General features: G+C 49.0%; 2 protein-coding genes across 2 annotated transcripts; both read left to right on the plus strand.

Moving 5' to 3' along the window:
• Positions 1–19,799: 19,799 nt before the first annotated feature.
• Csrp1 (cysteine and glycine rich protein 1) lies at positions 19,800–39,294 on the plus strand. The gene is made up of 6 exons (XM_055598183.1): positions 19,800–19,960; positions 29,477–29,589; positions 34,397–34,565; positions 35,742–35,871; positions 37,512–37,605; positions 38,079–39,294. Exons 2-6 carry the CDS (start codon positions 29,478–29,480, stop codon positions 38,153–38,155), a joined length of 582 nt encoding a protein of 193 aa, XP_055454158.1. The 5' UTR covers positions 19,800–19,960; position 29,477; the 3' UTR covers positions 38,156–39,294.
• A 12,864-nt stretch (positions 39,295–52,158) lies between these two features.
• Phlda3 (pleckstrin homology like domain family A member 3) lies at positions 52,159–55,175 on the plus strand. The gene is made up of 2 exons (XM_055598239.1): positions 52,159–52,951; positions 54,504–55,175. Exon 1 carries the CDS (start codon positions 52,513–52,515, stop codon positions 52,888–52,890), a length of 378 nt encoding a protein of 125 aa, XP_055454214.1. The 5' UTR covers positions 52,159–52,512; the 3' UTR covers positions 52,891–52,951; positions 54,504–55,175.
• The last annotated feature ends 15,221 nt before the right edge of the window (positions 55,176–70,396 follow it).

Here is a 70,396-nt window from a genome sequence, read left to right on the forward strand (position 1 = left end):
AAACAAAACATTACACACAGAAGGCCAAATGGAAAATAAATATGAAACCTTTCTTGCTTGCTTTCTTCCTTTGAATCAGGGTCTCACTAATAGAGAATACATCTCTATTCCCAGCCTTGCCGCCGTGACTTTCTTTTAATTAGCATGAGCATAATCTATCCTTTCCCATATGTTTTATGTTTTTAGATATAAAGTTCATTTATTACAGCTAGTAGTAATTATTGAAAATTACTTAAAGCAAAACTCCAAGCACACACCTGTAATCCTAGTACTCATGGATAAAGCCGAGAAGTCCAAGCCAGGCTTCAAAAAAAAAAAAAAAACCAAAACCAAAACCAAAAAAAAACCAGTCTGCATTAAACAATGTCTTTAAAATGAATGTTTGGGGGCTGGAGAGATAGCTCAGTGGTTAACAGTACTCGCTGCTCTCACAAAGGACCTGGTTCAGTTCCCAGCACCCAATGGCAGCTCAAAACTGCTTGTAACTCTAGTTCCAGAGGATCTGACGCCCTCTTCTGGCCACCATGAGCACTGCGTGCATGTGGTGCACACACACATTTAACTATAAACCTTAACAAAAAAATTAAACCCTTCATGTTTACACTTAATATTATTAATACGGTTTAATTTGAGTCAAGGTCCTTGCTATTTGTTTCGTTTGTCCCTAATTGCTCCATTTACCCTCTTTTTTTTGTCTGCTTTCATGCTGAGTACTTTGAACAGGACTTTGAACAGTTATGAACAGATCCTTCACTAATATGTTAGTTGAGATTTCTTGGGATTTTTGTTCATTTTTGTTTTTTAATCTTGGTGATTGCTTTTAAATGTACATGTCTCTGGCTTGCCCACATCATCTTTCAAGCGGTGTTGTGTCATTTCCTGCAGAGTGTTGGTGCCTGCCCACTCCCTCTGCTTGGCCACCGTGCTGCTCTACACACGCGTTTGCTTTTACAAAAGTCCCACAGTGAGATACATGGTTATCATTTTCATCTAAGTAACAGACATTTTGAAGGTTTTAAATAGCTTAAAGAAATTATATCTTCACCTATGTATTAACATTTCTGATGTTTTTACTTTCCTTTTAAATTCATTTTTATTTCTGTGTGTGTGTGTGTGTGTGGTGTAGGACAGCTTTCAGGAATCTCCTTCCATGGTGGGTTCTGACTTGAATTCAGGCTGTCGGGTCTGTGCTCTGAGCTGGGTGTGATAGTCCAAACCTAAACCTCAGCACACAGTAGGTAGAGGAGGGGGATCAGAAGTTCAAGGCTGGCCTCTCTTAGATAGGGAGTTTGAGGCCAACATGGGCTACGTAGGACCCCGTCTCTAAAATAAAAGTATGGGGGCAGTTCCCACACTTATAATGTAGTTATTTTGTGGGCCAGTGGGTGGGTCTGTGTGCAGTGGGTCCTCTCTTGCCATGAGGTCCCCAGTGATTGGCAGCGCCTTTAACCTCTGACTCACCTTATGGGATCCACACCAGATCTCTGCTTGATAGTTTAGAGCCTGTAAAGCCTTGCTCCCCTCTCTTCTGCTCATGTTGTTGCCACTGAGAAGTAGAACTTCACCCTTTTCTCCGTTCCTTCTCTTTTGTTTGGGGACTTTCCTGTAACAGCTGCTAATTACAGATTATTTTACTCTCCGTGACTGGAATTGTCTTTATTTCACTTTAAAAATCTAATCAACTTTATCGAGATGTAATTTACACACCACAGAACTTACTCACAAAAGGTACCACTCAATTTTATTTTATTTTTAAAATTTAAAAACTCTGTGTGTGCAAGTCCACGCACAAATGTGAGCATATACGGCAGGGCATGGAAGGGGTCAGAAGACAACAGATGGAGTTTGCTCTCTCCTTCCACTACCTGGATCCCGCGGATCAAATTCTGGATATCAGCCTTGTGAGGAAGCGCTGTTACCCACAGAGCCATCCTGCTGACCCAATTTTATTTAACATTTTTATTGATACGCATTACAGGTCACTTTTCATTCCCCCACGCTAAGCCTGGCCATATACAACTGTTACTTTTCTCCTTACCTGTGTAGAGTTGCCTGTTTGAGAGGGTGATTTATGGGAGTGGCATTGCACAGCACATGGGGTCTCGTGCCTGGCTTCTTTGCCATGCATATCTTCAAGGCTCATCCTTTTTCTGCTTTATAAATGGTAGCTACTGCTAAATCACATCCTCTTACTGTTCTTGTGATACTGTGGCTTGAACCCAGGGCTGATCACAGATGTTGGACAAGCGCTCTACAAACAAGCTGTATTTTCAGCCTTTTTAAATTAAAATTTCTTTTTGAATTTATTTATTCTCTTTCTGTGTGAGTGTGTGTGTGTGTGTGAGAGAGAGAGAGTGTGTGTGTTTGTGCCCGTGTATCACAGCATGTCTTTGGAGGTCAGAGGACAACCTGTGGGAGTCAGTTCTCTCTTCCATCATGTGGGTCCTGGAGGTTGAACTTGGGTCATCTGACTCAGTGATGCCTGTGCCATCTTGCTTGTACTACTTCTTATTTTTGAGAAAGTCTCTCTCTCTCTCTCTCTCTCTCTAAGTTATTCAAGCTGGTCTTGAACTAACTAAGACAGGCCTTGAACTCGGGATACTCAGCCTCCTGAGTATCTGGGATTACTGGCCAGAGCTACCAGCTTTAGTAATCGCCTAGTCCACTCTTATGACTATCTACATGTTTGTCTATATGTGTGTGCCTGCACAGGTTTATGTGCGTCACGTATGTACAGGTGCCAGGGGGCCAGAGGATGTCAGGTCCCCTGGAGCTGGACTTAGAGGTGGTCGTGAGCTTCCGGCCGGCCGCCGGCCGTTCTAGGAACTAAACCCAGGTCCTCCGCAAAAGCAATAAGTGCTCTTAACCACCAAACCCTATCTCCACCCCTATTTTTAAATTTTGAGACAGTGTCTCACTGTGTAGCCAAGCTGGCCTCCAAAACTTGCTGTGGAGCCCAGGCTAGCCTCCAACTTGTGATCCTCCTGCCTCAGACTCCAGGGCGGTGGAATTTGCAGGTTTGTGCCACCATACTCGGCTTTGCCTTGATTTTCAAAATACGGTTGTGGTTGGTGTAGAATTCCATGTGGACAGTTCGGGCCTGTGTACTTTGAAGACACGGCTGCATTGTCCCCTTGCCTGTGTTGTTTTCAGGCAGAAGTCTTCTGTTCTTGTCTTGGTTCTCCTGCATTTCTTCTCATAGCTTTGAAGAGTCGTCTTGTGATGTGTTTGGAGCCCTTTCTTCATGTTCCTCACACTGGGCTTTATTGAGCTTCTTGAATGTGTGTGTTTATAGTTTTTTAAAATTAAATATGGGCATTTAAGGTATCATTTCTTCAAATACTGTGATGTTTTTCCTTCCTTCCTTCTCAAAGAATTAGATGTGTATTAGCTTGAAGTCATCACTGATTTCTAGGCTCCCTTGTTATGAGCCATGTCTGCCCATTTCTTCCAGTGTGTGGTGATAAGGGTGTGTGTGTGTATGCATGCGGGCTATGAGTATGATGTGTCTGTGTGGGTGTATATGCCCATGTGTGCGTGTAGAGAGGCCAGACATTGTTGTCAACTGTCTCCCTTCATTGTTGTAGGAAGCACTTTGCTCGCTGAGCCATCTCCTCAGCCCCCCTTTGTTGCTTTTTTTAAATAGAAAAAACAACCTGGGTCAGAAGCATAAGCATGTTTAATGAAAGCACATGATTAAACAAGCCACATAAGGAATAGTCTTTGTTGGGTGTCGGTGGCACACACCTTTAACCCTAGCATTCAGGAGGATAGACAGGTGAATCCCTGAGTTCAAAGCCAGTTTAGTCTACAGAGTGAGTTACAGGACAGCCAGGGCAACACAGAGAAACCCTGTCTCAAACAAAACAAAACAAAACAAAACAAAACAGGAAGGAAGGAAGAAAGGAAGGAGAAAGGGAAGGAGGGAGAGAGGGAGGAATGATAGAAGGAAGCAAGGAAAGAAAGGAAGAAAGGAAGGAAGGAAGGAAGGAAGGAAGAAAGAAAGAAGGAAATAAAGAAAGAAAGGGAAAGGAAAGGAAAGAAAAGAAAAGGCAAGAAAAGAAAAGAAAAGAAGAGAAAAGAAAAGAAAAGAAAAGAAAAGAAAAGAAAAGAAAAGAAAAGAAAAGAAAAGAAAAGAAAAGAGAAGAGAAGGAATATATCCTTTGGGCTGGAGAGAGGGCCGAGTGGTCGGGTGCCCTTACTGTAGACAACTGGGTTTGGTTGCCAGCACCCACATCAGGCAGTACACAGCCACCTATAACTCTAGCTCTAGGGAATTTGATGCTCTCTGCCTTTTTTTGGGGGGAGGGGGGCACCTGCCCTCATGTGGTGCTCCTAAACTCAAAAATATAAACATTTAAAATTTTTCTTCAGGACAGGTGGTTTGGCATATGTGTAATTGGGAGGATGTACTTGGGAGGATGAAGCAGTAGGATCACAAGTTCAAGGCCAGCCTGAGTTACAGCTGTTATTCAATAAGAAAAAGGCAAATAATTTAATTTAAAAATAGAAAAATGATCTCACTAACTGTGATGGTGTACTCCTTTAGTTCCAGTACTCAGGAGACAGGTGAATCTCTGCGAGTTCAAATCCATCCGGTCTATATAGTGACTTTTAGACCAACCAGGGCTACAGTGTGAGATGTTATCTCGATAAGTAAATAAGTGAACAAACAATGTAAAGAGCTTCTTCGAAGAAACTCTGTGAAGAAGACATAGATGGTAAAAAGCACTTGGAAGGATGTACTTATTAGCCGCCAGAAAAATACAAATGAAAACCTAGTGAGATACTGCTTCATGTCCATTAGGATGGCTTTAAGGAAGACTGATAATGACAGGTGTTGACAAGGATGTGGGAAAACGAAAACCTTCATACCTTGCCAATGAGGATGCAAAATGTTGCTGTTTCTTTGAAACACAGTTTGCCAGGTTTAAGGCCTAAACCTTTGGAGTTACCACATGACCTAGCTAGTCCACCCCTTACTATATATGAGTACATACACAGGCACACAGCCCTCAAAACAAAAACAAACAAGCAAAAGCAACAATAACAAAAGAAAACCTTGAACATGAATATCCATGTTCAAAATAGCTGAAGCCCAAAGCCGAAGTGAAGGTTTAGAGCTGATAAACGGATAAAATGTTACCTACCATGCAAAGACATGTTATTCGACAATAAAGAAGGACAAAGTGAGGCTGGAGAGATGGCTCAGCAGGTAAGAGCATGGCCGCTCTTCCAGAGGACCTGTGATCACCGCCCAGCACCTGCACGTCAGCTTACAAACATGGTGACTCCTGTCCTAGGGAACCGGATGTCCTCTCTGGTCTCCGTGGCACTGCACGCATGTGGTGCACAGACATATATGTAGACTAGACACCTATACACATTTAAAAAGTGGGGGAGGGCCTGGAGAGCCACTTCAGTGGTTAAGAGCAGTTGATGCTCTTGCAGAGGACCCTGGTTCGATTCCCAGTACTCACATGGTGATTCACAACCATCTGTAACTCCAGTTCCAGGAAACCCATCACTCTCTTCTGCCTTTCATGGGCACCAGGCACGCACATGCTTTATATACAAACATACAGGCGAAATACTCAGATACATTAAATAAATAAAAACAAAAACCCTTAAAAGAACAAAGAACAAAGTACTGATGCATTCTACAACATGAAAGAGCCTTGAAGCATGCTGAACAAAAGTTACCAAGGCTACACTATACAGTGTAACAGTATAGGTCATCTTCAAAACACCCAAATGAAGAGAAACACAGTAGATTAGCAGTTACCAGGGCTTGGGGGCTGGGAGTGAGAGCTAGAGGGCACAGGCTCTGATCAGCTTGATGAAATTTCTAAAACAGATTATGACCATAAAACTATAAATACACAAATGCCCACTGAGAGCTGTTAGATTGTGTACTTTAAATGGGAAAAGCATGTGGCTTGTGAATTACACGTCTGTAAAGTCGTGGGGTTTTGTTGGCTTGTTTGTTTGTTTTTTGTTTCTGCAGCTTTCATACACCATGTGGCTGTATGGCTAACTTGAGGCGGCATCTCAGTTCTCCTGAGGTGAGCTGACCGGGTCTAGTGAGACACTTGGCACAGAGTTTATGCCATCTCATGCTCTTCTCTTCTGTCCTCCATGTCTGCTCCTCTTTCCTTCTCAGACACTACCTATGGGTCACACACAGGTCTAGACACTGAGCGTCCAAAAGCTGACAAAGACAGTCCTGTCCTGAAAGCAGCCAACCTCATGGTTCTCCTTGGCATTTTATAGCAAATGGGGCTTTGCTGGAACCAACAAATGGCACAGATACAATGGGTTTGTATCTGTCCCAACCCATGAAGAAGAACTAATCTAAAGGCACAATAGTCTTTAACTTAAATGAAGGTGCCCCCATGCTCAGGAGCTACCAGAGAACACCCAGACTAAGACCCCTTAGTTCCTGTGTTGATCCATTTTCTGTCCCCAGTAACTCAACGGCACAGGTGGGCAAGCCAAAAAGAAAGGCATTTTGCAGTGTAGTTCTAGAGGTCTGTGTCAAGGGCCCATCTGGCAGTGGCTTCCTGCTGGGACCTGAGGCAGTGCAGGGCATCAGGTAGCAGGAGGCAGGGAACGGTTGGGCAAATCTGTTTCTTTGATGCTGTTTTTACAAAGGCACCAGGATTTAATCATGGCTATGCCATCCTAATGACCTTATCTGATCCATACGCAATCCCAAAGGCCCCAACTTCAAGTACCAAAGTTGGGCTAAATTTCTACTCTTTTCTCTCCACAATGAGGACCAAATTTCAACTCTTGGAGCCTGAGAGGTGGGCACACCTAACCCACATGGAAACCATAGCAAGCCCCACCCCTGTCCAGGCTGTGTCTCGGAGTCCTCACAGAGAAGGAAGGTGTTACCTAGTTCCTCTTGTGTCTGGGGACCCAGACATTAAACAGCTGAGGCTCACAGCTATCACACTGAGCCGGCAAACACCTCCCTTCACAGACAGCTAAGCACTATCTCCCAGGATTCCTCACGGCCGGTGTGGTGCTTTCTTTACTCAGACTCCTGAGTCCTTCCCTATAAGGCTGGGGACTGACATGCAGGATCTACTGCCTGAGCATTTCAGCGCCATTACACGGGGTCTTACCTTTAAGCCAGCTCTTGCTTTTGCTTAATGACAGCTCCCTGTTTCTGTTTTACCACAAACTGACAGCTACTATGTAGGTGGTTATTTGTGGGCACGTCTTATCTCTCTTGAGGGAATGTAGCTGCTAATTAATGGTGGCTTCCCACTTTAGCCCTCTTCATGCTCCACTGCTGTGCTTCAAGATATAGCTCCAGTAGCCAGCCTTGGCGGAACTCACAAGATGGCCTCCGCAGCGGCCATTACTGCACTGTCTCAGCCTCCTGGTATAGGCCATTCACCTCAGCCCCTGGCCTCCCCTCTTCATGTTTTTCACGAGTCTCAGTGAAGATGGTTGAGCAATTTCTTCTAAAATCTCACAGTCTTCTCTTGGCAACAGCCAGTCTGTGAAAACTACTTTCTGTCTTAGAACAGGGCTTCTTAAATTTTTCCACCCATGACTCTTCCTTCCCTGAGAAAACTTTTTAAACATTTGTGTCTGGTGTGTGTGTGTGTGTGTGCGTGTGTATTTGTATTTGTGTGTGCCATAGCACTCATATGGAGCTCAGGGGACAAGATTTTGGAGTCAGTTCTCTCCATATATCATGTGTGTTCTGGAGATCAAACTATCTGCCAGCCCATTGTTTAAAAATGTCTAATAGACCTTAGACATAGAGGTGTGTAAATTAGGTACACAAATCAAACATTTATTAATAATAAATCACAAGTAATTTAAAACAATTCTTTGGTATGCCATCATGTTGCCTTTTTAAAAGATGAAAGCAAGTGTGCCTACGGATGAGATAGGCGTATTTGTCTGTCTTTATATAAGCAAGTGAGTCTTGGCTGACTACTTGGAGTAGAGCACTGTGAATGCTTTTCAGAGCTGGTCAGTGTTTTGGCTTTCCAGCCATCAGTGCTGAGAACTCCTCTTTTCATTAACACACAGTACAAGACAGCAGAAGAATGTATTTCAAAAATGGTTAGAAGTTTTGTCCTAACCCCCAGTCAGCATTCATTGAACACCTCTTAACAAACTCAGGCCAACAGTTCAACCAGCTAGTTTACAAGCATTCTGAGACGGTACAATGTAAAAAAGCACACTAACTGAAACATAAACACCGAGTCTATTTCTTTTTTGTTTTGGTGTTTTGAGACAGGGTTTCTTTGTGTAGCCTTGGTTGTGCTAGACTCACTTTGTAGGACAAGGCTAGCCTCAAACCCACAGAGATCCACCAGCCTCTGCCTCCCCCAGCACTGGGGTTACAGGCGTAGGCCACTGTGTCCAGCCATACCGAGTCTTGATGGTAGGAAAATGTTCAATCCTTGTTTTCCCTGATTAAAGCATTGTATTCTGTCGCGACCGGCCTTTGCCGATAAGGACGACGCAACAACCGAGGATTTCTTCAGCGGCAAGTTTATTGTACAGCTCTTTCTTGCAGATGGTGAAGGACCCAGACCCCAGGTTGTGCTCTGCTTAAATAGCCAGCAGAGAGGCGTGTTCATCTGTAATTGGTGCTCCACACAATACCCAATTAACATGTGATCTCCCATTGGAGGATCACACAATCCTACATTAGCATAAGGCGGCGCATGCGCAAATCGCGAAGCAATGCTGACAAGAAGCGCGAAAATGCTGGCAAGAAGAACCAGGAAGCAGGAAGCCGGCGCCATCTTGTAATGGCGGGAGCGGCTCCTGACAGTATTCCAGTAACGTGTACTGTAAACACATCAAGATTCATAACGTGTTGTGGAATCTGAGCCAACCTGTTGCAGGCAGGGTTTCCTGGTGTGAGAGATCCATATGTTCAGGACCTATGCCGTGGTAAAGTCACAGTGTGATTGTGGTTGTGCGGTCAGAATTCTTTTATTGTCAGTTCTTTTCACCACTTGTATGGGGTCATGAACCCAGTTAAGAAGAATGACTTTCCAGGGGCAATAGCCACAAAATAACACCTGAAATGACCTTCCCACCTGTGGCAAATTGTGTTTTACAAAATGGTTGACAGTCTTGCCCTCCACAAGCTCCTCCTAGAAGTCAACTCTTTGTATTCTTTCTTTGAAATACCAAAAGGTTTGTAAAGGTGGTTCAGCAGTTAACAGCACCTGCTGCTCTTCCAGAGGACCCACGTTGTGTCCCAGCACCCACATCAGGTGACTCACAACTGCTTATGTCTCCAGTTTCAGGGAATCTGACAACTTCGCCTGCACAGGCTTCTACATGCACGCCGTGCACATGAACTCAAGCAGGCAGGCAGACAAGCAGACAGACAGACACACTAAATAAATTAAATCTTCTTTAAAAATGCAAAGATAAATAAGTGCGTGCGTGTTCATTTGCTTGCTTGCTCAGACTGATTTCTACGTTTTCACACAGGGTCTCACTGTGTAGCTGGGAACTCGCTCTGAGGACCAGGCTGGCTTCAGACTCATGGAGATCTGCCTGCCTCTGCCTCTGCCTCCCAAGTGCTGGGATCAAGGACAAATACCAGTATGCCCAGCTTTTCTGCTCTCACATAGTTTTTATTCTAGCCATGTCTAGGGACTAGGGCCTCCTTCAGACAATCCCTCACAAGCCAATGTAGAAAATCCCTCTCTGAGATTCTCCCAGATGAGTCTCGGCTGTGTCAACACTGGGGTCCTGCCCAATAGCCCCAGCTGAGGTCCCAGCTGAGTGCCAGCCTTGGTCACCAGCCAGGGGAGCAAGAAATTCCATGATAGTTCCAGCCAGCCATCATCTGATTACAAACACAAGAGACGTTCTGACAAGAGGTATGGAGCTGGGCTCAAGAAAGCCACAGAAACACGAGCAACAGCGAGCAAAAGCTGTCATTTTAAATACACATATATGTTATTTTATGTTTAGATTAGCTGTGTGTATATCTGGGCACCACATACGTATCTAGAAGAAGGCTAGAAGAAGGTGTCATTGCATCTCCTTGACCTGGAGTTACATATGGTTGTGAGCTGCCACATGGGTGCTGGGAATTGAATTGGATGCTCTGGAAGAGCAGCCAGTGCCCTTAACCACTGGGCCATCTCTCCAGACCCACTTATTTTTAAAAACTGTTAGGCTTTGAATGGCTTGTTACCTAGCATCGATAACCAAAACATGCCATCTCTCTATGCCACAGTCCTAACCATATGTCGTTTTTCTTCCTCCATCTTTGGAGATGAAGCACAGCTGTTCTGTAGAGCTGAGTGTTCTGTAGGGCCTCTAGCAAACACTATGAAACTTTAGCTCATTCTTTTAAAATGAGACAAATTATTGATATTTTAAAAGGCACACTAGAATGATCATTTACAAAAAGAAAATAATCTTGCATAAAATCTATCACTCTAAAGATAAAGAGATGCCTGAATGAAAGACAGGCATGATGGCCTTTGATCCCAGCACTCCAGGACATCCAGGGCCATGTAGAGAGACCTTGTCTCAAAAAAGCGAAATAAAAAGAGTGGAATATAAGAAGAAGGAAGATGGATATTAAATAACAGAATTATAAAGAGATTGGGGTGTCTTTTCTTTAGATGGGGGTCTCTTTGCATAGTTCTGTCCTTGAACTTACTGTGTAGACAAGATAGGCCTCAAATTCACCGAAATACATGCCTGGAAAAGAGGGGGTTCAATAAAGATGTATAAAGATATAAATTTGGGGCTTCTTAAAATGTGTGTGTCCAGTTGGGCAGGGAAGGCTGCCCGCCCCTAAGTGTCCTTCTTGAACTAACCAGCAGGTGGCGATCTTACTCCAGGTCTCTGCAAATGGCTTCCCTGATGTGCATACGTTAATAAAATCCCAAGGAAGCGCCTGTTATCAAGTGAGGGCTTTGGAAGAGAGTAAGCTAAACTCCTGCCTCCAGAAGCTTCCAGGCTAGCAAACGCCATGCTTCTTGAACTTGCCTTTCCAGTGAGCTGGTAATCCGGGAGTCACCTGGCTCTTTTTACTCCAGAGCTCAAGGAGTACCACTCAGTCAACTCCGATGGAGCAGCAACCTGGATCATTTTCAGTCCATTTCACCACGTAAAGTACATGAGCCCGATGACCACGAAGCAGGGTGGGGAGGGGTACCTGAGACCAAAGGAAGGGAGAGTCAAGATTACAAAGCCAGAAGGGAACAAAGGAGAGGGCAGGTGATTAGGGACACAGTGGAGGAGAGGACAGTGGCCAAGGCAGCAAGGAGAGGAGCTGTCCTGCTGAGCTCAGCCTGCAGCCACAGGTCTCCCTGGACTGAGTGAGTCACCCAACACTAAACTCACAGACTCCCTGTCCCTGCCTTAGCCTGGCCGTGGAGGAAGTGCCTTTTCCTTCCATCCCAGGCCCCGTCTCCTCTCCCACACCTACTTTGAGAGCCAAGCCTCAGGCTTGCCTGTTTTGGACAGAGGCTGTAGAGAGAGTGGGAGGAACTTGCTCTGTGTGGCTGTCAGATCGTTGGGCCAGGAAAGTGGGGGAGAGAGAGGAGCGGAAGTGGACATTTAAAAAGCTATCTAGACTGTTTCACAATGTCCTTGAGGACCCAACTCTGAGCCGTTTCTGTGGGTTTCTGTATCACCTTTCTCCTGGAACATTCTTTGATCTTTATTGTGAGAACTTCGGTTTCACCATCAGACCTGGTTCCTTGGTCAGGTTCCCCTGGACCAGCCATTTTGTTTTGGTTTGGTTTGGTTTTCACCTGGATTTCCCCTTTTCGTGCCTCTAACCATCAAGGGTAGCTTTCCTCGGCAGCATGCAGCCTTTTCTGGCCTTTCTGCTGTTGTGGTCTTGGTACAGCTGGAAAATCTGTGTGCTGGAAGTTTGATTCACAATGAAAGGGACTGGGACTGTTAAGAAGTAAAGCTGATGGGAGTTGTACTGTAATTACCCTGATGAAGGAACTCATGCAGGCCATGGGGTGGGGGTTAGGTGGCTTAGGTTGTTTTAAAAGAGCTTTGAGTTTGAGACCAGTCTAGTCTACATAGCAAGTTCCAAGACAGCTGGAGCTACATAGCCTAAAACAAAACAAAACAAAACAAAACAAAGCAGAACAACAGCAACAACAAAAAAAACCAACCAAACAACAACAGCAAAAAACAAGCCTAGACTCTGCCCCCTCTTGCTGCGTGACCTCTCTCTCATGTGCTGACACAGCATAGGAAGGCTGATACTTTCAGAGACTTGGAGTAGGAAGAAGCCTCTCCCCTTGAAGCCCAGCTAAGAACCTGCTCAGTGAACATTTGCTGTGACAGTGTCTGACATAGAGACATGATCATCTCATACAGAGAAACTATGTTAAGATAACAACAAATTGCACTTGGAGAGACAGAGGCAGGCAGATCTCTCTGAGTTTGAGGCCCGGCTGGTCTACAAAGTGAGTCCAGGACAATCAAGGCTACACAGAGAAACCCTGTCTCAAAAAACCAAAAACCAACCAACCAAACAAAAAACAAAGACAGCATCCTTAAGGCCAGAGACCATGTGTCCTTTGGGTGTCTGTAGCCTTACCCTTTCCCCAGATATTTGCAGGGAGTCACAAGACTAAATCCTACAGTCAAAGCACATCGACCTGCCCAGTGACCCTGTAACCCTGTGACCCTGTGACCTGCTGCATAGGAGCAACCCTGTGATCTCATCCTAGTTCCTTAGCAACCTCAGAAGCCACCAGAAACAGACGGCCACTGTAAGGACAGCTCAGTAAGGTTCCCTATGAGAGAGTGCACGTTCCTGGGTGTGCTTACTGTCTTCTCTGGCACCTTTTCTTCTATTAACCTGTTTTTAAATCTGTTAAAAACACTTGTTGATAGACTTTTATTCTGCTTTGTACTGGCTCCTCCTGGAATTCTTTTCTGTGGCAAAACCAAGGACCCAGATTTACACTATCATTACAAGTCCCTAAAAGAGGAAAGACTGCCTCATTTGTCACTGGCATTTCTGGGCTTTATCTCCTGTATTGCCACTGGACAGTTCCATGTTATTGGATATCCAAAGCTATGAGGTAGATAAACCTCTTTTCCTCATAAAGCATTCAGATCCAGGTATTTTGTTATAGCAACATGGATTAAGATAGCTAACAAGCTCAGTGAAGCTAGTAAACCTTGTGCGGTTCCAGGAACCTCCCTTGGGAAACAAAAATGCAGAGACTGATAAATATGGGTCAGAAATGTTGGGCCTATCCCACATCTCCCACACGCCTTGATTGGTCCTGTCAGACTATCACAGTAGAATAGTGCCAGAGTCAAGAAGAAGCATGTGTGTGTGTGTGTGTGTGAATATTTATGTGTGTGCACTGTTCATGCAGGTACATGTTTGTGGCATTCGCGTGGCGGCCAGAGGTCAGTGTCAGGTGTTTTCCTCTATCGGTTTCCATCTTACTTTTTGGGAAGTGGCCTATGGCTGAACCTGGAGCTCATCCATCCAGCTAGACTGACTGCAGTGAGCTCTGAGGAACCATTGTCTCTAACTTCCCCTCCCTGGGACTGGGGTTACAGATTCACACCACCATGCTCAACTTTCACACGGTTTTAGAGCTTCAAACTCAGATGCTCATGCTTGTACGACAAGCATGTTATCCCCTGAGTCACATCCCCAGCCACACACATCACCTACATGTGTCACCTCGTCATATTCTCAGGGTCCATAGTGGTTTACCAGGGATGCTACACAATAAACATTCCACATTCCCAAGAATGGCCTCTTCTTTTAATGAGTAATCCCAGCACTTTGGAGGTGGAGGCAGGAGAGTCAGGAGTTCAGGACCAACCTTAGTTGTGTGTGTCATACCTCATGTGTCATACCTCATGTGTCGCAGCGTGTGTGTGTGTGTGTGTGTGTGTGTGTGTGTGTGTATAAGCGAGCAAGAGAGAAAAAAGATAGATAGATAGATAGATAGATAGATAGATAGATAGATAGATAGATAGATGGATGGGACACATTGCAGAAATGGGTCCTCTGTTTCTACCTTTTGGATCCCATGATTCAAACTCAGGCCCACAAGGGGGCAAGCTCCTCTGTTTTTTGAGCCATCTTGCTGGCTCAAAAACATAATTTATAAAAGTATCTTTTAAGCCAGGTGTGGTGGTGCATGCCTCTAATCCCAGCACTTGGAAAGCAGAGGCAGGTGGATCTCTGTGAGTTTCCGGCCAGCCTGGTCTACAAAGCATGTCCAGGACAGCCAAGGCTACACAGAGAAACCCTGTCTCAAAAAAAAAAAAAAGTTTTTATTCAAACAAACATAGTTGTGTATAAAGGAGGATAGAGGATTCAAACAAACTTCTTATGATAAAACATAAAGTGCTAAGGCCATGGGCACGCGTTGAGTTGCGCTGGGGAGCAGTGATCTCTCTTTACTGTCAGGCCTGTCTTGGTGGCAGCTCTGAGGATGGAGGGCTGACGGCTAGAACGTGATCACACAGCCCCTGGCACCATTGCACCCCACACCCGTTTCCTCACAGTCGAGAGTGATCCTGCCATCCGTCGCTCACTGCCTGTCAGAATCAATGAGACGGTGTATAGAGGCCTGTCGCACAGCAGGTGCGCACACAGCAGCTAGCGCTGTCCTCAATGGTGCTTTTAATGACTGACGACAGAGCTGGGTTGGAAACCGCCAGCTTGAAGGAGGGCTTGGAGGTTTGAAGTTGGAGGGGTGTTTTTGTTCCTTTTGGTTGTTTATTTGTTTTTTCTTTTCTCTCCTCTTTGGTTTGTTTGTTTGTTTGTTGTTGTTGTTGAGAGAGGCTCTCAACAGGTGACCTTGTCCTCGATATATAGCCAAGGACAGCCTTGTCAGAGTACACTTTGAACAAACTCTGCCAGACCCTGACCAAGACCCTGTGTTGAAACTCCAGCCTTTCTCCCTCACTGCCATTGCCTAACTCAGTCACTCACTATCACCCACACCCTGGTAGCCAGAGCAAGGCACTTTGTAGAGATAAAATGACCTTGTCTGGACAAACAGCCCCATGAGGGAGAGCCTAGGGGCTGGCACATAGCTCTCTGAAGCTGCACTAACTTCCCATTCTCCAAACACCCTATATGAACCCCAGGCGACCCCTCCCTTTTTGGCAGACAGACCTTTCCCACTGTGTCTGCCCCTCGCTGTTTGAAATAAACAGTCCCATTTGCCAAGGCCAAACTGGTCTCTTTTCCACCTCCTGTCTCTTTAAGCTGCCTCAGAGATATAACAAACACTCCTGCTTCTACCGCCCGAATGCTTGGATTTTAGGCATGTGCCAGCATGCCTGGTTTTATGCAATGCTTGGGATTGAACTCAGGGCTTCCTGTGTTTAAGCAGGAAGGCTCCCAGCTGAGCTACAGCTTCAACCCTAAAGTTGGATGTTTGAAAGCACAGTTGGTCTGAGTGTTCTCAGGGGCTTCAGCTGTTCCCCGAGAAGCATGAAAAGTGCTGCATGTCCAGCAGGATACAAACCCAGCAGCAGGGTTTTGCCCCCAGAAGCATTGTGCCCCACCCCCAGATTTATGTAGTCAGCGCTACAGAATCAAACTAGGTGAGTCACATGTTTGGGAGTCTCTGGGAATGGTGAAGAAATCTTAAATGGCTTAGTAGTGAGGGATGAATACCCTTGTTTAAGCGACGTTATGTCCTGGTGATCTTACCTTTTCTGGCTGAAACAGGCTGTGTAGACCAGGTTAGCTTTGAGCTCACAGAGATCTGCCTGTCTGCCTCCTGACTGCTGGAATAAGAACATGTGCAACCATGCCAGGCCAGACCTTACCTTTCCTGGTCTTTCCATGCATTTTCTTCTCCTGATATCTTCATGCTTCCTGGGTCTCTTCTAATACATCATGAAGATGAGGACCTAATACATGTCCCCCCCATCCTTCCCTTGACCTCCACGTCATGAGTGCTATCCTTACGTCTTTGATTATTCCATCGCAGTTTCCTTTGTGGTCTCTCAGCCACTCTCAAATGGCAGTGTCCTTTGGGGTTCTGGGCCTGATCGCAAACTTTCTCTAGGCCAACAACCCCAAATCTCTACCTTCACCCCAAGATCTCCTTCGGTTCTGTGTACAACTGTCCAGTAGACATCCCCAGACACTTCAGATCCAGCGAAACTGAGTTCATCCTCCTTTCCTGTCCTCACTGTGTTGCACACCTCTTCTGCAGTGCCCAGCAGAGACCGTCCTGGCTATGATCTCTGAGCACATCATCGGTAGGTGTAGGGACTGCTGCCTGCATGGAGCCAGTCTGGGCACAGTTATATAGGGCCAGTATCTCCAAGGACCAGTACCTCTGCCCTAAGGAAGTTTAGGCATAGGTGCCACTTCAAGTATTAACGATGTTTTCTGGACTGTCTGATTTCAACAGGAAGCTCACGCTTGTTTGCAGGGCTTGGAAACCAACAGGATCTTTGACTCAACTCATTCTCAAGGTGTTTCTTGTCTGCTAATGATCTCTCTAAGATCAAGCCCACATCATTGGCAGTATGCAAGGAAGTCAATATAACCAAATATGTGAGGTTCTAAAAAAACAAAAACAAACAGGAGAAGAGGAAGAGCCTGTTTGACTTCCCTTACCTCCATCCAACTCTGCCTACATAGTTCCTAGGCCATGTATGCTGACACAGCCTTCTCATGGATAAGCATGGTGACCATACCTGTGAGCCTGTGAGTCTGGATGACTCACTGAACATCAGTCTATCAACATGGTGCTTGAAGACCACCTGAGAGCCGGGCGTGATTGAGTGCCTTCAATCCCAGCATTTGGGAGGCAGATCTCTATGAGTCTGAGGCCAGCCTAGTCTACAGAGTTCATTCCAAGACAGCCAGGGCTGTCACACAGAGAAACCCTATCTAAGAAAACAAAACAAAAACAAACAAAAAAGACTCACTGAGAGAAATACAAGTACGGTGGCGGTTTCTGCTTTCTTTCCCCTGGCTCATTCTAAGAACATTTCACAGAGCAGATTGGTATGTCCCCACAGGGAGATCTATCAGCAGAGCCACAGAGGACAAACCCAGACCAAAGAAGGAAATGCAGGCATCTGTTCTTCTGTAGTCTTGGGCAAAAGTCCAAGGCTCGTCTCTCCCGGATATTGAGTACTGATGCTTCAGGGGAACCCCAGCCATAGGAGTGACATTTCTGGGCAGTGAGCCCATCGTCTCTAACACTCACGATAGTTCTTTAATTTAACACACCTGTTCAGTCTAAGCAAGACTAAGGACTCTCCCGGTCTTTCCTCTTAGTCTCAAGTATGTCAGATAGGGATGGCAAAATCTTCTGCAAGAAATGCTGGTTGACATCCCAGCTTTGGAGAGTGTCCTAGTTTGGGTTTTTATTGTTATTGTTGTTATGATAAACATCATGATCAAAAGCAGCCTGAGGAGGAAAAGGTTTATTCAGCTTACATTTCCAGGACACATTCTATCACAGAGGGAAGTCAGGGCAGGAACTTGAGCAAAAAAACATGGAAAAATGCTACTTGATATTGGCTTGTACTCAGCTAGTTTTGTTGTGATTATTAATTTATTTATTTAGTTTTTTTGAGAAAGGATTTCTCTGTGTAGCCTTGGCTGTCCTGGAACTCACTCTGTAGACCAGGCTGGCTTCAAACTCAGAGAGCTGCCTGCCTCTGCTTCCTGAGTGCTGGGCCTAAAAGGCGTGCACCACCATGCCTGGTTTAGCTACTGTCTTTAATACAGCCCGACTGTTCTTAGTGGACTAGACCTTCCTAATAAACCAATAAAATTAGCAATGAAGAAATCTCTCCACTGACATGCTCACAGGCCAGTCTGATTGAGGGGATTCTTCAGTCAGGGTGCCCTCACCCCAAGTGACTCTGGGTTGTGTTATGTTGACAACAAACACTAAGCAGCACAATAGGTCTCTTGTATATGATGGCTCTGGCAAAGTGGGTAGTTGTTTCTCATGGGAGAAAGCAAGAAAAGCCCAGATATATGTCTCATTTTCTGAATAATGAGATGCTTAACTTTGTTCCTGGAAAAGAGTAATTCAGCTTCCCGGCTCCTGACCTGTCTCTATTTCTTTCTAACACTGGGGAATGAACCCAGAGCCTAGCAGGCATGCATCCTACCACTGAGTTACACCCACATCTCTTCTTTTTACTCTTTATTTTGAATTTTAATTTTATTTATTCCGGTGTGTGTATGTGTGTTTATGTGTAGTGTTTGGGGTTGGGAGTAGGTAGGTATCTGTGAGCCATGATGTGTGAGTAGAGGTCAGAGGACAGCTTTTGGGAGTTGGTTTGCTTCTTCTACTGTGGGTTTTGGGCAGCCAGCTCCTTTCCTTGTTGAGCCATCTCTCTGGCCTGCTTTTACTTTGAGTCAAGGCCTTACTAAGTTACCCAGGCCTTTCATTAACTCTGTAGCTGGGGCCTGTCTTAAGCTTATGTAGCCCACGAGGCTCTGAGCCCTAGCACAGTCAAAGACATGACAAGCAGTAACTATGGATACTCTTGGGATGGCAGGAGGCAACTACCTAACGAATGTGACTACCCGCAGCTACCACAACAGGCAGTCCCTCTCTGCGAATACTGTAGAGGGCAGGAGGCGGCAGAAAGGCCCACACCTGCATACCCACACAGCATGTGGAGTCATACTGAAATCTGAGTGTGGCTTATTTCCCAACACAGTCTGCACTTGGTGGGAATAATGTAATTCAACCTGCAATGACAACAGCAGCCCTCAAGTCCCTTCAGTCTTAGAAATAAAGTGAATAATACGATAATGATGACGATAACTGAGCCTTTAATCCTAGCACTTGGGAACAGAGTCAGAGGAATCTCTAATGAGTTCAAGGCCATCTTGGCCTACACAGTGAGTTTCAAGCTAGCCAGTGCTACACAGTGAGACTCTATGCCAAACAAAACAAACAAATATTAATAATAATTATCCTACAGAATAGAAGAGGGTCTCCCTTGAGGCTCTAATTCCCTCTTTCGCACCCCACCCCTATTATTGGGAACATAGTTTTTCTTGTAGATTCTTCATTTAGTTAGGTCCCAAGCTTCTTGCTCGGAGCTATCTGTACCCTAGTGAAAATAGACTTTCCTTCTAAGTCTTGCTCTGCTTCCGGCCCACACACTGGGCCCAGGAGCAGCAGTTCACCTCCCGGGCTGGTTTTCTGGGCAGGCAGCTCAGCGGAGTGGGCAGTTGGGCCTGGGTAACACCTATTGGTCACCACCAAAGAGGCAGCTTTCCGTGGCCTGAGCCTGTGTCTGTCATACTGTAGGTTAGGAGCCCAGAGAAAGGTCCTCTTAAAAGCTGGTAGGATAACCTCGTGTAGGTAGCAGGGAGATGGGGAAGGCTGAGGGGACAAGAGTCGCTGGAGGAGAGCAGCAGGGCTAAAGGCTCCCGGGTCTTATAGGATCACATCAGTCCCCTTTTACAGATGAGCCTCAAGCCAGCTGTCTGGCAAAAGTCAGTCACCAGAAGGAGTAAAACCACCCTTGCTTCTCTTACTCTGGCATGCAAGACAGTCCCTTTAACATCTGCCATCAGGACAGATGTTTAAGGACCCTCGCTCTCTTCCCTAGGGGGCTCAAGTTTTTCTCTAGTCTGATCTCACTGTCTCGGCTTTCCCACGTGGCAGACCAGGAACCCCTTAACCCCGCCCTCCACCCCCATGTAAAGCCTTGAGTCTACCGCAGGGTGCACGGAGAAACCAAAGTTAGGTCTCCGGCCACGCCCGGGCTTCGGGCCCTGGGGGAGGGGACAGCTTTCGGGGCTTTGGGCTGTGACATCAGCCTGTTGTGGTGCAGTGTGCAAAGCCTACTGGTTGGCGTGCCGAGGGAAACGCCTTCCGGACGGGGAACACAAAACGGGGGGCGCGCAGTCGGGCGTACCCAGCCGCCGCTTCCCGCTTCCCGGAGTGCTGTCTCCCGAGCGCCTACCAGCAGCTGCCAGGTGAGTGAGCCTCTGCGTGGCCTCGGGGCCTCGGGTCCCCGCAGCTGCCCGAGCGCCCGGGACGCACCCTGCGTCTATTGGTTCCCCCCCCCCCCCCCCCCCCCCCCCCCCCCCGGCCCCCCCCCGGCTCCTATGGGCCCCCCCCCCCCCCCCCCCCCCCGTCCTGTCGCTTGCAAAAAAAGTTTGTAGGAAAGGTGATCCCAGGAGGGAGGTGGTGAGAAGTGGCCAGAGTTTAACTGGGCAGTGCTTCCCTTTCCTGAAAACGTTGGGTCCCTCCCTATCCTGGGGCTTACAGGGCAGCTGCTTCGCAGGCCCTAGACCCAGGCTGACCCGGCTACCCCACGCTGCCTGCAGGTCCTGCAGAACAATTGGCGATTCTGTGGGCTACTGACACTCATTGTAAGGCTGAGGGACGAGGACATCCGTGCCACCTCTTCCCTCACTCTCTTTTCTTGGGAAAAAGTGCCCGAGTGGGAGGGGCGAGCATCTGGCTTGGTGGCCACATAAAACGCGGGTCTGGGTCTTCTTTTTCCTGAAAGAACCAGATGGAAGCGGATTCATTGCACCTCCCCACCAAAGTCGTGGTGCTAGGTGAGGACTGGGTACTGAGATCTCAAAGAGCCAACAGGGAATGTTTCTTGAAAGCCAGGGAGCCGAAAGGGCCTGAGAGCAGGCAGGTTGCAGTGTCACCCAGCGAACTGTTATCAGGCAGGTGTTTTCACGGAAGTGGCACAGGTCTGGGTATATTCTGCATGTTTCTGGTCCTGTACTGTTGTGGTCCATCAGGGCAGAGGTCTAGACTGTGAGCAGTTACTTGAAGTCAGGACCACCCCACTCACTTCGTGCTTCCTGGGGTGAATGAATGGACAGGCCCTCCCCACGCTGAGAGGGCACTGCACTGCGATTCCATCACCCTGCATGCTCCAGGTCCACTTCGGTGGAAACATTTGTCTTGAGAAGTGCTCTGGGGTCTTGGTGGCAAGGTGACTGAAAGGCAATACTGTGTTTCGACTTGGATTTGACAATACACAGATGACACTGCACAAGTGACAGCTCAGTTTCCTTCTGGGTCAGTACTCAGAGCACACACCCCCCCCGCCCCCCACACCAGTCCTGACATCCTGCTTTCCTCCTGCAGAAGCTCAGTTGACTGGAGCTGATAGCAGCCTCAGAGCTAGGCTGGGGATTTCCTTCAGGACTTGATGATAAAGCTTCCTCTAAGCCTTCTGCTCCTCTCCCAAGCAAGGCCTCTGCTTAGGAGGCCCAGCCACTGTTGGGCTCTTAGAGGCACTTAGAGGCCTGCCTGAGCCCTGCCTAGGCAGCAACAGCGTTTATCACTCCCTGGGAGAAGCCAGCTTGGGACTGCATGGAGACCCTTTGCTATGGTGAGGATATCCGGGGCGGGACAGTCAGACAGGGAAGTTTATCCTGCAGAGGGTGTGGTGTTGGCCTGAGGAGGTGGGGGAGAGAGCTGTCTCCAAGGCTTAGGTAGGATGGGGAGAGACTCTGAAGGGCAGGGTCTCCAGCTCTGTGACCACTTGCTAAGAAAGTGTGGAAAATTTGCCTCTGGCCTGCCCTAGCACCAGTCTTCTTGTCCAGGTGTTCTATTTTGTAATTCACAGTTAGACTCTAGAACCAGTCTGTCTTTACTGGGTCAGAGTTACAGGCTAAGAGGGTAATGTTTGCGCTTGATTGATGGTAAGTCAACATTGGGTGATTGGAGCTGGCTGTGGTGACGTGTGTCTGTAACCCTAGCACTTGGGAGATAATGGTAGGAGGATCACAAGTTGAAGGCTAACCTGGGCTACATATTGGGGCTCTATTTCCACAAAAGAACAGTCAACAATAAAAAACACTGAGTGAATGGAGTATGTGTAGTCATAAATAATTACCAACTAGTTTTTCCATGACAGTACTGTTCACTAGTAGTACTTATCTACTGTGGGTGGAGTTCTGTTCACACCTGGTAGAGAAAGCAAATTGGGAAAACTTTCTAGCGGGCTCCTAAGGTTAATTTATGCAAGAAGAGCTCACTGGGCAAAGCCTGGCTTGTTAGAAGCCTGAAGGGGGCATGCATTAAGTCCAAAGAGATGCTAGTGACAAAAAGCCCCCACTCCAACCCACCCGGCTGTTTGGCATTACGAAGGCACATTGGCAGTTCTTAGAGGCACCGAACTGATGGCTTGTGTTGGTCCTTTAAGGCTATATAGTGCACAAGTGTCTGTGCTTGCCACAGACCGGCAGGAGCTAAATCCTTCACCTGTGTTGTCTTGGATTCTGTCATGAGGAAGGGGCTGGTGCTGGCTATTTCCACAGATGAAGAGGCCCAGCAGTATAGGGGGTATCTACACTGGAGGAGATGCTGCTGAAACACAGGCTGACTGCTCCTCCAACCCGCTGTTTTCCTTTCCTCCTTCACATTCCCTCATTCCAGGCTACCCGAGGAAATGGAGTCATTCCTGAAGACATTAGTTTTACAAGACACTCTGTGGTGACTGATATTTAAAAGCAGATAGGCTTCAATGGCTTTAGCATTGATCACAGAATGCCTGACCTCTAGGTTTTCAGCCTGCTGGGTGGCTGAAGGTACAGGGAGTCAGTCCCCAAAGTCACTTCCCAGAGGCACTTTCATCTCACCTGATATGTGTCTCTGTTTTGGAGTCATGTTTTCAAGAAAGAAAGAAAAAAGAAAAATCCTGGAAAAGAAGCCAGAGTGCGGACACCCCAGTAAGAGCTGATAGACGAGAGGTAGCAGCCCGGCAGGAACCTCGACTACTGTTTCCAGTTGTCAGGAGTTTATATGGTAATGACGTGTCTGGGACTACGCAGCTCCCTAGGAATTTGTCTGACGTCAGTGTAGAGTAATTCCCTTGTATGGTAAAGTGTGTAAATATGAGGCAGCTAGTATTTCCAGACTCTGGCATTTCCAGGGCTACCCAAAGTTGTGCTGAGTCTGAGGAAGACACAGAAGGCTCACAGCTGGAATGCAGCCGCCCCCATCCCTGTCCCAAGCCAGAGGTCCTCCCCCCCCAGGGGGTCTGTGTATTCTTCAGACAGGGGCGGCTGTCATGGGCTGGGTCTTCCTGAGATGTCAGCTGTGAGCAATGTGTTTATAAGGCTTACGTGATCCATTGCTTTTCCCTTTTAAAAATTAATTAAAACAATTCAGACCTTTCTGTTCAGTACAGGGCACAACCAACTGGTTCCACTCTCAACGTCATTCCAGACAAAAGCAAATTTGATTTAATCATAACATAATCATAAGGTTTCCTGCACCTCATTTAGAACCACGTAAAGGAAGTCTTGGGCTGGAATGTGCCCAAGCAGTGGAACATGCACCTGGTCCTGGGTCCCCATTTCCAACTGCACACATGGCAATCAGATTTCTGAACTCCAAGGGCAGAGAGCTCGGGGCAGGGGTTGGGGAACGTGAGCACTCAGTTACAGTCAAGTCCTGGGGCACACAGGACCTGAAGGAATGACAGCTCAGTGCAGGCTGACTGGCTTCTCCGAGAAGAGGCCCATGCAATGGTATAATGAATTCATTTTGGGGGGACCTGTAAAGCTGAGACTGAGCTTATTTTGGGGGTGCCCCTGTTCTACCAGGGACCTTTATCAGGGTAGGTCTGCTCCATGGGCACTCAGGTGTCACGTCCAAGTTGCAGGCTCCTTGGGCTTTGAGCTTGCACCACCTATTCTCTGGTTCTGTTCCTGGCTGTTCTCTGGGCTTGGGGGTGTGGTGGGGACAGCTGCAGGGCTGGAAAGGATGACAGCACTCTTGTCTACCTGGCACGTTCTAGAGAGCTCAGATAACTTCCAGCCGCTCGTTTGCACCCAGATAAACACCTAACAAGTCTCTGCCAGACCGAGAAGGTGGGTCCCGAGACCGAGACCGTCAAGCCACTCTCACCTGAGGGAAGAAGGTATTATGGAGGGGGAGAGATAGGGTTTTTCCACTGGAGAGAGATGTGAGGTGGCTTGTCAGGTGTTTGAGGGAGGCCCTCCTTTAGGCATAGGTGGCTGGCAGGCTTAAAACCCAGATGATTCTTTGACTTGAACATGACCAGCTGAATCCATCATCTCTGTTGAGGTTTGGGATGAGTGTGAAAGTCTGTGCCTCATGCCCACCCCTTCCTCCAGTGCTATAAGGGTCACCATCTTGAATCCTTTTAAGACTTAGCCTCTGTATAGCTGGGAATGAGACAACTAGGCTGAGCTGCAGATTTGAGTTAGTTTGTCTAAAGAGGGCCAGCCATTGCCTTCCAGCTTCTAGCCGGTCCCGAGGATCTTGACATTTCAAGGAAACAGCTGGGTTGTGCCCAGCCATGTGACAGGAAATTCAGATGGTGATCTCCCCTGAGATCACCAAGACAGTTAAGTAGGACAAACAAAGCAGAGACAGTAAGTCCCAAAGGAACAGGACTGACTGTCTGAATGAACCCACTGTGGATACGATCCACAGTAGTGAGACAGTAGTGAGTCCTTGTTGTTCCCTAAGAGCCCCTAGGACTTGGTAGCTAGGCCAGGTTGGCCTTGATCTCAACGGCAAGCCTCCTGCCTCTACTTCCCAATGACTGAGGTTATACCCATGTGCTCCTTTGCTCAACAGCAATGATTTGTTCACCTAGGACCACATACCAGAAAGTCTCACACAAGATACAGGTCCCTGCTGGAAGTCGCAGGTGGCCTGGGGAAACTGGGAACTAAACCTGGAGCAATTACCTTTTCACAGACTAATTAGCTGGCCTGGCAGATAGGTCAGGAGTCCCTGGGCCCTACCTGGCATGTTGCTTCTAAAGTCTTGTTTTCTTCCGGATTTGGCTCAGTCTGGAAGGAAGGTGGTCAGCTGTCTGGCCCCACTTCTGACTGGGCTAGGCTCTGGGTGGCAACCAGAGGCACGCCTTCTATAGTACCATTCCATTTCACATTCTCATTTAATCATCAGAATATAGGGATTGTTCCATTGTAGGGATAAACAAATGGAGCTGAGACGTGGCTAGAAAGAGGTACGTTGTGCTATTTAAACCCAGCACCAGTTTCCTAAGCACTGGGCACACAGCCTTCTGCGGGTCTTCTGTCCCTCAGAACTAGGAAGGCAATTGAGAATGAACCACCATCCCTATAAGCCCTCAAAGGAAGGCAGACTAAGAACAGCCTTCCTTTTAAGGCAATCCAGCTTCCTCGCAGGCGGAATTTGGCTGTTGGCAAAAAACCCCTTCCCCACCCCCCACAGGGCAGAAAGAAGGAGGTGGAGTGAGGAGCCAGCATCACCTCACACTGGAAGGAGGTGGTCACAGATCTCTCTGCCTAGGACTCTTCTCCATACTCAGGGTCCCCTGAGGGGCCATCATTTGGGCAGAGAGGGCAGAGCATGTTTCCTGACTGTGCCATTGTTTCTGCTTTCCCTCTTGGAACCTCTGGGGTTCCAACCAGACTCCCAGCTCATGGAATGGTCCAGCCAAGGGACATCCTGAGCAGGCTTCCTGCACTGACAGGTCCTTGGGTTTCACCCATCTCCCCGCCCATGTTCCTGATTCCCTGGAGCCCTGCTGGATATGGGCCCCTGACACAGGGCCAGGGAGAACAAGGGGAGGCCTGTACAGAGCTGTGGGTCTTCCCCACTGGGAGAAGGGCTTTGTGTCCGAACAAAACACTGCTTGGAACGGCTTCCCACCACGTGGCTAAGGGACTGTCTCTCCCTTAGGGGTGTCCCTAGGGACATGAGCATGCCCCCTATTGCTTTAGAGGTTTGCACAGGAAGGGGAAAGTCAAAGAGGGGAACCTATCTTGATGAACTGCCTGCCCACCCCGTGCAGCAACCCTTAAACATGCTCTGTTCATAGCCTGATGACTGGGGTCACAGAGGACAGAAATGTGTGGACCGTTGTTAGACTCAGTTCTGCCTCCTACAGCTGTGGAGCCATGAGCAGGTTTGCCCAACCTCTCTGGACCTGGTTTTCCTTATCTGCAAACTGGGCATTTGCTCCCCATCCTCAGAGGATAGCTGCCTGAACTATCCTCTGATACAGAACCTGGGTTCCCAGAGCAAAGAAGGACGAGGGTGGCTGACAGCTAGACAGTGACGTGTGCTTTTCTTGCTGACTTTTCCCTCTCCCTACATGGGTTTGCAGCCCTGAGTCTTTGTTCAGTAAGTACAGCTGAGCCCTGGAGTCCTCAGGACGGAAAGGGGTTGAAGGGGTCGAGAGAGGCTGGCGTAGGAACTGGCCTTAAGTTACCCAAGGAGGCAGAGAGGTCATGGGCAGGTAGAGAAGGCTGACTACAGGACGTACAAGCCCATGGAGGAAAGCGGGTGTGTGAGCAGCAGGTGACAGTCTCTCCAGTTCTTCTGTGGGAGGATAGCCTCACACCTCAGCCTCAACCCTGCCTTCCCAGCTCTTCACAAGGCACGGTCTGAGGCTTCCTCCAAGTTAGGCTTGAGCAAGAGCTAAACTGACAGCTTCCAGTCTGTGGGGTGAGATGAACTGGCTGGGGTCAAGCAAGCTGAGATCTGCAGGGCCAAGCGCAGAGTTCTGATATGTGGAAACAGGGCATCGTTGGTGTCTGAGGGTGGGGGGGGGGCTCCGTGGGGGAGCGGTGGTGTCTGAGGGTGGGGGGGGGCTCCGTGTGGAAGCGTTGGTGTCTGAGGGTAGGGGGCTCTGTGTGGAAGCGTTGGTGTCTGAGGGTCGGGGGGGACTCTGTGTGGAAGCTGGGAGCTGCTGTATGGGGTTGGACTAGGACGTGCCACAGCTGTCACTCTACGCTGTCAAGTAAGCGGCTCAAACAATCAAAAGGTTGCTGTTTGTGTAAGTGGCATTCAGAAGCACAGTGAGCTATAGATTTGGCTCAAGCTGGTTTTTTAATGACATCAACCAAGACTCAGTTTACTTACCAGAACTCTTTCAGGTCTATTTTGGGCTGACTGCCCCTTGCTCCTGTCTCTTTGCTTAAGGTGGGGGTGGCACTCTCTCAGAAGACAGGATACTATTTTTTTTCTTCTGGAACCCTCAGGAATTCCTTTCCTGCTGGTGTCACTCATAACCAAACAATAACTTTGGCTGACTAGGTTAGGCCCAGGTCACATGTCATAGCTGAAAATGGGACTAATGTATAAAGCAGAAGTATTCTTCCAGGAGTAGCCATGACTACAAGGCAACCAGGCAAGTAGGGGTGGGGGAGGAGCAGGGGGAGGCGCCGTAGGGCCAGTAGACCTAAAGGACATGGTGTACAGCATTGGGGTGAGTGACCAAGCAGAGGGGAGCACAGTGAGACACAGCCAGGGAAGAGCGAAGAGCCCCCATCTTTGTTCTTTTACATAGACGGTGGTGACATCACCACAAGCAACATGGAGAAATCTGGAAAAACAGTGCTCACAGAAGCGTGTGGGATCAGATGGGTCTTCTGCAAATGGAGGCACTGTGGGTGGTCCTAGAGATGCTCACCTGAAATTAGCTGGGGCTAGACTAAGAGGAAAAGTGGGGCTGCAAACATATGGGAGTCTCTGCAAGGAGGTGACAATAGATAGTAAGAATGCAGGAGACTGGGACTAGATGGAACCCTAACTTTCAGGATGAGGGGGTGAGCATGAATCTCATCTTCCAACAAAATTTTGCTCCTTTCAACATGGTGGCATTTGGTCTCAGTAGCCAAGGAGCTGGCGTCACCAACAGCAGCTTGCTTAGGTTGGCTTCTCAGCCTGCACACATTTACTTCGAGGTCCCGGGAGCTGCAGAGACACGTGTGAGTACAGTAAAGTCACCCACTCCTCAACTGCACCTTGGACACCCATGCACATACCTGCGTGTTAGTGCTATGCATGGCATGGGGACCCCATGATACAGATCTGGGGACACTTCCTCCTTAGGCTCCTTTAGCTCTTGAACAACACACTCTTGCGGCTCCCATGCATTTCCTTCCCTGGCATCCTGTGTCTACTCACTAAGTCCTCGGCCTCCTTCATACCATCTTATGTCCTCCATCCGTCGTGCCTTGAAGAACACATCTTCCTTCAAAAGGCTTCTGTTGAAGGCCCTAGAAGGGTCATCTGCTCCTTCAGTGGTTTGTTTGTTGAGGGGACAGGAAAGAAGCAGGTCATCCATTTAAGGACATCTGATGTCGCCCAACCTCCTGTGCCACTGGCACGTGGCTGTCTGTCCGTCCTACAGTCTCTGGCTTGTGTTGTACTAATTATTGAGCACTTACTGTGTACCAGACCCTTCACATGCTGTACTTCTTCTAGTCCCCAGAAATAATCTCTGAAGAACTCTTGTTTTCAGCCCCATTTTCAAGATGCAGAAGTCAAGGTGTGGAAAGTCCAACTTCCTGGTCCAGTGTCACACAGCAAATGAGTGGCAGGATCAAAACTGGACTGAACAGTCTGGCATCAGGACCACAGCCCTGAGCCAACACATAAAATATCTCCAAGTTGGCCTGGCCTACCTGCTTGAAATCACCCTGTGGGTTCTTGTTAAAGTTCAAGTCCTAGGCTGGGCCAATACCTTTCTTTAATTTCAGCACTTGCAGGCAGAAAGAGGCAGGTGGTGCCGCCAGATCTGGCTAGATCTGGTGCTTGAGAACAATGTCCTGGGTGCCCAGCTCTTGTGTTGTTTTAAATCTTTTTGTTTTTGTCTTTTCTTGAGACACGGTCTCATATAGCCCAGACTAGCTTCAAACCCACCCTGTATGTGAAGATGACCTTGCATTTATAAGCTCCCTGCCTCCATCTTCAGAGTGCTGAGGTATAGGCTCTTCTCTCTGTATGTGGCTTGGTTTTGTTTTTGAGACAGGTTCGTTCATTATGAAGCTCAGGCTGGCCTCAGTTTGTCTCAGCCCTTTAAGTGTTGGTATCACAGGCATGTATGCCACACCTGACTTAACCCTTTTCCTATCACCTGTCTTATAGACCAGGCAATATATAGTGCCCACGTGTATGACTCAAAGAATAACTATAATAAGGAGGCTCTCGTGGGTCAAGCTCTGCCAAGCGCTGTAGCATTCTCCCAGGCAATCCTACCTTACCGCCGTTCCTTCCACTGTTAGAACTGATGACTCTGAGACAATGGATTGTGATGTTCCTTCCCTCAGTTTTCTGAGACACTTTTCTTCCACCCATATGCTCATCCCTTGGCAATATGAGTTTTGCCTACTAGTGAACTTCGCACTGCTTTAAAATTTCCAAACTCCGGCTGATGTGCTCCTTTGGAGCCATTCTCTGTGATGCACTGTGGTGACCCCGAGCTCCTGCATGCCCTTTGTAAACCTCGTATCTCACGATCTTGTCAAGTAAGGTGTGGAGCATAGGGCCAGTACACATCAGCTCCCTAGCAAATAGGATGAAGTAGGAGACTCCCCCCCCCCCCCAATATACTTGCCAGTAGCAGCTGGAGAATGGTCTTAAGAATAAACCAGAAGTAATCTCCCAGGCCTGGCCATCCCCTAGGAGGCCTCCCTGCCATGGGCAGTCTGTTTTCATCTCACTGTTGTATGAACCTCATTCTCATTTTTTTGTGTTCTTTTTAGAATGCCAAACTGGGGAGGAGGCAAGAAATGTGGGGTGTGCCAGAAGACGGTCTACTTTGCTGAGGAGGTCCAGTGTGAGGGCAACAGCTTCCATAAATCCTGCTTCCTATGCAGTGAGTACCACCCAGGCCTGCTGTTGCTGCCTGGGGATCTGGACAGGCCTGCCCCCACAAGCTCGGCCTGTGACACCCGAGGGAGCCGGTCCCTAGGGATGTAAACAGCTTGACATTTGGCTGAAACACAGCTGGGGAGGGAAACACTTAAGGGCCTCTTTGTTCCCTTCAGAAGCTGTTCTCTGAGGGGTGAACTGGCCAGTGCTGGTGGTGGTGGTGGTGGGGTGTGTTGGGGTGGCAGGAGGGGGCAGGGCTGGGAGCCAAGCTGGAAAGGCTCACTTAGGAAAACTTTCCACTCTCTCTTTGTTCCTGCCACTATCCAATCATTTCTGAGAAAGACGCTTTCAACCCAAAGTCTTACTAGCCTTCCAGTTACCCCTTGTCAGGTAAAAGAGGCCATGACCCTGTGGGGAAGGTCAGAGAGGAAGACTAAATCTCTCACTTGCTCGGCTTCTCAGCAGTGTGTCCCCCTGTTTTCACTCCCATTCCCTCTCACCCTTCACAGAGGGAAGGATGAGCTCCAAGTTCATTGCTTCCTGTTCCTAATGATACAGTGCAAGCCGCTCTGGCACCTCTCTGGTATAGAGAACCGTGCACAAGACACAGCACAACCGAGCGAGGTTGGCTTAACCCACAAATGGCACCTCTCTGACTACCTCAGCTGGTAGCTGGGTCAGGTGGTGTGTACCCAGTGCAGCGACTTGGAGGAGCCTTTCCTCAGTTCTTTAATGATCTGCTTTTTGTGATCAGAACAGAAGTCTGTGTTAGAGAGAGAAGCAGCCATAGCAGCTCTTTCCTGGAAGGTGGGCCCGACGGCAGGAAGTAGGATGTCTTGGTGAAGCCTTATTCTTCAGAGCCAGTGTGATCAGGGCTAGGATTATAATTCACTTTTCTGTTGTTTGTAGGATGATGCACAAGTTCAATACCCAGCAGGGTTACTGTGAGAGCTGAAATGAAAAGAGTTTTTAAAGTCCTGTGAGTGTTCAGTAAATACACAAACTCACACTTGCTCATTGATAAGAGTTCCACAGCAAGGAGGAGAGCTTGTGGGAGCTAATGTCCAGCCCATCTCAGAGAGCCAGTAGTGAGGTCCAGTTCCACTCCCTGAGCTTGGGTGGTAGCTCTGCCTCCCTTTGCTCCTTTGGTCTGATCCGGAGTGGAATCCAGACGGTGCACGTCTGCTCGCCTGACAGCCACATCTCTACCTGTTGCTGGGCAGTGCAGCCTGAAGCCACCCAGCACAGGGCAGCAGACTTCTCATGTTGCAATGAGGCCTGGAGGGCCAGTCCCAGGGCTCATGTGATAAATGAGGAGATGACAAGCTTTTGTGGAGCTCTGCTGGCTTCCTGCCTGCCAAGGAGGCCGCAGACAGCAGCATCTGGTCCTCAGCAGCTCATCATGTAGGGGCTTTTCAGACTTTTTAAGCCCCCTCCCAGAGGGAATAAGAGACAGCTTGGTGCCAGTTGGGAAGGGGGTCTGGACGTCTGGATCTGAAAGGCCCCTCTCTGCTCTCAAATGTTGCTTAATCAACTGCCTAAAAGGAGCCAGCTGTGTCCAGAGCTTCTGCTGAAGTCCTGATGCGGAGGACTAGCTTCTGGTCAGGCGTGGATGGAGGTCAGGAATTCAGGGGGTGGCCCAGGAAGGAAGGCACAGGGCTGGGGCAGGGTGTGGGGAGGTGTCAGGGATTAGAAGCAGTTGGAGAAAATCAGTCTGGGAGGGGCTACTATGCAGCTGTTACTCTAGGGCAACAACAGACCTTTGGGGGGGGGGGAGGCTGAAGGTGGGGAGACAAGAGGGAGTGGGGAGTGTCAAACAACCCTTTCACAGGGGTCATCTAAGACCATCAGAAAACACAGATCAGCAAATTACAGTTACGAAGTAGCAACAAACATAGTTTCATGGCTGGGGGTCGCCACAACATGAGGAACTGTATTAAAGGGTTACAACATTAGGAAGGTTGAAGGCCACTGCTGTAGGGCATGGTTGTGAGTGTCTGTGGTGTCTTGGGACTGCAGTTTCCAGGCATCAGAGTTGACCAGGGGCCCTGTGTTCCAGGCATGCTGGGATGTTATCCCCTCTGCCTTATTCCTCGTATCCCAAACAATACCAGTACGTGGTGGTATCAGAGACTTGGTCAGGAGTGTTAGGAGCATCACTCCCCCTCCAAAGTCAGCTGGTTGATATGTCTGCTCTATGGTGACCCGTAGAATCAAAGAGCTTTTCCTTCCCAGGAAAGGAAGGGCCAGCAGGTACTAGGCCTGGGTGGCAGTTGGGGCCATTTTGTTAGTCAGCCTAGGACAGGTCCTTAAAAGAAGGTCTATTGATTCCAATCCGTGGTCGCCCAGTGTATACTTTTCTGGAGGTTTAGAATAGGTATGAGGAAGCTGGGATGATGCAATAGGAAAGATAAGACAGACCACATCTTCCTGGGTTTGGTCTGAGGCAGAGAGGCCTACAGTAAGCCTGGCCTTGCCTCCAATCTGACCCCTTCAACACAGTAGAGAAAGATGCCTCTTCGCACTAGACAGCAAGTGAGTGATAGGTGCAGCTTGAGTTCTGGCCTGATATGAGCCTTCCCTGAGGTGGTATGTCCAACCCTGAGTTGTAACCAGCTCCTTCTTGAGGTGTGCTGGGTTGAGCAGCCATGGCTAACGGAGCTGAAGCCTGCTGGTGGGCCCTAAGCTGGTCCCCAGAGTCTGAGCACTGGGGAAACCGGGAGAAGCCGCAGACAGGCTCCGACCCCAGGCTACGGCTTTAGGTCAGTTTTCACTTTCTGCCTCTTGGAAGAGCCATAGCCTGGCCGAAAACCAGACTAGAAATCAGAGCTGGGATCTGGCCTGGCCTTGCTTCTGGAAGACTCTGTGACCCTGAGTGGTTTTTTGTAGGTTTTGGTTTTCCTTCCAGAGGTAGCCACTCTCCATCTTTGGGCATGGTGAGTGGGTGCTTCTCTTCCATATTTCCCAAAAGCATCTCAGGACCCCAAGGAGCCAGGTAGCATCTGAAAACAGTTTCCAAGCAAATGCACTTACTAACCTAGGGTTTTTGTTTTGTCTTGTTTCTGTTTTGCTTAACCTGACTTAGACTTGTATTCAGGTCTTCCTTGAATGAAGGATATATTCAAAATTTTCCTTGGTAAAGTTTTTTTTGGGGGGACCCCACAAGTGAGCTGAGTCTCCTACCATTATCACTTGGGTGGAGGAGGAGCTATGTTGGGGTTACATTACAGTGGGCAGAACTGTACCTCTGAGAAAACTGAGGTAATATGAAAAGGAGCAGGAGGTCTTGACCAGCACGCAGGGGAGCCGTCTACAGGGCGTGAGCTTGTAGGCCCTGGTGTCTCCAGAGTCAAGATTTTTGTCTTTGGCTGGAAATAGCAGCCCAAAAAGGCCTTTTCCTCCTTAGCTGTCCTTATCTCTGTTTTCTGCCTTCCCTCCGATTTTGGAATTTCCAGTTCAAAGTAGGTCTAAGGGGAAACAGTTCCAGTTAGGCCAGTTCCTGACTTCCCACCCTAGAAGGGAATGTTGGAGCCTTGGCCGGTTGTTCTCTGCCTCGTTTGTTCTTCCCAGAGCCAAGCCCCAGGGGAGGCGGTGGGAGGTTCCATATTTGGGTGGCTGTGAGTGCTGGAATGAGGTAGAGATCTCGAGTGCAGGACAAGAGGGTCCTTATTTAGTCTAAAGTCCCCAACCTGGGGCTCAAAGAGAACTGGAGGAGCCCTGGACCTTTTAAAGGCAAAAATGGCGACTCGGAAGGAAGTTGGCCTCTTCCACAGTATCTGTAGACTTTCAGCTTCAAAGGAGGTGTTTTAGGATACAGTTCTGTTGGGCAGACCAACTTCAGTAGTTAGGGGCTGTTAAGTTGAGTCTCCTGGGAGAAGTGAATAGGAAGATGGGAGCTCTCTCCCCAGCGGTACCACCCGTATGTAATGCTGGTAAGAGTAGCTAGCATTTCCTATGAACCTTTAGTGCACAGGGTACTGAGCTAGTATATCACATCTAAGAGCGCACGTGGTTTTTCTAACTACCTTTTAGGGCAGATAAGATTATCCACACTCATAAACAAGGACACTGAACCTGGAAAGGCAAAATAGTTTTGTCCTAGCCACGCAGATGGAGAGCTGGGATCTGGTTCCAGACTCAGCATTGTATGCTGGGCACCTGGCACAGCTCATTGAGAGAGTGACGGGAAAGTGTATGAAGCTTGAAGTTTTTCTAGCTCACTCTGTCCCTGCCTCCCCTACCCTCTGACTCAGAACATGCTTCCATTTTCTCCAGCTCCTCTTCTCCCTGTGGTTCAGTGACGTCTGAGACTAGAAACTGCAGATTTAGTTCTGCTTACCATGGCTTGTATCTCATTTCAAAACCCATCACATTGGGCATCCAATCCACTTGCATTTCTTTTTGATGTGTATCACTTCACCTGCATAACTGTTCCTGCTATAATGACATACCCAAATGTGTTCTTTCCATGCCACAGCTGGATGCAGGAAAACCCTACCCTTCTTTCTGCCCTTCTGCTTCCTCTCCTATTGGGACACATGGTCTCTCTATTAAAGGCAGAATGAAAAATGTCATCTGGTATTCTGTGGCTTAGAGTCTGCCTAGGCCATGGATTCTGAGACTTGGATAGGTACCAAGGTACAGCAGTCTGAGGGAAACACCCCCAGATTCCTGAAGGCCAGGCCTTGACCACCTAGAGTCAGATATTCTGGAAGCCAGCCCATTGGCCACCCTGCTGGTCTCCTTTTCTGCATGAGTCAGTCCTGGGAGGCCTGCAGCTGCATCTCACCATTCCCCTGTCCCCTCCCCAGTGGTCTGCAAGAAGAATCTGGACAGCACCACTGTGGCTGTGCATGGAGAAGAGATCTATTGCAAGTCCTGTTACGGCAAGAAGTATGGGCCAAAAGGCTATGGCTACGGGCAGGGCGCAGGCACACTGAGCACGGACAAAGGGGAGTCTCTGGGCATCAAGCATGAGGAGTGAGTACAAGATCCTCTCTACCTTTTCTTGAATTCTCCTCTGTTTCTGAAATAGAAACCACTGAAACTCCTTCGGTTACATGGTGAGAGGTCTGGGAAGCCATTGATTTAGAAGGGAGAGCTGTACATGGTGGCCAATACCTGTTGTCCTAGGGAGGCTGAAGGAGTTCAAGGTCAGCCTGGCTACAAACAGAGAATGTGTCGAAAAAGGCTCAGCTGGTAAAGTCCTTGCCTCATAAACCTGAGTTTAACGAATGTAAAACCTGGGCAATGGCAATGTGCACTTACAGTCCCGGTGTTCAGGAGGTGGAGACAGGAGGATACCTGGGAATTGCTGGGCAGCTGCTCTAGCATAATGGGTGGGTTCCAGATTTGGTGAGAGATGAGAGACCTCTCTCAGAAAATAAGATGGACTAATGTTGATCTCTGGCCTCCACGTGTATGAACACACATGTACCTGCTCACCTTACATGCACACACTCATGAACACACACATACCAAAATCAAATAATAAAATAAAAATGAAAGAAAGGAAGTCACAGAGCAGCTGTCTGTGTGTGGCTTTTGGGGCAGCTGAGGACCAACTAGGAATGCTGCTTGGAACACTCATGCTATGTGTTTTTTACAAGTGTCAAGGCCCTCAGCGTTACAGTCCAATTTCTCCATTTTATAACTGAAAAACCCAGAGGCATGCCAGCCCCGCTACCCTTCACCCCTGCTGAGAGGAAGTAGTTTCCTTTTCTGGGACATGCCTCAGGGTGTCATTGGGTCGCCCCAGCCTCACCCTTGGTCATCTCTTGCCTCTGAGCTGCTGGTAAAGGGTGGTTGTCAGTCTGGCCAGCGTCTCAGCACTGGGGAAGCGGATGAAATGATGAAGAGCTACCAGATTTCAGCCAAGGTCATTGCCCTAATGGGAATGATCTGTCAGCAGATTTCTCTCGGAAAGAATCTAAAAAGGGAGGAACTACAGAAGTGAGGGGCTCAGGGCAAGGAGGATTATAGCAAATGACGGGTTAAATGATTCTGGGGGCTTTGACTAGGCGATGAGGAAAATGTGCTGTTCTGATATTTTGTTGAGCCTTGGGGTCCCAGAGGTCACGGTGGTTTTAGCTTCCGTGTCCCTGTCCCTGGCCAGAGGCATTTTAGTCACCTCGCCACACGTTCTTCTGCATGTAGAGCGCCCGGACACAGGTCCACTACCAACCCCAATGCATCCAAGTTTGCCCAGAAGATTGGCGGCTCCGAGCGCTGTCCCCGATGTAGCCAGGCAGTCTATGCTGCAGAGAAGGTGATTGGTGCCGGGAAGGTAAGGGCACTGCTGGGCATGAGGGAGGGGAGAGGGAGGGGAGCTTCTGAACCGTGAATCACGGAGCTTTGCAACTGATGGCTCTAGCTCTGCTCAGAGCAGCAGCCTGAGCCCTGGACTTGGCTTCCTTCCAGAGGTCGGTGACCTGTCCCAGACCCCAGGGTCCCACCTAAAGCACCAGCTGTAGCATTCCCAGTGAGGCAGATTGTCTTTAGTCACTTTGTAGGGTGTTGCTAAGATGCAGATGCGTACATAGTTCGCTAAGGTCTACCACTCTGGAGTTGAGGACTAAAGAAAAAGATGCGTATTGAAGAGCCCACCCTCTAAGACATTATGGCTAAGATCTCTCTCTTTCTCTCTCTCTGTGTGTGTGTGTGTGTGTGTGTGTGTGTGTGTGTGTGTCTGTCTGTCTGTCTGTCTGTCTGCCTCTTTCTGGTGTTAGGGTTTCTCTGTGTAGCCCTGTTTGTTCTAGAACTTGCTCTGTAGACCAGTCTGGCCTGGAACTCATACAGATCCACCTGCCTCTGCCTCCAAAGTGATAGGATTATTAAAGGCGTGTGCCAGCACCTCCTGGCTTGATAGATGTAGTCTTGTTTATTTGTTTGTTTGTTTTGAGACAGGGCTTTTCTGTGTAGCTCTGCCTGTCCTTGGAACTCACTTTGTAGACCAGGTTGTCCTTGAACTGAGACATCCTCCTGCCTCTGCCTCAGCTTGTTTAGTTGCTGCTCATGGGAGCTGGTTGTTGAGTTGTATTGTGGATGTTGTATAGCTGTGGGTGTGTGTGTGTGTGTGTGTGAGAGAGAGAGAGAGAGAGAGAGAGAGAGAGAGTTTGTATCATACACAAACGAGTCCTGCCTCTCTTGGGAAGCTCTTTGCCCTTTGCGGCCTTAGGGCACCTCTTGAGATCACAAGGGTCTTCTGTGGCTTCCTACTGAGTCCAGTACGCTGTGGACAGACCTGTTCTCCTTTCAAAAACCATGCAAATTTGACTCAGGGCTTCCTCGTGCCTGGCCCTGTGCAAGCCCTTGACCCTGGTAAAGTCATTTAATTCTGGCAGCTGCCTAGCAAAGGCAATAAGGTCACACCACTCTCTTGAGAGCTGAAATGAGGCACTAAGTTCTAGACCCTCAGAGGCTGGGCTGGTCCAGAAAAATCACAATGATAAATGCCTGTTCCATGGCTATGCACCAGTCATTTTCCTATCATTCCTGACATCCTCACTCTGCAAGATAAACCTGGAGGTCTCCTGGGAAGGACATTGGGGGCTATTCCAGTAGCATGTGGCAGTGCCAAGACAAATCCAGAGCCATACCACTTACCAGTTTCACAGGCAAAATGCTGTGGATAAGGCTTGCCTGGTAGCCTGTGGGGGTTGCAGCTCCCCAGGTTGGATGGAACCCCCTTAGTGCAACTGGAACTAAGCAGGGAGCCATGGGTCACACTTCATGATGACACACCGCTGGTGTACCCTTGGTCCCTGGCCTGCTCTCTCTGCGTGCGTCTGGGCCACATTCTCTTAGCATCTCCCGTACCCCTACCTGACTTGCAAAATGCCTGTCCACTATGGCAAGCTAATGGTGAGCTGGGGAGGAGTACCGCAGTCACTGGCAGTGATGCTACCCATTTCCTTTCTTACCTAGTCCTGGCATAAGTCCTGCTTCCGATGTGCCAAATGTGGCAAGGGCCTGGAGTCGACGACCCTGGCCGACAAGGATGGTGAGATCTATTGCAAAGGTGGGTAGCTCGACTTCTCTCTGAAGATCAGAAGGCTGAAGGAGGCAGGAGACCAAGGGGCCATGCTGTCACTCAATGAACCAGTTCTTTGCCTTCCAATCCAAGAGCCAGACTGTTCTCTTTGTGACACAGATGGGGAAGCCAGACCAGAGGGAGAATGGGACTTGGCCAGAGTGAGATGGAAAAGGGTGGAGCCTGTCCAATGTTTTGGCTTTTTGTTTTGTTTGTTTTTTTCTTTTCTTTTGTTTTTGTTGTTGTTGTTGTTTTGTCTTGCTTTTTTGCAAATGATTCATTCCCTTGTTGCAATAAAGGGGAGATGGGTCCTCCTCACTATTGAGGCTAGGAGGGCAATGGAGATGGGAAGGTGGGCATTGGTGTGGACTGTCCTTCTCCAGAGACCAGTCACAAGAAGTGGCAGGAGGAGCTGCTATGAGGACAGGAATACATCCTTAATGCTTCTCTTCTCCCTGCAGGATGCTATGCTAAAAACTTTGGTCCCAAAGGTTTTGGCTTTGGACAAGGAGCTGGTGCCTTGGTCCACTCAGAGTGAGGCTGCCGCTGCCTGCGCACCCTGCCTGCTCCTGTGCTCCTCCTCCTCAGTTCATCCCCAGAAGCCTTGAACACCTCCAAGATCCTCTCACTCAGCCCTGCTGCACATCACTAATGACTCGGACTTGGGTGTCTGGCTTCTTTTGGTTTAGGGATCTGCCTGTGCTACCCGACAGAGGCCTGGCATTTGATAGCACCACCTTTAGGCAACATCTGTCTAGTCGCCCCTTTCCAGAGACCAGGTCCCTCTCCCCACACTTCGCCCCACAGACCTCTGTTTCTAGGCCGACTGTACCCTCTACTGACCAGGACACTTGAGCCTGTGTCTTAGGAGCCCAGAGGAGCAAAGGAGCAGATCTAAAGGAGGGAGGCAGGACCAGGATTGGGCCAGGAGGCTGTGGTTTATTGGAGAGAGTTTCCTCTGGGTGCCCTTCAGAAGCATCTCAGTCTGGGGTTGGGGGGTTCCCCATGGGAGGCAGAGAGGTACAGACAGGGTAGTGGGCCATAGGAAGGAGCTCTTTCTCTGGCCTCTTGCCTTTGAGTGTGCAACTAGTATCTTCCCACTTGGGAACAGAGAACAACCCTGGTTAGAGGACCCTAAAGTCTAGAGGTTGCCTGACCTCCTTAGGCATCAAGTTCCCTGTTTGTTGGGCAAGAGGAGATCCTAATGGAACAAGCATTTACATTTATCCGTGGTCCAGACCTTGGAGTGGTCAGTTCTGGTTCTGACCTTGGGTCTGGTGGCTGGGACGGACAGCTTCTCTCTGTCTCAGCACAGCCCAGGGTAGCACTGTGTTCTAGCCACCCCTGGTAGTTTCTCTAACATGGAAGGAGGCAGAGGCAGCCAGTTTTCATGCAATACCCTTTCCTTTTGCTTCTAGTCCCCACTCCCCTCTACCCCAGACCCAGACCCTGCTGTTTCACCATTCCCCACTTCTCTAGGGACTTTCATTAGCTGCTTTGCCCATCCTTTCCAGGCCCCAGTGTCACAGGAGCAGAGGGAGGAAGAGGAAGGGCTAGGCCCTGATGCTCACAGGGACTGAGAGGACAAGGTGTCGACAGCTGTTCAATGCAAAGGCTGTGGGCATGGGCTGTTGAAGCTGATTTCTCATCTGGTCAATAAAGCAGTTTAGAACTGAACTCTGGTTTCCTCATCTTCCATCTGTGGGACCCTGCCACACCCTGGAGCCCAGGACTGGATTGGACCAGAACAGTCACAGCAAGGTCTGGTGGAAACCAATCAAAGAAGAATCACTGGATTTTTTAAGGTCCCTTACTTTGTAGTATCGATTTAAAAGGAACCAAATGACCAAATGCCACTGCCTTGCCCTCTTTGCACTCCACCCCACCTCGGGATGTGGGAATCTTGTGGACTCGCTTTTGAGAGGGCTCAGTTAGGCTGCTACAATGTGCTCAGCACTTCAGCTCAGAAAGTCCCTTGTAAAGAGAAACACAGCCAGAGGAACTTCTGTGTCAGCTCCAGAAATCTCACTTCTGGGAAGAGTGGGTGAGGGGCAGCTAGCAGTCTGCTTTTCTGTTAGGGCTCCACAGCTAGGTGCACGGAAGACCAGACTTGGGAAGAAGGCTTCTCCAAAGGGCTGTATTGCTCATCTTATATACACCCAGCATACCCCAGAGCAGGGCTGTGCCAGTCTTTGGAAACATGCCCACGCTGAATTTTTCAAAACAGAAGTAGAACTGAAACAATAGTTTTATGCTTGTATCAGGCAGATAGGCCAGCAATGCTCCTCATGGGACCCACACCAATGGTGCAGAGCATAGAAAAATGCAAGGCCACACCTGCCCAACAGCAGGAGATCAAAGAATGCCAGTCCTAGGTGTCACTGACAGCTCCCAAATGGGGCTCAAGACCTACAGGTTCTCAGGGAGGTTTGTGCCCAGAGGACAATGGTTTATTCCATAAACCCAAATGGACCCTCCTGCCTTGGGCGGGGCCAAGATGGGCGTCCAAAGGTAGAGACAGGCTGCCCTCTGCTGGCTGCGCGGGCGGGTCTCAGCCCAGGATAGTACCATCAGGCAGGCCCTGGTACTCCAGCTCCCTGTTCCCCATTGACCTTCCCACAGCCTCGTAGTGAACAAGGGGCCGCAAGCGCATTGTAAAGCCCGGTACCAGCGGAAGACTAAAGCGTGGAACGTGAGGAAATGCAGGGCTCCGCAGGCACCAAGCTTGCTCTGAACCGGTAGACACCAGGTGGCGCTCTGGGGTCAAGGCAAAAGGCAGCCACTTCCTTTTTACTTTTTATTTCTTTCTTTTTATTTTATTTTATTTTTGTTAGCTATTCCCATTCCGCTGTGGGTGTTGACGACCTTTTGCTTCTGTTCAGGCATCTAATCTCCAAGGATAGCATTTCCCGGAAGAAGTTGTGCTCTAACCGTGACCTGCAGCAAACAAAGCCATGAGAATGACCCACGATGAGAATTAGCCATTCAAGGGAGACGTGGGTGTGGTCCAGGATGCCCTTAGGGGAAAGAATGACAAGAAGGACGACCAGTTGCAGCAATGCCCTGGGCCTTTAGGGTGTGATGGGAGAAAGTTGCCTGTTCTGATGGAAGGCAGGCCCAGTGCCTTGCCCTCAGTCTGGGTCATCTGAGAGAGAGCCGGGCTGCAGAGATGAGGGAGAATGTCTGGAGGTTGAAGCAGGAAGAAAGTGAGTTCAAGGCCAATCTTGATACAAAATAATAATAATAACAATAATAGGGGTGTGTGTGTTTGATCTAATATTAGGTGTTCAAGTAATCCCCAAAACAAGAGTAATGCTTTTTGAAGAACAAAAACCCAGTGAAAGGACAGTCTCCAGAATTCTTAGACCCTGGTAAGGGTGGAGGTAGTTTGAGAAACAGAGCAAAGACCCTTGGGAGTCAGTCATTGGACAGTTTGGACTCTCTTCCGTCCCTGGTCCTGTGTCTAAATACTCGCTCCTGCTATGAGAACCATCGTGGGGGTGTGGAGGGGTGCATTTACAATGGATCCCAGATCCACCCTATAGATTCTGATCAGGTTGGGGTGGGGCCTGAGAATCTGTATTTGAAAAGTGCCCCAGATGATGCTAACACTCACAGTCAGCCAGGCTGGAGCACTCGGAGACTATACCAGCATTACCAGCCTAATCGGCTTACCCCATCCCCAGAGAGGCTCTGGAAGCCTTGAGGATCCATTTTATTAGCTGATGAAGAAAGGAGTTTTCAGGGCCTGTGAGTATAGCTCAATGGTAGAGCACTTACCTAGCAAGTGTGAGGCCTTGGATTCAAACCTCAAAACAAGAAAGGGTCAGTGTCCTTGGGAGGCAGAGCACAGCTAGGCGCTTGAGATATTTGAATGTGTCAAGGCAGAACCATTCTAGGAAAGACCTGCAGACTCACTAGGCATAGAGTCCCCTAACCCTGCCTCCTTCTCTTCGGAAGTCTGGAAACATAAATCTGTCATTTCTGGATTATTCTGTACCACAGACTAGGCAAAGATCAGAGACCTTCAGTGACTGTATGAGATGCGGGTCAAACTATTCATGAACAATCACAGTAAAGCCAGCAACCAAGGAACAATTTGGGAATTAGTTCAAGGTCAAATGGCAGAGCAGGCTCCGCACAAACCCCGCTGGTCTAGGACTTAACTGTCTATGGAGAAGCTGTCATGTGTTGGAAAGGGGAATGGGGGGGGGGGGGGGAGACTTAGAGCAGTGAGCTAGGACTCGGGTAACAGTCAATGCTCATGAAGCCTGATTTGGGTGCTGTCTTATCTGACAAGCAATTGGAGTGTCGTTCCCTTTGTTATAGAAGAGGAAAGAGAGAGTCGGTGCATTTTTAAACGACTTACTCAAAGTCTCTGGCAAGTGGCGGAGTGAGGATTGGAACCAGCTGTGTAACTTTGGGCCAGCCTCCTCCCCTCTGGGTGTCAGCACCTCACTTGTGAAATGAAAATGTTGGCCTAAATTAGTGCTGGGGAAGTGCTTCCCAGGCTCTGATGTGCATACACATCTCCTGGGGAATCTTGTAAAACACAGATTCTAGTTCAGTAGTTTTGGGTGGGGCCTGAGACCGGATGTCTCTCACAAGCTCCCAGGGGAAGGCGGTGCTGATGTTGCGGATCCAGAGACCACACCGGAGCAGCCAGGCTCCAGGGGACCCACCCAACTCTGATGTTCTTTGTTTATGAGCTTAGGAAGACTCACCCCAAAGGCCTTGAAAATTCAGGAAGTAGATTATCCCGACTGAAGATCTTAGTGGGCACTTTCCATGTCTGGACAAGCCCTTGTGCCTAGTCTGAGGTGTCTGTCCCTGAGCCTTCTATGCTGCCACTCTGTTGACCTCAGACTGACATCTCCAGAGTGTTCACGGCTTATGTTAATGCCCAGACACTTGCTGTTCCCTCTAATAGGTATCAAAGGGAGCTCCCAAGATCCTACCTCCTGGGATCATTCAGCAGTCCCATAGTCCTTTACAATTGTTCACAGGTATTTGCCAATCTTCTGAGATCATGGTATGGGTATACATTTCCTCTTCTCTTTAAGTTAGAGGTGGCCATGTGCCTTGCTTTGCTGTTTAAACTAAGATCAAAATGACTCATATCGGTTCTGTACAGACTCTTTGTCCGATTGCTTGAGAAAGAGTTTTGTTATGTTGCCCACAATCCTCCTGCCTCAGCCACCAGGGTAGCTGAGAATACAGGTATGTGTTGCTATTCAGTTTGTACAGAATGTTTGTTGCTTGTTTTTGGAACACACCCTTGCTGTGTAGTCAAGGCTATCCTTAAACTCATCATTCTCTTGCCTTAGCCTCCCAAGTGTTGGGATTACATTCTGTTTAGAACTCTTTAGAGAGGGCTGGAGAGATGGCTCAGAGGTTATAAACATGGCTGTTCTTTCAAAGGTCTGGAGTTCAATTCTCAGCAACCACTTGGTGGCTCACCACCATATATAGTGAGATCTGGTGCACAGGCACACATGTAGGCTGAATGCCATATAAATAATAAATAAATAAACCTATATATCTCTATCTATGAACTCTTTAGAAAGCTGAGAAGATAGCTCCGTTAGTAAATTACCTACTATGCAAGCAAGAAGACCTGAGTTCAGTTCCTGGTAATCACACAAAATACAGGTTATGGGAGGATATTTACAATTATCAGCACTGGGAGGCAGAAATGGGCACACGGCTGATGTGCGTCAGCCTAGGGAGCCAGCCTAGCCATCCAGGGAGTTCTAGGTTCGGTGAAAGATCCTGTCTCAAAACTAAGATGGATGGCTCCTGAGGAGTGACACCCAGGTTGACTTTTGGCTCCCACACGCATACATACACGTGTGTGCTTGCATACATACACACGTCTCACACAACCATGCTTGCCCATGTGCACACACACAACTCGTTAAGAGCCACTGTGTGAATCTTTATGTCCCCCTTTGCCTTGCAAAGAGAATGGGGACAAGTACAAGAAAGAACTTGCATTCACTGTGTGGCAGTGAGCAGAGCCCTCCTTGGTGTCCTGAGTGGGGCCAGTGGTAGGAGTGCTGTAGCCTTTGCTTGGGCAAACTGTCAGAGAGTTCATTAGTGTAGCATGAGGGGCCCATCTATACGAACACCCAACTGTATGCAGACCTTGCCAGCTGTGACCTCAGATAGGTGGTGTTCAGTCCTAAGAAACACATATCTGTGAAGTGAGTATAATGGACTGTCAGAAAGCTAAATGTTTTCTTCAGGGTGTCTCTTCAAGGGGGGGTCACCTTGCTGAGGTGGAGGGGATGTGTCCCTGAGCCTATGAACTTTCCTCTCTTGTTTTGCCAGTCCCATGAAGAGGACTCAGATTTCATTCCCCTGCACTGTAGCCAGAGCTAAGGCTCAGGGAACCTTCACTGATCCTGCAAGACATGCTCTGCCTTCCCCTCCAGAAGCCCCTGCCAGGTGTTCATCTCTTCTTCTTCTTTTTCAAAAGATTTGTTTATTTCTTTTATGTATATGAACGCTCTGTTTTCATGCGCACCAGAAGAGGGAATCAGATTCCATTATAAATGGTTCTGAGCCACCATGTGGTTGCAAGGACTTGAACTCAGGACCTCTGGATGAGCAGCCAGTGTTCCCAAATGCTAAGCCATCTCTCTAACCCCTGTTCATCTCTTCTTGACCCTGTTTTCAGGCTGGACACCACACAGCCACCTCCTCTACCTGATCATGGAACCTGGGAACTTCCCTATTACCAAAGTGATGGGGACATTTAAAATTCTTATCGTGAAACATCTGAGAATTGGAGGCAGGAAAAACATTTATAAGCCCCTCGTCCTGAAAGACTCACTGCTTCACACTCCTCTGCCATTTTCCCCCTCTATGCATATGCACTGTCCCCCAGGCCTATCGCTTAGGACTCTCCTGTGAGGGTCAGCTCTCCAGAAAGAGAGGGAGATCCAGCATCAAGCACAGAGAATGTCAGAGCTGGAAGGCAACCTACAGATCCTCCCATTGATCCCGCAATACCAGCAAGGATGCTATGTTATAATATTCTGGGTGCAAATGTACAAAGGGCAAAGGCAAAATGTCTGTTAGTACACAGGACCAGCTAAATGATTGTGAGCTTGGGACCAGGAAGGTAGTGAAAAGATATTGTCATTTTTGAATGTTTTTCAGTTAAAAATGTATTTAGGTACATGCACACGCCAAATCAGTGTCCATCAGTGTTAGACCACAGATGATGACGATGATCATATTAAGACTATAAGAAAGCTGAAACTTTTCTGCCACCTGTTTCTTTTGACATCACGTTTGTGGCAATGCCTGTGGGAACAAACCTACTATCCTCCCAGGAATGTTGCAGACACAAGTACGCACAGGACACAGTCTGAATAATGACGATAAACAACCGTGCTACTGGCTTGCGGTTCACTCCAAAATAGTGTGCCATTCTTTAAATAGCTATCTTAGAGCACTTTTCTAAATCCTGAGATGTATATTTGAAGACAAACTTTCTTGCACAACAGCACACTGTTTTGTCAGAAGCAGACTCTCGCATCTTGTGTTCGCGTCAGCGCTGGATCGAGTCAAGGGGCCATGTTTAGCAGCTGGTGTACGATCCAGCACCCAGGCTTGCGGGCTCTGCGATCCTCATCACGACAAGCTCACCTGACAGCGGGCTTCAGAGCCTCTCTGTCTGTCATCGAGCGGGGTGTGAACATGTCACGTGGGTCTGAGAGAGGGTTTCTTACCCTATTTACACTAGAGACCCCTTCATACCTGAGAAATTTTTATACAGCCACAGGCATATAGATGTGTAAATTAAGTGTACACATCAAATATTCACTAATAACGAATCATTAATTGATTTAAAACTATCCCCGGAATACATATTATTTATTAACTATGAGAACAAGTTTGCATACTCTGGAAATGGGAGTGCTTGCTTATTTTTACATGAAAAACCAAGTCTTGGCTGATTTGATATGCAGGGCACAGAGAATAGTCCACGTATTTCAGAATTGGCTGGTATTTGGCGAGAATAATCATCAGGGCTACCCATACAACTTCACGTAAACACATAGTCTGAAATGACAGTAGGATGTTTAGGCCCATTTTAAAAATCGTGGGAAATTCTAATCCCAAACCAAAATGCATTAAATTATTTTTTAAAAAGACTTTTTAAAAAAAAATGAAATTCAAGCCAGCAACTGAACAGTAATATTAAAATGCAAACATTCCTGATTGGTGAGATGGCTCAATGGGTAAAAATATGTGTCCATCGACTCCACAAGTATACTGTGGCACAAGTGTCACACCCCTCCCCCTTCCCGTGTGGCCCAGTAATTAAGTTCAAACATTCTAACACAGTACAATCCTTTGATGCACTAGGTAAAAACCTTCATGCTCAGACTTGTTGGCAGAAAAAATGCCTAAAAGACTTTGTTTTGTGTGACTAAGCCACCATCTTTGTATAAAAGCCGAAAAGCCGAAAACTTTTTTTTTTTTTTTTTTTTTTTTTTTTGGTTTTTCAAGTGTTTCTCTGTGAAGCCCCGGCTGTCCTGGAACTCACTCTGTAGACCTGGCTGGCCTCAAACTCAGAGATCCACTGTTTCCAAGTGCTGGGAGCTGAAACCTTTTTATGTATAGCATAAAAATACTGTCATTCACAGCATATAGTAGTCTCGATGTCTCCGGCACAGTTCAGCAGACCATAAATGTGCGGCGCATGCGCAGTGAGAAGTTCACGTGTCTACGCTCGTGGCCTTGGCTGTAATGGAGTTGCAGCATGTAATGGAGCTACACCATGGGAGCGTGCTGCCAGATACGCCGCAGATTCGTACTGTGTTTGACTTTGAGTTAGCTTTTGGTCACTTCGTGCTCAGAAACCTTTCAGTCTTACCAAACTCTTCATAACCCCCACATTCAGTTATACAATCCCAGACAGGGTTTGTAGGGCTCAGGTTTAAGGCACTGTGATTCAAAGCACGTTGTTGTAATTGCACGGGAAAGCTAAGAAACAGAAAATGATTGATATGTCGAGCTGGCATGTTGGGAAAGCTACTAGTCGCGTTGGGCCTGTCTGTTCTGGTACTAGCTCTGCTCGGTGGTCCAGTGTCCCAGAGAACCATTCTGGGGCAACCCTTTTACTTCTGCAACGTGGGCATCCAGATGCCAAGATGACATGGGAAAGGGGAAAATTCTGCAGGCCCCAACCTGAACCCTGAGCCCACAAATCCAATCTCTGTCAGACCCAAGCTGGGATCAAATGCCTTCAAGTCCGGACTCAGCCCCATCAGAGAGGGGCAGTGGGCGCTCTCAAGACGAAAGGGATCCCTAGTGAATCAGGAAAGTTATTGGGTTGGAAAGTGATTAAAGGGCTGAGCGTGGGAGGGGATTTCCAGCTAGAGAGACAGGCCCAGGGAGCATGCCCGGGCTGGTCAGCTCCGTGCTTGCTGCCCGCCTGAGGTCTGATGCAACGGTGCCCATAAAATTCACGTCATTAGAGACTTGAAACTTGGGCCAGTTTAAAAAAAAAAAAAAAAAAAAACAGCAGAGGAAACCCCAAATCCCTGAACAAAAAGAGCTGCACATCAAGGGGAACAAGAGGATCAGAAGTCTGGGGGAAAGATCCGCTGGGATAAGGGAGGACAAGGAGGGACCGGTGACTTGGAGGGTGAACGCAGAGAGAGGGGCAGAGTGGGGCAGGGCTATGCGTGGACAGCTTCTACGCATAGGAACCAGGACCTGGCTGAGGAGGGGCCAACAAGGCTCTTCTTTTCTTACCTATTTGAAGAGCTCCGAGGCCCTGTGACCAACCAGGCTTTCTTGGAAATCATTATTGATTATGCAAAGTAGAGCTTTGGCAGCCTTCACTTCACAGTGAGAATGGGGGTGAGGTAGAGAGGTGCGGTCCAAGTGCTGCTTGAGCTGGTGCGTTCTTTGATTGTCCAGTCTCCCAGCCGAGGGCTCCCTCCTCTGCATCAGCGGTTGCTCAGCCTGAAAACCAGGGCTCTGAGTCAGGAAGTCAGATGGGGCCTGGAATTTGCTTTTTTGATGTTGCTGGTCCAGTACGTTTTGAGAACCATTGCTCTAAACCTTGGCTATCTAAAGTACATGGAGATCTGGCATGGGACTAGGGCTTATGCATTTCTAGAAGCCTCCGTGTTATCCTGCTTCAGCCTCCTGTGAGCTGGGGCTACAGATGTTAACTGCCAGGTCTAGCCTCACGATAATTTTAGGTGGCAGATTTAAATCTCTTTGAATTAGTTCATTAGCTCTCAGCAGCAGTGCGCTGTTTCACCTCCCAATTTTTTAGGTGTATTTTGCCATTTTGTCCACTCATCAGTAAATGTTTACCAGGGCTGGCCTGGGAGGTGGTGGTGCACACCTTTAATCCCAGCGCCTGGGAGGCAGAGGCAGGGGATCTCTATGAGTTCAAGAGATCTAGTTCTACAGATCTAGTTTCAGGACAGCTAGGGCTACACAGAGAAACCCTGTCTCAAAAAACTAAAACCAAATCAAAGCCAACCAAACCCAACCAGACAAAAAATTGTTTACTGAGGCCATACTGTGAGCCAAGTGACATTCTAGATGCTGGAGCTCTGAGGATGAGGAAAATCTCAAACTCTTGCTGGGTTAAAGCCTACATTCTAGCACAGGACAAACAATAGATAAATAGGAAAAGTAGAGCCAAATAGGGCAATACAGAAATGAAACGGAGAGGAACACAGTGTGCCTGTGGGGAGAGGGTGGAAGTTTGAAGCAGGTGTTGGGGGAAATCTCACAGAGAAGGTCCTACTGGACCAAAGAACTGAGGGAGGTAAGGAAAAACCAGTGGGCATGTAGGGATGCTCCCTTCATTTAGAATGCAAAGTGCAAAGGTCAGGAGGAAGGAGGCAGTCCTGGGGGCCTTGCAGGCAGCATGACCAGCCACTCCTTACTCCTGTGGATCCTGGGCAAAGAAGTGTCATCATCTATGTAGTTCATTTTCTTTTTCTTTTTGAGACGGGTCTTGGTAGTTAGCCAAACCTAGCCTGGAACTTTCTACGTAGATCAGGCTAGCCTCAAACTTGTGGTAGCCCTCCTGCCTCTGGGTGCTGGGGTTAGAGGTATATACCATTATCCCTGGATTAGTTTAATTTTTTTTAGTGTTAATATATATTCCATTTTTGAAAGACTGTCTAAAATTTATTTTTAAGGCACATCTCATGTATCCAAGCAGTCCTTTAACTCACTATGTAATCTCACAGAGAAGTTGAGAACAACTCTGATTTTTCCGGCCTCTGGGACAGGGTCTCTCTACAGAGGTCTGACTGTCCTAGAGCTCACTCTGTAGACCAGGCTGGCCTCAAACTCAGAGAGCCTGTCTCCACTTTCTCAGGGCTGGTATTAAAGGCATGGGCCACCACTGCCTCAACCTTGAATTTTTCTTTTTTATCTCTTTGTTTTTATTTGCAGTTATTGCTTTTATTTGCAGTTATTAACGGTCTGCTTCACTCTGCCACATTATACATTTTATACTGTTGATAAATTATCTTTACTGCAGTTGCTTTGTCTGGCAATGTATTAATTCCTGACTTAACTTATAAGTAAATATTATACAAAACAATAGTTCTGGGGCTGGAGAGAATGCTCCACAATTGAGAACACGTGTGCTCTTTCAGAAGCCCTGAGTTCGGTTCCCAGCACCCATGTCAGGTGGCTCACTCCTGCCTGACACTCCTGCCCCAGGCAATGCGATACCCTCTTCCGGCTTCCATAGGCACTCTCATATACGCACACATGCATACTTGAACATGGAATATAAATACAATTATTTTTAAAACCTACTATGTGGCTAGAGAGATGGCTCCGCTGTTAAAAGTATTTACTGCTCTTCCAGAGGACCCAGGTTCAATTCCTAGCAGCCATGTGGCAGCTCACAACTGTCTGTAACACAGACATACAGGCAGGCAAAACACCAATGCACATGAAATTTAAAAATAAATAAATAAATGATTAAAAGCATAAAGCCAACGATGGGTTTTTGCTGTTTGTTTTTGCAGCTCTTCATCCAGCTGCAGCCCTCCTTTCCCTGTGATCCTTCCTTCCCTTATGGTATGTAGAATGGATGTTCTCAGCTCACTCCCTGCCCCCTACTCTGGGGCATTTCCAGTCAGTACTAAACAGCTGGGCTCAGCTTGCCTGACAGGGAAGATCAGCTTTCTGTTTGGTACAGGCAAAGGGAGGACAGCAGCTCTGGGTTGCTAGAGGGGACATTCTGTTCATCTGTCCCATGTGGAGTCAACAGGCCAATGAGAGTCCAATCAGAATCCCAGGGCTCAACCTTTCCCTGGGTCAGTGGCCTGAGCAGACCAAATAGCAGTGCCTGTTCCTGGAGAAGTACTGGGAACCCTGACAGTGAGGCTGCCCTGCACCCACAATATTAACTAATCAAAGCTCAACCTGAGTATCCCTTCCAGGGGAGATGCCAATTCCAGGGGAATTGAATTCTCTTTCCTAACTGCAGGAGGCCCCATGATTGCAGGTCAGTACTCCTGGATTCAAAGGACCGACTCTCGCCATTAGGACAATGTGCTGGGGTAGGGAAACACATGGTGGTGGTCTGAGGCCCTCTAAGCCCCACTGGTTTCCTTCTATGCTCCTTTGCCCACTGTCTTGCTGCCCAACCATGCCCCTTTTCTTTCTCCACTGCCTAGAAGCCTACAGCCCTCCAGCCAGGAAGGAAAAAGTGTGGGTGGCCATGTCATGTGATAATTTACGGAGAGGCTGTGTGATGTCGCCAGCAGATTCCGGGTCCTATGAGCCATCATACAGTTACATCCTAGACTGCCCATTTACAACGTTGCAGGGTCCCGTTTAAGTTGTTTGAGTTCTCTATCTCTATCTCTCTTTTTTTTTTCCTCATGAGAAAAAGTGAGCAAAACAATATTACCTATCTCTCATGAGAATTTAGAGCATGGGAGAGGGCTCTGCAAATTCCATCTTGAGAAGGATCCAGTAGCTATAGAAAGCGTGAATGAAAGAGAAGGAAGCATTAGTGATGGGAATAATGGGGCACTCTCCCATGACCACCACCCATTTCCCAAAGGAGAGAAGGTTGCTGGGCCAAGGCAGGCTTCTGCCAGGTTGGTGAACTCAGGAGACCCTAAAAGAAGGGTGTGAAAAAAAGCCATTGTAACGCACAGCTGGAAGACAGGGTTCCTAAGGCACTGTCTATTTATTCTCTCTAAAGTGGCATTCTGGGATTAAGAGCTGAGGGCGCTGGAGGACAGAAGGAGGGAGAGACAGACATAGACACGGCTATGACCCGGAAGCAGCTGGCTTGGTTCTGCCGGGAGGGTACACAACTTCATCCCCCACGTGCCCGTCAGTTCCTCCTCCCCGAGGACAGAACCGTGAGGCGTGAGTACATCTTGTCCTTCTTTCTCTCATTATCATTTATCATTAGTCCTAGAACATTTATTATTAGCATGTCTGCGAATAGGTATTTAAGAAACTTTGGCCTGGCGGAGTTGGCCGAGAGGGCCAGATGAGTCCCTAAGAGGGCCATCTTTCTCAGGCTCTGACCTTCTCTAAAGGAAGACCCATTAGGAAGAAAGGAATAACTGAGTTGCCACATCTGTCCTGGGTCTTTCACAAATGGTAGCTAGCTTACTCTTCGCAACAATCCTACTAGATCAGGATTGACTAGTTACCCCATTCATAGATAGATGAAAATACGAAAGAAGGTTAGAGCTGTTGGCCCGGTCGGAGAGATACTGCCATCAATGCAGAGTGGTTCGAAGAAACCTGAGGGAAGCCTGTCTCCCTTCAGTTTAGTGGCCAAGGAGAAGCCATTCTCTGGTGTGGAATCTGCAGAGAAGCCATAAAGCAGAGTAGTGAGTGCATTAGGCAGGGCTGGTCCTCTGGCTGAGCGCTGGTCCCCTCCAGATGCTGGGGAGAACTGTGGGAGACCCCAAACACACAGCACCTGTCTCTACTTCCCACTATAAAGTCACGTGTGATCAGTCAAGATGTCTCTCTCCCCACTTCCTACAGACCATTTTCTAACGCCCGCCGCACCCCAAGTAAACGCAGGTAAATGTGGGAGAGTAGGTTGTTCAAGCTGTAGCCATCAGAGAGACATCTGCTGATGGTGGAGGAACCCAACACTAACTTTTGGCAGAGGCTGGGGTGGTGGTGGGGCCACCAGGAATCTGCTTCTGAGAAGCCGCCAGAGGGTGTCTGACACCCACCTGCCGTGGTGCCACTGCGCTGTCTCCAAGCCAGCCCAATCCCAGGCTCCTCGGTCCTCCTTCCCTTCCCCTTTTCTGGGTCCTCCCCCTCCTCCTATGACCTGGGGGTGGAGTGGGGGGCTGTGTTTTAAGATGGGGCAGCCCGCAGGCCAGAGGCCTGGCTATTGAGTAAGCAGCCCCCTCCCCTGGGCCGCGCTGGCGGTGGGCGTTGGAGCCCGCTGCGGCCCCGCCCCCCGGGCCCTGTCCGGGCGGGTGCGCGGCGCAGAGGGGAGGGCCAGCGGGGCAGGAATGCGCGGCGGGCGGGCGGGCGGGCGGGCGGCGCAGGAGGCGAGCGGCGGAACATGTAAGGGCACATCCCGCCAGAGCCGCCCAGCGCGCAGACGGAGCCCAGGGGAGCGGGCGTGCGGGCAGAGAGGCGCAGGGCACCGGGCAGGCTCCGGGCGGTCGGAGCGGTGCGCAGGGTCCCGAACAGGCGGCGAGCGAGAAGCATCCGTACCCGCCACTGAGACGCTGCTGTCCGCAAGGCGCTCGGGGCTGCAGGCTCGGCTGGACAGAGAGCGAGGCCAAGCAGCCCGGGGTGCGTGAAGCCGGCGCCGCAGAGCCGGACCGCCGCGCCCGCCGCGCCCGCCGCAGCCTCCGGCGCTGTGGCAACCTCGGGGCGCCCATGACGGCGGCGGCCACCGTGCTGAAGGAGGGCGTGCTGGAGAAGCGCAGCGGCGGGCTGCTGCAGCTGTGGAAGCGGAAGCGCTGCGTGCTCACCGAGCGCGGGCTGCAGCTCTTCGAGGCCAAGGGCACGGGCGGCCGGCCCAAGGAGCTCAGCTTCGCCCGCATCAAAGCCGTGGAGTGCGTGGAGAGCACCGGGCGCCACATCTACTTCACGCTGGTCACCGAGGGCGGGGGTGAGATCGACTTCCGCTGCCCCCTCGAAGACCCCGGCTGGAACGCTCAGATCACCCTGGGCCTGGTCAAGTTCAAGAATCAACAGGCCATCCAGACTGTGCGGGCCCGGCAGAGTCTTGGGACCGGGACCCTCGTGTCCTAAACCACGAGGCATACCATTTTATCGACATGCCCCCAACGTCCGTGCCCAGAGGACATGTCAGGTAAGCCCCAGAGCATTGAACCTTCTCTTCTTCCTCTGTCTGCTATAGAAAACCAGGGGCTTTGTCTTCCGCCCCAGAGCTGGACAGCCATAGGAAAGGTTGCTGTGACCAACAGAGGGTAGGATCCCGAGAGGAGGTGTTTGGGAAGCCTGGGCCCTTGGGCAAGTGGGCACAGCTGGCTTTTTCTCTAGGGTACCAGGCAGGAGAGCCCTTAATGTGCCTGAGAGGAAGATGGGTCCTGGAAGGGAGTGCACAGGTGGTATAGGCCTCCTCAAAAACTGGGTGAACATGAGCTCAACCAGTGTTCAACATAGGGCTCCTGTGTTGTATGACTCTTTGAGAATGAATTTCAATGTTGAACTGAGGTGAAAACTCACCATCTTGTAATTATCAAAGGAGTAATAAGGGCTTGGGAACAAAACCATGGTGTCCTAGTTCCCCACGTGAGGCCTCAGTGGAAGGCTGGGCTGAGCCAAGTGCTCTACAACTCATTCTTGATAGTGGCTTTGGGGCTCTAGGGCTATTGGTGCCAGGGATGATGGGCCTGACCTGTCCATGAGTGCTGGCCAAGGCCCGATGGGCCAGAGGAGGAGAAACTAAAAGAGGGGATGGGTAGCTGAGAACAGGATGGGGCCATGAATTATTATTGGTGATGTCTTAATCCTCCTTGAGCAGAAGGGTGAGGTGTGTGTGTTGGGGGAGGGGGGTTGTGGTTAGAATGGCTCAAGGGAGGGCCCAGGAATAGAACCTAAAAGCCATGGCACTTAGCCTTGTGGCCTCTTCCCCAGATACAGCTCCCTCCCCATGGGAACTGGAGCTGGGTCAAGGAGGGGTTTATATAACCCTGACCTTAACGTCTGCAGTGGAAGCTTTTGTCCCTCTGGACCAAGTATACCTCCCACAGAACCTCATCCACCTCCCCTTCCATCTTTCTTCCAGCAAGCAGAGTTCAGGTGAGCCTGGGGTCCCAGCTGGTGCTCTAGCCCCTTTGAGACTCCTGTTTATTGCACCCCACCCCCACACTAGTGAAGCTGGATATAACGCAAACCCACTGGGCTAAGAATGGGTCCACCTTGATCTCTTAGGTCCCAGAGTGGGGCTGGAGGAAATCGTTTCCACTGGCCACCATGTGTGATCAGCTGTCTGTATCCACCTTTTCCTCCTCTGTGGATTCAGTCACTTCCTGGTGTGAAATAGTTGGGAATAAAAAATGTTAACCAGACATTCACAGACCTCTTGTTAATATTTCCCAAACAATATAGTGTTTACAACTATTTACATAACATTACGTTGTTAGGTATTAAAGGTAATGCAGAGATGGCTTCAAGCGTATGGGAGGTTTGCATAGATTGTATGTAAAAACTACACCCTGTTACAGAAAGAAACCCCCAGATTTTGGTGTCTGGAAGGTCCTGGAATCTGTTCCCTGTGGGTAACAGGAGCGGCCATGTTATTTTCGTTTGTTCTGTTGTAGAAGAGGCTGGGAAGGCCTGGTTCAAGGCTCCTCATTCCTAGCAAGTCAGCTGTCTTAACCAGTGTTCTTTCTCTCCAGCTTCTCTGTCCACCTTGGTTGGTTGGGGCCTGACTGCATTTGATGAGGCAGAAGCAAGCTATATGTGGAAGAGGCATATCAGCATGGAAGGAGCCGACTGGCCAGGAGGAGAGCAGAAGCCAGTGAGGGGCTGAGGATGAAGATTCAGCTCCTGAACACAGAGACTGTTATACCCAGCTCGGGCCTTGGAGCCACAGGCCTGGCCTCCTATGTCTCGATGGAGAACTTGGGGCTTACCCTGGCATCAAGGTCCCTCCCACTGGTCCTGCCCTTGGTTCTGGGTTCTGCAGACTTCTGTTTGGCCCCTGGCTTTGACACTTGCCCAAAGGAGGGCAGTTGTTTGGGGCGTGCTAAGCCAGTGCCTCAGAACTCAGGAGGTGAGCCTGGGATTCAGAAGATGACCACCCTACCTTAGGACAGCCGCTAGACTCAGCTTGCGGAGGGGAGTCTGCTGGGCTGGAGGCCTGTGCGTGGGGGTCTCTTGCTGCTTAGGTCCTTTTGGGACCCCCTACCCATCTGTACCCTCTCTTTGCACACTTTTTCCCTCACCTCTGTTGCCCTCTCCTCACTTTGGTGTTGGGCCTGGAGGTGGTAGGGGTGGGGTAAGGGTTTGGCCATTACCATTTCATGCCTATTCCAGAATGAAGATGCCCAGGACGTGGGCAGTAAGCACGCTGTCTGCTGTGTGCAGTTCTTTCAGCTACGGGACACCTAGAGCTTTGGAGCATCTCCTTACTTCTTCTCTAGCCTGCAGGCCCTCTGAAATATCTTAACTTGAGGGGCGCAGGCACTGAGCAGACACGGCCTCATTGGTGGTAGGAAGGAAGGCCCTCCATGTGACTAAAGAGCTTCATGGTCCTGTAGTTGCCCTTTCTGTAGAGGGTCACTTTGCCCCTGCTCACCGGCCAGTGGCCCTGGTTTCTGGGTAGGCTTCTCTCCCTGTTGTTTACACATGCAGATGCACACAATACAGTAAGCCTTAGTGGCCCAAAGGGGGTCATTTCTACAGAGGAAGATGGAGAGGAATCATGGCCTTGAGTTAAAAGCTGAGTGACCCCTGTGACACCCCACAGACGCTATAACCAGCAAGTGTCCCCCTCCCTGATGCCCAGTGGTGGCCTGCTTCACAGTCTCTGGAAGGAATAATGCGGCTGAAGGGATTCCTCAATAACTTGATGTATCTTTAATAACCTTTTTGGTCTTCTCATGTTTCCCCTGTTTTCTGATCAAAATTTCCCATTCTCCTGTCTGTGTCCCTCTGTCCTCAGAAGTCTCTCCCATGTGGCACGAGAACCACACCCCACAGTTGAATATGGGGTGTAAGATTTACAAAAGAACATTTAACAGCTGTCCCATTTATTACCTCATTTGTCTGTACCACCACCCCATGGATAGCGTGTTTCTACCAGGTCAGAAATCATCTTTCATGCCAACCTAGAGCAATGCGATAAAAGACAGGGCTAAGCCAGGGTGCTGTGATCAATTGATGTCTTTTGTGGGTGGGGAGAGAGTCAGCACTTTCATGTGCCTGGAATGGAGAGAAAGTTGCCACTCCTGCCTTGCTGGAGCTGTTGATGGGAAAGGCTTGGTTTCCCCATCCTTATGAAATAGCATATTTCCAACAAAGCCCAAGAATCGCTGGTGGTGGAGGTTGATGCTTAAAGAAATGAGGCATCAGGCACTCAGGAATGCAGGAAGGAAGGTCTGTGAGCAGATAGGTTTGGGATCAAGGTCAGATCATTCACTAAAAAAAGTCTCTTTTGAGCCAGGTACTCTGCCCTCCCATGGGCATGGAGAGGCAAAAAAGACAGACCAAGCCTCTGTCCTAGTAGCCCACAGTTCAGTGGAAGACAAACCCATAGCAGCCGGTGCCAGTAGAGCTGGCCACAGGAAGCCTCGAAGCACCAGGCAGTGTTTCCTTGCTGCTCAGTGTCGACCTCAGCAGAGCTGAGAGACATCATTGTGCTGCAAAGGGCAGCAGTGGGGCGTGGGCAGTGCGGAGCCAAGGGCAGAGGGCAGGTGCTCGGGTTCGGAGGCGGGCTCTGGTTTCTGAAGTTGCCTACTTTAGACACTCAGCCTTGGTTCCAAGTGTACTTTGGTTCTTGCCCAAAGCCAGCTTTGATGTGTCCTTTTGCTAGGTGAGTCCAAACCCTCTAAAGTGCACTGCTGGGGACCCTCTGTGGACCTGGCACACAGCAGGCCCCTGGCACATGTGTGTAGTGGAGACTTCTACAACAGAATGGGTATTGACCAAAATTCTGAGAGCCCTGGATTCTCAAGAACCCTCACTGGAGAGAGAGAGAGAGAGGTCTGGTGCTTTCAGAACAGGCTATTTCAAAAGACACTGACCTTTTAGGGGTGTTCTGGTCTTTTCAGCAGGGAAGGGCTCATTCTGCTTTCTGGGTTCAAGGCTGCCATTTTTGCTCTGAATTTCCAGGAAGGAGCAAAGGCCTTCACCCTTGGAATGCTTGCTGGACTGCTGAGTAGGGTTAAAAGCCCCTTTGTTGACAGAGGCCTGTGTTCATGGTGCCAGCAGACTCAGGAGAGAGACGACTGCTCAGCTGGGCCTGAGGACACATTGAGGCCAGGGAGGGGCTGTTGCCACCAACTCTCCCCCTGCTCTGGCAGCTGGGGCCTCACCCGGCCTGATCCATGAGTCATCAATGGGAAAATGAGATGGGGCATGTCTCGGCCCAACAAGTGGAGTCCGATGAGGTGGGGTGGGGAGGCTGAGGGGAGAAGGGATGGGCTCGTTCTGCTCTGGGAGAGCTGGGTTGGGAGTTAAGGCTTTGGCAAGAGTGAGCCTGTTCCAGGGAAAGAATGAAGGTGGGAAGAGCCGGAGAGTCGTCCAGAACCGGAACTGCAGAAGAGAGGAGAGAGGGTGGATCTGCAGGCCATGATAGGCTGCCAGCCAGAAATCTGGAGCCAATGATAAGGCACCAGGGGCAGCTGTGCCACCAGAGCCAGGATGCCAGGCTGCCCTGAGGCTGGAGAGAAAGCTCTGGCTGGGGCACCTCTGGTCTTCTCTTCCCATTTGCACAGTCCTCCAGAGTGATCTATATAAAATGCAGTTGATTCTTCTGCCAGTACCACCAGCTGCTTGTCCCCTGAAATAGGAGAGGCCCCCTTCCTGAGAGTGCTCGCTCTCTCTCGCTCTCTCTCTCTCTCTCTCTCTCTCTCCATGCTTACGTTTGCACATCCAGATCCCTACAGGTAACTGTTCCCATTGCAGTACCAGTGAAGCTCACCTCATACTACAAGCCATTTCCTCCAACTCCTCCCACACATTTTGGTATCATGGCTCTGAGCTTTCATGCTCGGAGATGCCTCCCCCGACTGCCCTGCCTACAGGCTAGCCTGAGTAACCACTCTTCCTGCTGTGGGGCCATATCTTCTTCATTAGTCACACTGCGTGTGATTGCTGGTTTATATGTCTGCCTGTGCCACTTTAGACTGGATGCGTCATTTGTGTGTTCCTGGTGTCCCACATTACCCGGCACCCAAGAGACCCTTAATAATACTAGTGGCAGGCAGTGCATATGTTTGCTCTGTATTGGTCCAAAAGCCGCAGTTATCTATAACACTAAGTCATCTACTAAAATGCTTGGAGAGAGAAGCACTTGTTTAACATTAAGAAACCAGGACCCTGATGCATGCCTGTAATCCCAGCAGTCAGGGAGCTAGAAGCAGGCGGATCTCTGCGAGTCTGAGGCCAGACTAGTCTACAAAGCTAGTCCAGGATAGCCAAGGCTACACAGAGAAACTCTCTCGAAAGGCAAAAAATAAAAATTAAAAATTAAAAAAAAAGACAGAAAGAAAGAAAAGAAAAGAAACTAAGACCCAGAGGAGCAAAGTGACAATTCAGAGTCAAAGCAGTTAATGAGTGATGGAGCCAGGAGTCAACTTAGTCATGGTGGAAATCAAAGCAGGTGCTGTTAGCCCAGTGCCAAGTAGATTAACTCTTATTGTATGAATGGATGCATAAGTGAATGATTTAAGCCGCAGTTTTGCTGAGAGGAGTGAGCTCAGAAGTGAAGGAACTCCTCTGTGTAAAGCTTGGAGGAGTAGGGATCTTCAAAGGACAGAGAAGAGAGCTGTCTGTGAGCTGGTGTGTGGGAGGGTGTTCATAGAGAAGGTGACTGGAGCCCTGAAACAAGGGTGGGGCCAAGCTGTGTAGCTAGCACCTGTAGTTCTAGCACTTGGGAGGCTAAGGCATAAAGATCAAGAGTTTGAGGCCAGCCTGGGCCACATAGAGGCCCCGTCTCAAGCCCATATTCTACCCTAAGACAATACAAAACAAGGCAAATCAGCAAGGATGAGGTCTAACAGTAGAAAAAGACCCCGTTATCTGGGCTATCTCTAGGCGCAAGGGCAGTCCAGAAGTAATCTAAAGAATAGAGGGACCTCAGCAGGAGAAGGGACAGAAAGAACTTCGAAGAACTTAAGGAGACTCCCAGCTCCAAATGTTCCCAGGCTGGTCTAAGATATTGTTTGTCTCTGGACCTAAACTCAGAGTTACCCCCCACCCCAGCCCACAAAGGCCAAGATTCAGCAGCCATGTTTGTGCAGCATCAGCTCTGGAGCCTCAAGACAATATATAGAACCTTCCTGGTTTTTCCATTGTCAGCCCTGACCCATCTGCATTCTGCAAGACTCCTCAGTCCTAGATAAGGCCATCACTGACCCATTGCCCGAAAAAGAGGCCTCCAATACCTTTCCTGATGTTACCCAGCAGCTCTATGGAACCCAAGCCTGTAGTGCTTTGGCCCAGAAGCATTACCTCCTTTGGCTCAGGCTAGCAGTATTTCCTACCTTCTTGGAGAAAGGGCACCAAACCTCTAGTTGCAGGGAGAAGAGCCAGCAGGATTCTCTCCGGGGCTCTCCTGCCAGCTGACTTCAGGGCCCCTCTGCTAAGTTAATCACTTTAACTCAACCTCAGTGATATATTAGGGCTTAATTTCACTGCACAGAAAGTTACTGATCTGACCAGATGTTGGTTTCCAGGAGGCCCCAAGGGTACTGAGACCAAGAATGTAGCAAGGAAAAAGCAGGCTGGGGCAGGTGGTGTTTGCTGAGGTGGGATAGGGAGTCTGACCACAGGGAACATTCCAGGTGGAGGAAGTTGATCGCGTAAAGATGCTAGGACCAGAAAAGGTGAGGTGAGACAAGAGACATGAGCAGGTTTGCGCAGACCCTGGGAGAGACAGCTAGCTAAGTGCAAGCCAGAAGGGACTGGGGCACCCGAGCACTTCCAGGAGCTATGCTTTCTCTAGGTGGTGAAGACCATGCAACGGTCTGACACACACACACACACACACACACACACACACACACACGCCCGCACGCATGCATCTTTATTGTTGCTACAGACATGTATTTGAGTCAGGCCTAATTGCTCACAACTACAAGAGTACTAATCCCAACTACTCCAGGAGGTTGAGACAGGGGGATGGCAAATTCAAGGCCAACCTGGGCAACTTGTCTTGAAAGTAAAGAGGGCTGGTGGTGGGGTTTGGGGGTGGAGCATTTCCTTAGGCTGTGCAAGGCTCTGGGTTCAATTCCCAGTCCTGAAAAACAAAAACAAAACAAGTCCCAACAAACCAAAATAAGACATGTTCACCGAAGAAAAATGTGGAAGGACAGAACACGCCAAAGAAGAAAACAAATATTACCTTCATGCTTTCAGCCTGGGTGTAGACTTCAGCCACACTTGTTTCTACGAAGATAGCCAGCATCACACAACTATTCAATAATTGTCCCTGTGCTTTGTGCACAGGGTTTTGCTGTATGTACTCTATTGCTTGCTGGTATGCTGATTGCTTTTCTCTTCCTTCCTTCATCCCTCTCTCCCTCCCTTTCTGTGGTGTTAGGGATCAAACCTGGACACTGTATAAGGTAGGCAAATACTCAGCCACTGAGCTTTCGCCTCCGTTTTACTTCTATATATTTATTTATCTATCTGTGTGTATGGGTGTTTTGTCTTTTTTGCATATATGTACACCACATGCATGCCTGATGCCCACGGAGGCAAGAAGAGGGCGCCAGATCTCCTGGGAGTGGAGTTACAGACACTTGTGAGCCGCCATGTAGGTGTCGGGGTTCAAACCTGGGTACCCTGAGAGAGCAGCCAGTGCTCTTAACTCCTGAGTCTAGCCAGCCAGTCGTTCACTTGTGCCCCTTTGTTTTGATCTCTGTGGTGTGGAAGGCTGAAGGATGACTGATGTTTCCTAATGGCACTATTCAGGTTGAGTGGCCAGGTCCTCATTGGAAGGTGGGCAGGTTTGTGCTGAACACTGTGTTTTAGGACAGAGTTTGGTGGACCCACGAGAACGGAGAAGGGAACCCTGTGTGTAGGGACACCAGGAGCTGAAGCATCAGACTCCAAGCCAGTGGTGGGAATGGGGGTGGGGGAGCAGGTAGCAAAGATGAGAATAAGATAGTTTGTGGCCTCTCACTCAAGGCAGGTATTTGGGCATTCCTGTCACCAGTATAGATGTGGCCCAGTGGCAGTGAGAAATGTGGGTTCCCATCACAGGCCTGAGTGTGAATCTTCACTGTGCTTCACATCAGCCCCATGACGTGAGCAGCTTATCTGGCACCCCACTGAAATGGGGGTGTTAATAGCCCTGCTTTCTAGGATCACCATGAGAAGTAATTGAGAAAATGCCTGTAAAGTAGATAAAGCACACAGATAGCACACCTTAAGTGCTTGTTTTTATAGTAGTGTAATAATCCTCCCAGCAGCCTTGTTCCACCTAATCCCCATTTAGAAAACTGCTCGTAATTAACACTGTAAATTAGTACCACTTACCAAGTGCTTTTACTAATCCCAATGCCCAGCCTGCATGGGGTGTGCTCTAAATTTCTTTGACTCAGTGCTAGACTTACCTTCCTTGGGGGGCAAGGCTTAAGGTCCTTATTTTAGGGAAAATGAAGCTAACACCCAGAGGAGTTAAAATAGTGGTCTGAGACTGCCTAGCCACAGACGGTGGCTCAGAATGGCCTTGGGTCTCACTGCTATTCTCCTATGCCCTTTGCATTCTTTCACTCTTGTCTTAGTTAAGGTTTCTATTGCTGTGATCAAACACCAAGACCAAAAGAAACTTTGGGAGGAAAGGGTTTATTTGGCTTATCCTTCCACACTGCAGTCCATCAACTGAAGGAAATCAGGACAGGAACTCAGGCAGGGCAGGAACCTGGTGTCAGAAACTGAAGCAGAGGCCACAGAGGGGTACTGCTTACTGGCTTGCTCAGCCTGCTTTCTTACAGACCCAGACCACCGCCAGCCCTACCCACAGTAAGCTGGACCCTCCCCAATCAATCACTAATTAAGAAAGTGTCTACAGCCGGATCTTATGGAGGCAATTTCTCAATTGAGGTTTCCTCTTTGCAGATGATTCTAGCTCGTGTCAAGTTGACCTGAGACCAGCCAGGACAACTTCCTCCCCAGCCTTTGGGTTTCTAGTGTTGACGATGGGGTGAGAATACACGGCACTCTCCAGCTCCCATCCTCAGCGACTGCAGTGCAGCATTATACTATCACCAGTATCGATCACCTGGCTCTGGTCTAGTAGAGCTCAGAGCCCTTCACATACGCCTAACACCCTTCAGCTCCCCATCACCACCATCGAAGAGACTGCAAGCAGCATGACTTGCCTGGGTTTCCAAGTTACTCTGAACTTACCCCAGTTACAAAGCACATGCCAGGAGCCAGCACTCCCTACGACCCTGGTGCTCTCCCACCTGCCCAGAAGGGTGGATTTCTCCCCTCCCACTTCAGCCTCCAACCTTGAGATCCTTGCCATTGTGTCTGTGTTCCTGTCTAAGGCCTTGAGTCAAAGAGCCATTACATGAGACCTGATTGTATTCTCCCGACAGCTCTGTCATGTGATCTATATGGTCTTAAAGTGCTACCCAACTACCCCCGGTGTGTTTCCTGATAAAGACAGTAAATCTAAGGTTCTGGGGAGCAGTGTGTCTTCCCTGTGTTTAGGAAAAGACTTCCAATCCAATATCCAGTCTGGAATAAAAGACAAGTGTCCTCGCCCAGGGCAGCAGCTGCGGCCTGCAAGCATTTGGGTCAGCTGCGTGTGCAGGGAAAGGATGCCTTCCAGCGCTTCCTCCTGGCCTGCTTCCTTCCATCACATATTGTCCATGTCCATGCTGGCCTGAAAGACTTTTAGGTTTCCGCCTACATAACACACAGAGAGGTCCTTTCGGCTGCAGCAACCACGCCCTGCTCCTGTGCTTAGCTGCTCCTGGCCTGGACAGGGCCAGGCTGCTGGAATGGACTAAAAGCCCTCAGTTATTCACTGCTGTGGTCTGGAAGATGCAGGAGGCCAGGACTCCTGACCTCAGGCTGCACTCTGTTGGATTCTCAGGCCAGTGACTGGCTGCCTCAGTCATACATGGAAGGAGAGAGAAGGAGAGAGGGAGAGAGGGAAGGAGGAAGAAAACAGAGAGAGGGTGTTAGGGGCCTGATTAACTGGCAGGGTACTTCTGAGTGTGAGTGCTCTGAGCTGGGCTCAGGGTAATGGGCACACTCCAGACACATGAAGTCAGGAGGTACATTCCTCGTCCTGACTCAGACTGCGCCATTATCCAGCACTATGACCTTAAGCACAGCTTTACTATTGTCCTGACTTGCCCTGGTTATAAAATAGAAGCTGATCAGTAGTTACCAGTCCAGCAAATGAGCAGAAACGGGTGTTTGATAAAAGCATACAGCCTACTGGATATGATGGTTCATTCTTCTCAGGCCGGCAATCAAAGCTGAGGCAGGAGGATGATAAATCTGAGATCAGCCTGGGCTACAGAGTGAGACTCTGTTTAAAAGCAGCAACAACAATGTCAACACAGCTGGGAACTGTTCCAAGCACTTGGAAGGCTGAGTTCAAGGGCAGCCTGGCCTACCTAGAGAGTCCCAGGGCTCCATAGAGAAATCCTGTCCCAATCACCCCCCCCCACCACCACCACCACTTACCCTGCAGGCTTGATACATCTACTTAGCTTTACATGCCAGCGTTCAGCAAGTGCTACTTGGCAACAATAATGGTGACAGTTATTCCTCTATTTTCCGTGTCTTCCTCTCTTCCTCTCAGTATAGGCTGTCTCTTGTGGTTTGCTCTGCCAGTCTTTACAAAGTCCCTGGAGAAGAGAGCCCCCTGTGGAAATGGGCCTCTGGCTTCATTTGCTGCTCTGGGCCCCAGTTTCCACAAAAGCAGAGCAGGAAGCAGGCTCATCCTTCATTCTAGGAATACCACGTACTTAAAGAATGGGACGCCGTGAGCATGCAGTCAAGTGGAAACACCAGGCGCTATACATGTGTCATGTCAGGGCAGGGCCAGATGATGCCCAGAACACAAGCCAGTGGCTGGGAGCTGCTCCCTGAGTTCTGGAAAGCCCTCCGCTCAGCAGAACAAAGGAGCCTCCATGAGTTGCTAATCCCCTCTGTGTTGGGTTCAGCATCTCCTGTATCTCAGGCTGGCCTCAAACTTGCCCAGTGGCTGAAGATAGCTTTGAACTTCTACTTCTTGCCTTAACCTCTGCTGTACTGAAATGACAGGAATTGTAGGCATCTGTGTGGTTTTGTGTAGTGCCTGGAGATGGAAACCAGGGCTTAGAGAGTATCAGGCAGGCACCTCACATCCCCAACCCTGTGACTTGCTTTTAATCATCAGAGTGGGGTGAATGTCACCCTTGCTGTCAGGCTTCATTAGATTGTGACTTTTGTCCTGTCCATTATAACTCTCTTTCCCTTGGGTTTGATGACACACACACACCTTGTTAGGAAGGACTGGGAACTGAGAGTGGTCTCAGGGCATCAGCATTATACATGTTTCTCTGTGGGCGGGGGCTGCATCACCTTGAATCTCTGGGCCTGGCCCTGTAGTTTGGTTTTTCAGAAACTGACTCCTGGAAGACTCCAAAATGCTCCTGGGTCCTAGAGTGGGAGACAGACAGGCTAGCCCAGGGCTCAGATACTCAAGGCTCACCCTAGGGGTCGTTTGTATTTTGAGACAGCATCTCTATATGCAGGCCAGGCTGACTCAAGGTTCTCTTCCCTCAGCCTCTTTAGTGTTAGCCTCCCAATTTCCTGTGACCCCATACCAGGAGACTTGGAGGCCACGTCAGTCACTAAGAAGCTGAAATCTGTGGGTGGAAGAGCCCAGTTCTCCTGTCTCCTACTTAGAAACACACATTCACAAGCTGGTTTGGTAAGCAAAGACTATCTTCCCACCTCAGGGGAATGCCCCCAAACCAGAATGATGTTCTTGGCCAGTGATGTTCTTGGCAGTTCCAGGGCAGGGCTGGGGGGACTCCTTGAGGGACAATCACACAGGGGATCACTGGGCCAGAAGCCATTCTGCGCCATCGATCAGGTAAGGAGGCCGCACTGGCTTTCTGTCACCACTGAAAGAAATCATTGCACCACTTTTGACTACCCACAGAAGTTAACTTTCTCATGGCACTGGAGGCCAAACACAATTATAGCCATCTGTGGGCCAAAATCAAGCTACCGGGGCTGGCCACAGTCCTGCTGCAGGCTGGAGGTGAGAAGTTCCCGGTCTCTTTTGCCTCAGGTGGCTCCAGATACGGCACAGTTTACACAGCACTAGCAACTGCTGCCTCGGAGGTCACAGTGCCTTCTGGTCTGTCTGCTGTCTCCAAGTGCCTTCCTCAGATGAGGACATTACAGAGGCACTTACAGTCTGTGGAGGTCATCAAAGAAGTCATCTCACAACCTCGAGACCCTTACACGATCCCAGGTTTGAGCGACTAGAATATGGACATGTGGGGCTTCATGATTATACTAACCACAAAGGGTGCATGGAAAAGGGAGAAACGAAGCCGCGTGCGGTGGCACATGCCTTTAATACCAGCACCTGGGAGGCAAAGGCAGATTTCTGTGAGTTCCAGGCCAGCCTGGTCTACAGAGGGAGTCCAGGACCAGGACAGCCAGGGCTACACACAGAAAAAAAAAAAAAAAAAAAAAAAAAAAAGGAGAAACTGAGGCACACACAGATGCATAGTATTAGATTCTTTTCTGGAAACTGAAACATCGTGTTTAAACTCCCAGAGCCACTTCCCTGCCACTAACCATTGTCCCCACATGAGCCAAAGTCCAGGAGAGGCAGGGCCAGTGCTGTCATTATCCATCTCGGTATTTCAAGCCAGGGTTCTTCTGGACACCATGCTCCTCTTTCCTGCCCCCACTTCCCCCCCCCCCCCCCCCCCCCCCCCCCCCCCCCCCGCCCGGCGCCGCGTGGGAGGCCCTGGCTACGAGACACAAGAGTCTGACCTCCCAGCAAGTGCTTTTCCTGTCACCGAGAGAAAGAGAGAGAGAGAGAAGCTTCTCTCTCCAGCACAGGCTGTCAGCCCCACAGTGTGGGAGGCTGGGAGGCTGTAAATCCCCTGCCTGCCCAAGGAAACAGCTGGGCCTGGCCACATCCTGTGGACTTAACTCCTTCCAGGCCTCTGGACCGGCACTTTAGGCTGAACTGTGAAGTGGTGGAGGCCTCTTCAGGGCCAAGCAGGGTTTCTGCAGCTGTACCCAATGCTGGCAACTGGCCCAAGTACTGTTTATTGAGGGGACTTGAGACTGACCCTCCTACTTAAAGTCAGGAAGGGCTGGCTAGTTAACTCTTGGTATGGCTAGTGAAGGCCATATCAAGATGGGCGTGGCCTGGGGCACCTGAGCCTCCTTGGTAGCCATTGCTTGCTCAGGGAAGCCCATTGTTCTGAGCCAGACCGTCCTGGAATTCTGGGATAAATACTGGACCAGCTGGCCATGCCACACACACACACGCACCTGCCCCAGGACCGACAGCAAACTGCTCGCTCAGCCCTCTCCTCACAGCATGGAATCTGTCCAGGGAGCAGGGGCTGTGGCTGTTTGTCTTTGGCAGATACTAAGTTCTCTATAAATGACTCAGTGATGTTTCCGGCTCTCCCAAAGTCTTTTCTCCACTGTTATTCTCTCTCCCTCCGTCCCTTCCTGTTCCACTGTGTAACCCAGGCTGGCTTCAGAAGCTGAGCTCTCCTGCCTCTGCCTTCTGAGTTCTGGGCTTACAGGTGCACTCCACCAAGATGATTTAATATGAAGTAGCGTTTCCACCTAGTGCTGGGGCCAGACCCAGAGTCTTGCACCTGCTGGGCATGGGCTCTGCTGCTGTGCTGCATGCTTAGCCCTAAGCCTTCCTTTTGCAACTTGAAATTTTTAAAATTAATTTTAATTAATTAAATTATTTTAATTTTAATCAATTAATTTAATGTTTAATTGATCGAATTATTTAATTTAATGTTGATTTTTAATTAATTAAAATTGCTTTTTATTTTATTTTTCACAATTTATTCATTATCTATCCCAATTGAAGCCCCCACCCTCAACTCCTCCCAGTCCTACCTTCCCTCCCTCTTTCCCTTTATTTCCTTCCCTTAGTCCACTGAAAGAGGGAGTTCTCCTTTGCCATCTGCCCATAGCTTACCAAGACTCATCAGGACTGCCTGGATCCTCTTCCTCTGTGGCCTGGTAAAGCCGCATCAATAGGGCAAGTGATCAAAGAGTTGGCAACCGAGCTCATGACAGAGGCAGACCCTGCTCCCCTTACTCGGAGACCCACATGAAGACTGAGCTGCCAACTGGTTACATCTGAGCAGGGGGCCTAAGTCCTCTCCATGCATAGTCCTTGGTTGGTGAGGACTCCCTTGGCTCAGATTTTTTAGTTTTGTTGGTCTCCTTGTGGGGCTCCCGTCCCCTCCATGTCCTTCTCCCCCTCTCCCTTTCTTCCATAAGACTCCCTGCACTCTGTTCAAAGTTTGGCTGTGAGTCTCAGCATCTGCTTTGATCCCCTGTTGGGTGAATCCTTTCAGAGGACCCTCTATAGTACACTCCCATTCTGTTTTCTCTTTTCCACTGCTTCTGGTGTCTATCCTGTTTGCCATTCTGATTGAGATTTAAGCATCCCCCTTAGGGTCCTCCTTAGTGTTTAGCTTCTTTAGGAGTATAGATTTTAGTATGACAGCCCTATATTATATGGCTAATATCCACTTATAAGTGAGTGTATACCATGTCTGTCTTTCTGTTTATGGGTTACTTCACTCTGATGATCTTTCCTAGTTTCATCCATTTGCCTGCAAATTTTGTGATTTCTGTGTTTTTAATAGCTGAGTAGTATTCCATTGTGTAAATGTACCACAATTTCTGTATCCATTCGTCCTTTGAGGGACATCTGGGTTGTTTCCGGATTCTGGCTATTACAAATAAAGCTGCTAAGAACATAATTGAGCAAATGTCCTTGTTTAATGGTGGGGCATCTTTAGGGTATATGCCCAGGAGTGGTTTAGCTGGATCTTAGTTAAAATATTCTACTTTCTTAATTAATTAAATTATTTTTCTTTGTATGCATATGGGCAAGTGCATGCCATGGTGTTGTGTGTGTGTGTGTGTGTGTGTGTGTGTACATGTAGGGGGGTGGCAAAAGACAACTTGCAAGAGTTGGTTTTCTTTTCTGCCATATGGATTCCTGGGATCAGGCTTCTTTACCTGCGGAGCCATCTTGTCAGCCCCATTTTGCTTCTTCCGATGTCATACTTATACTATGCCATTACTGGCCACCTGCCACCCTCAAATGCCCAGGATAGAAATGGAAAACTCTCAGGCTGTCCTCTGGGCCACACATTCTGCTTCTGTTCCCTTCCCCTCCTGCTGGCCTTGTATTTTCTAGGGTGCCTTCAACATCTTAAAGCCTTCACTCACTCAGATTGATTCTCCAGCCCCACAAAGCTTGGTAATAAAGCTGGTGGCACACACCTATAATCCCAGCACTTGAGGCAGAGGCAGGTGGGTCTCTGTGAGTATGAGGCCAGCCTAGTCTACAAACAGAGCTCAGGACAGTCAAGGCTACACAGAGAAACCCTGTCTCAAAACAACAACAAAAAAGCTTAGTAATAATAGAATTTTATTATTGAACTTTATATGTAGGTTGGAGCTGTTGGGCACCTGATGTGAATTACTAATTAATTAGAAAAAGATAGCAAAGGAAGAAGGAGGGGTTGGATTGTGAAGGCAGGAGGGGCAGAGGCCACTGGATAACAGTAGGTATGTTGGCCAAAGACTGTAGAAGAGTTTCTTGTAGACATCTGACCGTTGTGAGGTAAGAGGAAGGTACCAAGAGCCATAGCATAGGGCAGTATGAGTTGAGCGGACCCAGTCACTGCACTTATGCCAAGGTAGTCTTGGCATAACCCTCAAGGGCTATGATCTGCTTGTCCCTCAAGCCACAACAGAAACACAATAGTTCTAAAGAGCCTTCTCAAGATTGGACAGCCAGTGCCAGGCTGCCCAGCAGGACAAGGAGCCCTTGTGCAGGCTTCAGCCTTAGATCCTGCTCCACCCTCCCTAGCCCCGGGGGGGGGGGGGGATGGCAGTGGTGGGAAGTTCAGATCTCAAGGAGGCTGCAAGCTCATTCTGCAGGCTTGTGCTGGGACTGAGGTCACCTGGAGGTCTGCAGGGAGCCAGGATGGAGCTGGGAACAAGTTCTGGTTCCTGGAGCCTGGAGGAGGTGGGCGTGGCTTTGTGGAATTCGTTGGACAGCAATGTTAGTTTCTAGATCTTTTTCCTTTGATCCTCACAAAACCCTCTGGAGATGAGTGCAGAGGATTGACTAACTATACTTCACAGGTGGGAAATCAGATCCAAAGAGAAGGAAAGCTTTTCCTGGGGCTATCTAGAGAGAGGAATAGGATGGTCTGGAGATAGCCCTAGGTATGGGGCTGGGAGATGGGAAGAGAGCAGTTAAAGCTTTTTATGTTCAGGAGCCCTGGCCACCTGGGGTGGGAGCCAGGACCTTCAGGTCTTTGGTCCATCTGTCTCCTCTCTTTCCTCAGCCTCCCCATCCATCCAGAGTAAATCCCCTGGGATCCTAGGCCAAGCCTGCAACATTCCAGGGAAAAAGAGGTACTAAAAAGTGCACCACGGAAGCACAAGGGCCTCTGGGACAGCCCGAATCTACTCAGCTTTTCCTTGAAATTCCACACACCCTGGGCGTTTGGCAGGAGCCTGGAATGTGCTTCATCGGAACAATTTGTCTTTCATGCTCCATTTGCATCAATCAGCCCATTGTTCAATGCCTTTGCTGGACCACGCTGTCTAGCTGAGCCCTCCCTGTGTTTGTGGGGCTTGGGGGCAGTTAGGAGATATAGGGTGCATGCATATGGGAAAGGGCGACCCCTGGTGGCCCAATCTGTAAACAAACAGGTTCCCTGGTTGGGCCTTTCCCCAGTGTCATTCTCCCATCCCCTTGTCCCCCATCCCCATTCCCCATTCCCCATTCCCCATTCCCCAATCTGTTCCCAGGAGTCCTGGAAACAATGCAAGAGAAATACTTTGGGAGCTTAGAAATTGTAAATAACACAGGTAGGTCAGGCACTTGATGAACTCGGTTGTTGAGAAAACAGACCGTCCACCTGGCCAAGCCAGCAATGCATGCCAGGATTGCCTCCAGTGTCTGTGGCTGGCCATCCTCTTTGGACCTAGAGATTTGTTTCTAAAATGAATGAGTGTGGATCTGGGGACAATATCTGATATGGCTAAAATCCCAGCCACAGAAGATTGTTCGTTGGGGAGTGATTTCTAAAGCTACTATTTATTAGCTAGTTGAGCCAGAGTTGGATGCTCTGATGAAGTTTTAGTTTCTCCATGTTGTGAAATGAAGATAGTAATGCCTTTAGTTCCTGTGACGTGTGGATTTTATGTTTGGGAATTAGCCTTCTTGCTAACATTTCTTTGTTGTTATCTAAGTCAGTGGTGGAACTCAGGCTCATCTGCAACAGGCAGAGAGAGTATTGGACATTTCTAATTGTCTGGAGCGCATGCTTGCCGAGGTAGATAG

Source organism: Psammomys obesus, unplaced genomic scaffold (genome assembly GCF_907164565.1).
Source record: "Psammomys obesus unplaced genomic scaffold, mPsaObe1.curated_primary_1811, whole genome shotgun sequence".
Taxonomy (NCBI): Eukaryota; Metazoa; Chordata; class Mammalia; order Rodentia; family Muridae; genus Psammomys; species Psammomys obesus.

Excerpts from the sequence above, each read along its gene's own strand:
- Csrp1 (XM_055598183.1), top strand. The coding sequence starts at position 29,478 with ATGCCAAACTGGGGAGGAGGCAAGAAATGTGGGGTGTGCCAGAAGACG. Across the intron at positions 34,566-35,741 it reads CTGGGCATCAAGCATGAGGA|AGCGCCCGGACACAGGTCCA; the intron begins GTGAGTACAAGA and ends TTCTGCATGTAG. Across the intron at positions 37,606-38,078 it reads TGGTGAGATCTATTGCAAAG|GATGCTATGCTAAAAACTTT; the intron begins GTGGGTAGCTCG and ends TTCTCCCTGCAG.
- Phlda3 (XM_055598239.1), top strand. The coding sequence starts at position 52,513 with ATGACGGCGGCGGCCACCGTGCTGAAGGAGGGCGTGCTGGAGAAGCGC.